The sequence below is a fragment of the Larimichthys crocea genome, chromosome XII (genome assembly GCF_000972845.2).
Source record: "Larimichthys crocea isolate SSNF chromosome XII, L_crocea_2.0, whole genome shotgun sequence".
In the NCBI taxonomy this organism is placed as follows: domain Eukaryota; kingdom Metazoa; phylum Chordata; class Actinopteri; family Sciaenidae; genus Larimichthys; species Larimichthys crocea.
Genome location: NC_040022.1, coordinates 31,420,874 through 31,489,305, shown reverse-complemented (window position 1 = coordinate 31,489,305; position 68,432 = coordinate 31,420,874). Strand labels below are relative to the sequence as shown.

Genomic DNA, 68,432 nt, shown 5'->3' with positions numbered 1-68,432 from the left:
CAAATATAAAATATAAAAAAATAAAATGAAACATAAAATATAAAAATAAAACATACAATATAAAACATAAAATATAAAAATAAAACATGAAACATAAAATATAAAAAAAATAAAACAGAAAAATAAAACTATAAAAATATAAAACATGAAAAGAAAACATAAAACATAAAAAACCGTGGAAATATAAAAAATAAAATATAAAACATAAAAAATAAAATATAAAACATAAAATATAAAACATGAAACATAAAAAATAAAATATAAACTATAAAACATAAACTATAAAATATAAAACATGAAATATAAAACATAAAATATAAAACAAACTATAAAATATAAAACATAAACTCACAGGAAAAACAACAAACTGTTGCTTTAGTTGAGAGTTATTGATGCTTTTTTATGTTTGCATGATTTAATGTTTACAAAACAGCTTAACATGACAATGTCTGTGCAATATAATTTATATATTTGTCCACTGTATATACTGTCATATTCATTAAATTAGATTAGATTATATATACTTTATTCATCCCACCACGGGGAAATGTACTTGTTACAGCAGCAGAGGAAAGTGTAGCATACACTACAGAATTATTAAAAAGTAGAAAAGGCAAAAACAAAAAACACAATAACAGAAATATCTATAACCTACAATAAACACGAAAAACAATCAACCTTCAAAAACAGACAAGTACTGAGGATAAAAGTGGCATGATGTATAAAACGAGTATTGTGATGTAAAGTGACCATAGTGTAAGAAATATAGCAAAGAAGTGGCCATAATATAAATAATAAATATTATTATTATTATTGCAAGAGTAGATTCACCTAGCTCATGTACAGAACTCGACCGTTTATAGAAACCCTATTTATTCCTCCACCTGCACCATCACCAGTGACTGATCTGTGAGTGATCTGTGTTCACCTCAGTCATTCCTGGACACATCTTGATGGTTATTGTCACAGTAAATTCAGTTATCTCATCTTAAGACACACACTGACAGGAGGAAAATATCTAATTATACATGAGGACAGCACAGTTTCATAAATAAAACTATAGATATAGAATATAGATGTTTAAAGTCAATGTGGTGCAGCACATAGACAGACTCTTAAAGCACTGAGGTAACCCACAGGTAACCTGCTCATGTTTAACTGCAGGTGCGACATCTAGTGTTAAATCTTCTCACTGCACTACTTCAAGAACTTAAACCTCATTATTAAAAGGTACCTCTTGTTTCATAATGTCTATGAGCAAGAAAACTTTAAATTACATACAGTAATTAAATATTGCAGTAGGTGACTTTTGACTGAAGTACTCTTGTGTTGTTTGTTTGTAGTATTCTAATAATTTGGTTTTGTTTCATGTGAAGTTCTGATGAATGCGTCACAAACTCATGCAAGATAAAACTATAAGACACATGAATGATTATTTACTTATCACCATCTTTATTGCAAAGTCCAGCAATGCAACAATATAAAAACATGAACAACTTCCCCAGAAAGGTTTTGATTATGAAGTGTACAAATCATCAATAGAAGGATAAATATTTATAGACATGACGTGCAAGATTAAACATTGAGAGTCCATATGAAGGGTCACATCTCTAAAAGATTCAAACATACAAACATGAGGCAGTTACAGTTGAATCATAACCAGCTTCAGTGTTTAGAGAGTCCACATGAAGGGGCACTTTAGTCCACCTCCTCAATGGTGGGCCCCTGGGAGCTGGCTCCTGCCTCCTGTCTACAACTACCGCTGGGCATTCCTCCCTGATACAACTTGCTGATGATGGGGTTACACACTTTCTCCAGCTCTTTCTGCTGGTGTTGGTACTCCTCTTTATCAGCCAGCTGGTTGTTCTCCAGCCAGAGGATGGTCTCATCACACTTTGCAATCAGCTTCTTCTGGTCCTCCTCACTAATTTTGCCCTTCAAGTTCTCATCCTGCAGACTGCTCTTCATGTTGAAGGCGTACGACTCCAGAGAGTTCTTGGCAGCGATCTTGTCCCTCTGAAGTTCGTCTTCAGCTTTGTATCTGTCCGCTTCCTGCACCATCTTCTCGATCTCTTCTTTGCTCAGTCGGCCCTTATCGTTGGTGATGGTGATCTTGTTCTGTTTGCCGGTGCTTTTGTCCACAGCTGACACGTTCAAGATGCCGTTGGCGTCCACGTCGAAGGTGACCTCAATCTGCGGCACCCCTCGTGGAGCAGGTGGGATTCCCGTCAGCTCAAACTTGCCCAGCAGGTTGTTGTCCTTGGTCATGGCTCTTTCCCCTTCGTAGACCTGAATGAGGACCCCGGGCTGGTTGTCAGAGTAGGTGCTGAACACCTGGGTGTGTTTAGCAGGGATGGTGGTGTTACGTTTGATCAGGGACGTCATGACTCCTCCGGCTGTCTCGATACCCAGGGACAGAGGCGCCACGTCCAGCAGCAGCAGGTCCTGAACGTTGGCAGAGGTGTCACCCGTGAGAATGGCGGCCTGGACGGCAGCACCGTAAGCCACGGCCTCATCTGGGTTGATGCTCTTGTTCAGCTCCCTGCCGTTGAAGAAATCCTGCAGGAGTTTCTGGATTTTGGGGATTCGGGTGGAGCCCCCGACCAGGACGATGTCGTGGATCTGTGCCTTGTCCATTTTGGCATCCCTCAGGGCTTTCTCCACCGGCTCCAATGTTCCCCTGAACAGGTCGGAGCACAGCTCCTCAAAGCGAGCCCTGGTGATGGAGGTGTAGAAGTCGATGCCCTCAAACAGAGAATCAATCTCAATGCTGGCCTGGGAGCTGGAGGACAGGGTCCTCTTGGCCCTCTCACAAGCTGTGCGCAGCCTCCTCAAGGCTCTCTTGTTCTGGCTAATGTCCTTCTTGTGTTTCCTCTTGAACTCCTCCACAAAGTGGTTGACCATGCGGTTGTCAAAGTCCTCTCCGCCCAGGTGAGTGTCTCCAGCCGTGGCTTTGACCTCAAAGATACCGTCTTCAATGGTCAGGATGGACACGTCGAAGGTGCCTCCACCCAGGTCAAAGATCAGGACGTTGCGCTCTCCCGTCTTGGCTTTGTCCAGACCGTACGCGATGGCGGCTGCCGTCGGCTCGTTGATGATCCTCATGACGTTCAGTCCTGCGATGACACCTGCGTCTTTAGTCGCCTGACGCTGGGAGTCGTTGAAGTACGCCGGGACCGTGATGACCGCCTGGGACACCTGGTGGCCGAGGTAGGCCTCAGCAATCTCCTTCATCTTCACCAGGACCATGGAGGAAATCTCCTCAGGGGAGAAGGTTTTGTCCTCTCCTTTGTATTGCACCTGAATTTTGGGCTTCCCTGCATCTCCGACCACGTTGAAGGGCCAGTGCTTCATGTCAGCCTGCACCACTGAATCATCCAGCTTCCTTCCGATCAGCCTCTTGGCATCGAACACAGTGTTGCTGGGATTCAAAGACACCTGGTTCTTGGCCGCGTCTCCGATGAGTCTCTCAGTGTCAGTGAACGCCACATAGCTGGGGGTTGTCCTGTTGCCCTGGTCGTTGGCGATGATTTCCACCTTTCCGTGCTGGAAAACCCCGACACAGGAGTAGGTGGTGCCCAGGTCGATGCCGATCGCTACACCTTTAGCTGCAGACATTTTGACTGGAGACGGTTGTCTGTGAAACATTCAAACAACGTTTTAGAAACAGGTTGAAGGTCAGATCAGCACATTCCTGCACCTGTACACCGACTCACAGCCTGCACTCACATTCATCATCGTCACTTTAGTTCAGTATTTTTTATTATATAATAGAATTTTTATTCTGAGCTTCTCATGTGAAAGAAAAACATTTAAAAACTGACGTCCCTTCAAAATAAAACACATCTATCATGGATTTACCAAAATATTAAACATCAAACTTTAGTGCAGTGATCAGAAGTGAGTGTTGGACTTACAGTTCAGTGCTGAGTGGTCTCTGCTGTGAACAGGGTGGATCTCCTCTTCCTCTCTGGATCTTCTCTGGATCTCCTCTTCCTCTCTGGATCTCTTGCTTCTTCTCTGGATCTCCTCTTCCTCTCTGGATCTCCTCTTCTTCTCTGGATCTCCTCTTCTTCTCTGGATCTCCTGCTTCTTCTCTGGATCTCCTCTTCCTCTCTGGATCTCCTCTTCCTCTCTGGATCTCCTGCTGTGTTCTGCCTCCTCTCTCAGACCAGCCGCTTCATTTATACCTGGTCACGCTTTCTGGTTGTTTCTGGACGGTTCTCACACACAACACCATCAAGTCAGCGTCCATGGCAACAGCTACTTCCCGTTTCAGATTTCAAAATAAAACACCGCATGTCCAACAGACTTTTAAGTAAGTCTGATTCAACACGCTCTTATCTTATTTTGAAATTTAAATGTTGTTATTTCCGGGTATGTTTCTGAGCTTTGACCAATGACGTGTCCGTTCCCAGTGACGCTGGCCAATGAGAGCCACGAGCGCAGCTTTAGTTTCCGGTGTGGTTACGTCATAAAACGAACTTTCTAGAAACGTGGAGCACGTTCAACACTGTGACGTCAAAATAAAAGTCTGACAGTGAATGAAGTGATCAAACATGTGACTGGACACTCAAATTCAAAATAAAAGTTCTTTATGTTCCCTTCATTATGTTTCAGAATAATTCTGTTTAGTTATATTTTAAAAGCACAGTTAGTCTGAGACGTCTGTTCACACCGTGGGATCTTCATCAGTTTGAACTCTGGACTGAGGATGGACAGCAAACATTTTGCTCTGTCTTCATCACCATTTCTGGCAAATGTCAGAACTTTCTAGAAAAGTGAAGCATTATTCGTAAACCTTAATAATCAATGTTTTAGGTAACAAACTAAAAAAAACACTTGGGTTCAAACCTTTATTTTGAAAATCTGCATCTCTGTGGCTCATGTTGATAATAATGATCTTCACTCCTCGAACAGCCTGATCATACTCAACAGTTGCCTGTGACTTTTGAATAATTCCTCACGTGTCTGTAGATACATGAGATAAAGGACGTCGTGTGTCCACAGTCTTCTTGCTCTACATTTATTTGACAGTTTCAGATGCTGCATAATTCAAAGTATCAACACTAAGTATAATTAACATATTAATTACTGGGATCTTGTGTTGTTGGGGGTCTCTGGTAGGAGGAGGTGCAGCAGACTCCCTTCCTGGAGTCAGACCTCGCTGGCAAACATGTGGTGGCGGGGCCTTGGGGCCCACATGAAGATGCTGCTATGTGGGGCCCACCTTCGAGGGTATTGGGGTTGCGTGCTTTGGAAGCAAAGACTTGTTCTGGGGACGTGGAATGTCTTCTCACAGGTGTGGGGAAGAACTGGAGTTGGTGTTGGAGGTGGAGCAACACCAGCTAGATACATTTAAGAACATAACACACGTCAGAAAAAAGGCAGAGATGTCAGCTAACCTGATTTCCAGGAAGCTGTATCAGACTATAAATCATTTGCCATGTTTTGAATATAACTTCTTTAAGACAACACACACACACACATTGAACAGGAAAATCCTGTTAAATGGAGTTTCATGCAGCATGTTTTCAAAACATTTCAGACATTTCCATGTGAGGTTTGGCCTCAGCGAATTCATGATCAAGACTTGTGTTAAAGACCAACATCCTCTCAGCACAGTTAGTCTATGGGACGTCTGTTCACACCGTGTGGATCTCCATCACCAGAGGAACCAGTTCACTGTAAGCTGTAGTGAACCCAGTCCACCAAACAAACAGAGCTCATGTTCGGGCCCCTCAGGCTCCTTCATATACAGTCTGTGTGGTTTACACAACAACAATCGCTCAGGGCCAAAAGAAGTCTGGACCTGAGGCTTCATTTGATTATGTTTGTAGAGAAGGGCGTATGTGGTATGTTGAGGTGTTGTCTAGCAAAGCATCTGAGGGGGCAGGCTGAGGACAGAAAGCAGCAGGCACACCTTCCTGTTTCAGACACTTCAGCTGCTTCATTCATCTCTAACAGTTCACGGAGTCACAGCATGGAGGTCACCCTGCTGTTTTCTGCTGTCGTGATCGTTGCCTTTGTGGTTTCAGGTGAGTGCTGTTAATTATTGTAGAGTATTGGTGTTCATGTGTTCATAGTGAGAAGAAATCTGAATCTGATCCTTTGACTGTAAATGGTAAATAAAGAGCCCGAGGGGACAAACTGATTTATATTTGAATATCAGATTAAATGTGAAACTTTAATGACCCAGAATAAAAGTTATTTGATTGGACTGGTTGAAGACAGAAAACAATATTTAGTATTGATCTCTATTTAACTCAGCATGAAAATCCAGTACAACCAGTTTGACTCATGTTTACTATGTGTCACAAAGGGACGTCTATTCTTAGTGACCAACATTCATATACAGATTAACTTTTAACAAAGAAAGTCAAACAACACGTAATCCTCAGTACTTCACTAAAACGTCACACCTACTGTAGAAATGTGAATTCATTTATTTGACATGTCAGTATTTAAAATAATCTCGACCAACTAGTGAACAACAGGAAAACATCACTAAAAATAAATCACTATACAAGCATCAAAAATAAGAATACTTTAACTTTCCAGTCTTTAAGTATACTTTGCTAATAATACCTTAACTTCAGTGATATGATGATACTCACAGTCAAATGAAGGATCTGAGTATTTGGTGTCTGTCACTGTGGTAACGTCCTCCCTGATTCAATTCATTCATTTAAAAAACATATTGTGCCATTAAACTATAAAATGATTGACGAGGTTGCTGAAGTGTAATTTAAAATTTGCATGTTCTGTAATATTTTCTTTAAGTATGAGTGATGTTGTCACGTTCATGCTCACAGTGCAAGTGGAGGTAAAATTGATCATTTAAAAAAACGACTTCAAACAACCAGTTCCACCCATAAATCATTAACAGTCATTATGGTGGTGCTCTGAGAGCCTAATATTTGATATGTATATGTGATATGTAATATATGTAATATATGTAATATTTGATATGTGCTGTGAAAAGTTTGAGGAATTGTGCATTTGTTCTGATCACATTACTTCTTACAGCCAAACATCAACAACACAAGACACAGCAGCAGCTAGTATTACTGACTAGTCCTTTTCTCTTCTTAGCGTCCTCTTCACTCTGCCATCTTGTCCATCGAGCCCGGTTACATTCCTCACTCGCTCAGCTCCTGTTCTGGCACGACACTAAAAACAACAAAAATAACGTGTTTCTTGTATTTGTTACCTTTGGACAGATCGTGCTAAGCTAAGTCAGCCATATAACAAACAAGCAGACGGTTACATAAAGAACTCAATGTATTTGTCTTTGTGTGTCCCGCAGGAAGCAACGCACAGTCCGATGGTGAGTTCACATACTTTTAATTGCTCTTACTTATTTCTCCACAGAAGTTGGTTAAATTGTCATAACATCTGCTGTAGATTCATGTTCCCTTCAGGATGAACCCTCTGACTCTTCATGTGTCCAAAACTTCAGTCAGGAGTCAGCGGGTGATTAGCTTAGCTTAGCATAAAGACTGGAAGCAGGGGGAAACAGCTAGCCTGGCTCTGTCCAAAATGCATCTTCCATGAATTCTGACTGTGTCCTTCAGTTTGTGGCACTGCGCCGCTCAACACCAAGATCGTGGGAGGTGAGGACGCTCCTGCAGGCGCGTGGCCCTGGCAGGTCAGTCTGCACCGCTCCAGTCATTTCTGTGGAGGCTCCCTGATCAGCGACCAGTGGGTCCTGACTGCTGCTCACTGCTTCCCAAGGTGAGCTCTGATCCTGTCATGTGACTCAGCGTGTCGTTGTGTGTCTCACATGTTAAATCATGTTGTCATCTTTTCAGCACGAGCACATCCGGTCTCATCGTTTATCTCGGGCGTGAAAACCAACAGTCCCTGAATTCGAACGAGGTGGCCCGGTCTGTGTCCCAGATCATCAACCATCCGAACTACAACAGCGGCACACAAGACAACGACATATCCTTGTTGAAGCTGTCCTCACCTGTCGCCTTCACCAACTACATCAGACCCGTGTGTTTGGCGGCAGATGGCAGCACCTTTGACGCCGGGACGACTACCTGGGTCACCGGATGGGGAACAATCCGATCTGATGGAAGTGAGAATCTGTTCAGTCATTTTTAGAAGTCATTGACTGTATGGATGGATGGAAGAGTTTCCTGATGCACAGTAAACTGCTGTTAGCTAATGGAGGAGGGTGTAGACCTAAACCTGGGGGGTGATGTATCTCATCTGGCTTTGTAAAACCTCCAGGATCCTCCACGAGGAGCTGGGAGACGCTGCTTGGCAGAGGGATCTGCTTTGCAAACTCTTTGAGTTTCATGCCCCAGTCACCTGTCACTGTCTGTGATCAGTGGCACTGCAGGAACCGGTTTGACTTCATTTCACAACTGTTGACGTTATGTCACCAGTGCCCAAAGTGCGAACGTCCTCTGACAGTCTCAACGAAACTTCAGATAACAAACACGCCTGTTCATGTTATTATGAGCTCAGAGGAGTGGCCCAGTGTCAGAGCCATCATGCCTTCCTGCGCACTCATCGTAACCGGTTAAACTGCTCACAGTCCATCATCAGAGAAAACCAGTTTCCTGATGGACAGTGAAGTAAACTGCTGACAGCTGTAGCTGCTGTTAGCTCAGTCTGTTCACATTTGAGGAGTGGTCACATGAATCCACATTTGTGGCAGCAGGACGGTGTGTGAAGCTCTGTGGACGGAGGAAGAACACTGTGATACAGAAACACCATCACCAGACTAATCATTAATATTTTATCTTTCAGCCCCCCTTCCCTTCCCTCAGACGCTGCAGGAGGTGAGCGTTCCCGTCGTGTCCAACAGTCAGTGCTCCAACGCCTACGAAGAAGTCGTGCCAATCACGAGCAACATGATCTGTGCCGGTCTGGACGAGGGAGGAAAGGACACCTGCCAGGTGAGTCAGTCCACAGAAGTCAAAGTGTCAACATACCCCATTATGTTTCATGTTCAGGTTCAGTGTTCAGGTTAAGTTAGTTGTGATTAACTATAGCTTGTTACTTGGGAACAATAAATGTAGTCTGAAAACAAAAATATGGTCAACAGAGGCGCTGGGTGCTCACGAGAAGACCTTGTAATCAGAATCCGCAAAGTATCTTGTAACTGAAGAAAATAAATGTAGTGGAGTAGAAGTATGGAGTAAAGTACTTAGTTACACTTGTATTGAATTACTGTTAGCTGGTGATATGACTACATGTCTGACCTGTGCAGGGGGATTCAGGCGGCCCGATGGTGAGTAAAAGCGACTCTAGGTGGGTTCAGGCCGGAGTGGTGAGTTTTGGAACAGGCTGCGCTCTGCCCAATATCCCAGGAGTCTACGCCCGAGTGTCCCAGTATCAGTCCTGGATCAGCAGCCAGGTCACCGGCAGCCAGCCGGGCTTCGTCAGCTTCTCCAGTTCGGGCAGCGGTTCAACGTCCGGAAGTGTTCGACTGGTTTCCTTCTCGGTTCCTCTGCTGCTGTCCGTCTTTCCTGTCCTCCTCTCTCTCTTTGTCCTTTCATAGACGTGTCATGATGCTGCAGGTCAGATGAATGTAACTGTGTCTGTATGACTGCCTCATATTTAGAGACATTCTCCTCATTTTGTCTTTAAAATGTCAGAAAATAGAAAAATTATATCCAACTTTTAACTGCACAAAAATGCACTGACACATAAAAAACTGTTCAGATGCCTTTTTAAAATATGAATTCATCATTTAATAACAAATTTAAGAATTAAAATGAATCTTTAAAAGACGTTTTTATTTCATGCCTCGTTTAAATTCAGTTTTTACTGATCATTTTCTAAAAGCAGTTTGATCCATGAATGAGGTTTGAAATGATCAAGTGTTCAAACATGATTTATTTTTTCTGTATGTTTGGATCTTTTTTTATGGGCAGATTTGCACTGATGGTGAATTTTAGAAGTTTATGAACTTTAATCTGTGACGGCTGTGTTAATGTTTATGCAGAATTAATTACCTCTTTAATCAGATTAAAGGAACAATATGTAACATTATATAGACAGCACTGACACCTAGTAGTGAAAATATGCACTGCAGTCCTTTACTCTGATAATTTTATGATTTAATACAGTAAATGTTACAAAATGTTCCTTTAATTAATTTCTATTAATGCTGTTGATTTTTGTACTGAGGACCTGAAACGCTGATCATGAAGTACAAATTATAATTATTACATACGCAATAATGTCAAATATTAGAAACATCTTTCAGTGAGTTGAACTATCACAGAAAAAAAAACATTTTAACACGATCTGTGTATTTCTGTTTGTGACTGTTTTATGCGCAATAAATGCTTTTTTCTCAATATTCAGAGTTTTGATGCTGAAATATAATTTTAATGTCCGTCTCAGAGACTACGTCCAGGTTTTAGACAGTCTGTGGGGACGTCACGGAGACTACGTCCAGGTTTTAGACAGTCTGCGGGGACGTCACGGAGACTACGTCCAGGTTTTAGACAGTCTGTGGGACGTCACAGAGACTACGTCCAGGTTTTATTAACACTGATTGTGTCGGATGTTCTCTGCTTTTTTACTTTAACACAAATGATACGCTGCCATAAATCAAGACGTCCCGTTGATCTCTGATGTCTTCATATTTTTATTATCATTCTAAAAATTTATTTGAGAGTTTGTTAAAAAGAGTGAGGTGGAATGTGTCTGTGGTCCTTCAGAAAAAAACACGGAGCTCAGCCGAGGAAGGTGGAGATGAAGACGCTGGTGTCCAGGTTGAGTGTGGCGTGCCACCATCGGTCGGGGAAATACAGCACCTGATGGAGAAACAGCCGACTGTTACACATCCCAGAGGTCCAGGCTCATGACTGGACAGAACAGAAGCCTCATGGTTCTGGTCTAAGGTCCGGTTACCTCTCCAGGTCTGATGGTGCACTCCAGCGGAGCCTCGCTCTCGGGCAGGTTGGGGTAGGTCTTCAACACCCAGGACAGGGTGGTGCGGTTCGGGTGGAAATGAGGCTCCTGATCGGGTGGGTACAGGAACCAGCGCTGTGTGATCAGAACCATCAGAACCACTCAATGAACTGAACACTGGGCTGATGCTGAAACAGGAAATGACACGTTGTCTGTTCACCTTTCTCCCGTAGATGACCTCAGAGTAACCCGGACCGTGCCAGTGAAACGGGACGCCTGTTCCAGGACCTGGACACCAACGGAACAGAGAGTACATTTACTCGATTACTTTGCATCTTTATACTTCATCTGATCATCATCACACGTGTTGATGTTGAATGTTTGTGATTAAACTTTTTGGATCAGTCGTGATTTAAACGATGAGTTCGGAGCCCGGAGTCTGTCCACAGTCTCAGATCGAGAACTGCAAACAGACTAAAAGATCTACTAATTACCTTCAGCTAACTGAGCTTTAGAAGGTGTCAGTAAACGAAGTCAGAACCTGTGTGATCTGATCTGAGGACTTCACCTGAGCCGACAGGTAAAACAAACCTCAGTGTCATCTTCAGGCCTCATGTCGGGTCAAATCAGATCTTTAGCCACTCGAGCTGCTTCATGGACGTGAACGTCGTCAAACTGCGTCTCAAAGCCCGACATGATGATGCTTTCTCACCTGTCGGCTCAGGTTTTTAAAACAAATCCAAACTCCGACCTGCGATGCCGAAGCTGTACGCTCCGCTGGTGCGTGGCAGGACGTACGGCGGAGACTCGTACTGCTCGAACAAACTCTGCCACTCTGTGAAGTTGTTGTCTCCAAAGAAATACAGCGTGTCTGCAGGAGAGGAGGAGAACAGTGCAGATCCAGCTGGGAAGTCACTTTATTCATTTGTGACATTTTAAAGACGTCTTCTGTCTGCGAACAAAGAAATAATCACGTTCCACTCACCGCTGCCGAGAGCGTCCGCAGACTGAGGCCTCAGTAAAACATCCACGTACTCCCGAAACGGGATGTCCACTGGAACAGAGCCGAGTGTTTGCAGGTTAGAACGGGTCACATTCAAACTCTGCATGTTCTCAGCACAGAGGGTCACACGTGCATTACCTTTCCTGTAAGAGTAAGTGTTCGCCGTGCTGAGCCGCACTCTCCGCTCCCCGTACTCCTCGAGTAAAGTCGACTTGGAGCACGACGACCTGAATCTCTGAACACAGTCAAGAAACAACGTGGAAACATCTACAGCATGTGCACGCTGCCAGGGACGCAAAGTAACTGAGTACATTTACTCCAAACAGTGCGATAATGTACTGCATAGTGTACTTTTAGTACTTCTTCTTCTTCCACACTGCTGGACGCATTCAGGAAAATCCACCCTGTGACTGTATCAGTTTTTATTTGTGGGTCAGTTACACTCACAGTTTATTAGCTCCTGTAACAACGAATAATGAAATGTTGAATTATCATTTTTTATTCTCACGTGTGAATCTGAATCTGTTTCCTGTCACTGGGTGGATTTTTCTACATTCACAAACAAACACTGACTTCACGTTAAAGTTCAACACAGAGCAGAGTCAACGTTAAAGCAACGTTTAAGAAACGTACCGTGTTATCAGTCAGCCCTCGGAGGATCACCGGCCTGCTGTACGCATACCTGAACAATGAAAGACGTCTGATCAGCGTACGAGAACTTCCAGATCCATGAAGGTCTGAACATTGAGTGAACGTCCCTGAAAACTCCAACATTCATCCACCTGCTTTATTTGACAGAGAGGACATCAGCAACACTTTCAATGCATCCTCGTCTTTTGTGCAAAATGTCAAAAACACTTGAGGACAAGCAGGACAGGACACACGTCCCCGCAGACTGACTAGAACCTGGACGTAGTCTCTGAGACCGCCTAAAACCTGGACGTGGTCTCTGTGACGTCCCCACAGACTGACTAAAACCTGGACGTAGTCTCTGTGACGTCCCCGCAGACTGTCTAAAACCTGGACGTAGTCTCTGAGACGTCCCCGCAGACTGTCTAAAACCTGGATGTAGTCTCTGAGACTATCACAGACTGTCTAAAACCTGGACGTAGTCTCTGAGACTGTCTAAAACCTGGACGTAGTCTCTGAGACTGTCTGTTGTTCGTACCTGTCCATGAACTGTTGATGAGACAGTGAAGAGCTGTCCAGCACGTCAATGTTGCAGAGACCTTCATCCTGTAAGCTGAAGTCTGGATCTGAGGACCTGGACAGACACAGAGGACACACAGAGGACACGGAGGACACAGACCGTCAGGAGCAGTCCTCGTGAAAACACTTCGGCCAGGTTCGGTTTGGACTCGTTCATGTTCGGGACATAATGAATGATATGTGTGTGTGTGTGTGTGTGTGTGTGTGTGTGTGTGTGTGTGTGTGTCTCACCAGCCTCCGTCAGCTGACAGCTGCTCCACCTTCAGCACCGACACACACAGCAGCAGGAAGCGGGAACATGTCGCTGACACCGACCTGTTGAGCTCCATCCACACCTGAGTCTGTCCACGTCACTTCAGACACGTCCAGGTGGACACACCTGTCAGCACACCGACACACGAGCCGCCTTCTCGCTTCCTGTCAGACAGCCAATCAGAAAACACCACATTATGACCGGGACGGGTGCTGCGTTCACGGTCCACGGGTGCTGCGTTCACGGTCCACGTGTCGCTCCAGTTCACATTTACAAGGAGAATCTTTTTTGTGAGCGTCATAATTTGATATAATTCACCATAAATCCAGACACTGCTGTTACCCTGAGAGTTTATTCAACTACTGAATGATTTAAGAACAGCGAGGAAGACAGAGAGCTCCTCTAAAGACAGATAGATACAAAATAAAAGAATGGGACGAGGACGCTTAAAAACAGATAGACAGGTCGGTAAGGTGCAGTGGCAAGATGATGATAATAATACTGATGATGTGATGGTAATGTTATTGTTAATAACAGTATACAATAATAATAACAGCATATAATAATTATAATAATGACAGTACATAATAATAATACTAGTAATAATAATAATAATATATCTATAGACATAGACACATAGAAATGTGTCATATATTCAGCTTGTGCAACGTGCGCATTCATACATAACTGCAATATGTACACATGTATAAATATATGGTGACACTAAAGACAGAGGAGTTATAAAGTCTGATTGCAGTTATGCAATTAGTTTTTAATTAGTCTGTGTGTGTGTGTGTGTGTGTGTGTGTGTGTGTGTGTGTGTGTGTGTGTGTGTGTGTGTGTGTGTGTGTGTGTGTGTGTGTGTGTCTGTGTGTGTGTGTGAACACGATAAAAACAAACCTTTTTTGCCCCAAATTTGCAAGGAGGCCATCGCCAGCTTCATCGTGAGCTGAGGACAAACTGAACTGCAGGAAGGCATCACTGATTTCCGATTCCAGCAGCAGACAAAGTGCTGCAGGACATGATCCCAGAAAACCCTGACGAGTGTACCTACGAAACCATGGCCACCTGCATCAACAACGGCCAACATGAAGTGCATTCTCAGCAGCTGGGACACATCATATCTGAGAACCTTCAACGTGACCCCGGAGCCACGAAGGTAAATCATGTCACGATACAAAATGAGGTAGACAAGTTCATGAAGATGATGCGGAACTGGCTCAACCAGCAGAGACAGAAACTGACCAAGAAGAACAACCGCGTGGACGATAGTCTGAAGAGGATTCGGGGAGCGCTGGAACTTCCAGAGCTCCCAGAGGACATCGTGACACCTGTGGAATCAGCAGCACCTTCCTCCCCTGCTGAGTCAGGTGTCAGTGGTGATGAAGACGTCTCAACCACACCTGTACCTGACCTAAGACCACCGTCCATAACAGATGAACCAGGTGATGAAGACGTCTGTACCACACCTGTACCTGAACTAAGACCACCGTCCATAACAGATGAACCAGGTGATGAAGACGTCTGTACCACACCTGTACCTGAGTTAAGACCACCATCCATAACCCATGGACCAACTGTCAGCGATGAAGGTAACTCTGTCACACCTGTGTGTGATAGACCGCCATCCATCGCTGATGAAGACGATGATGACTACTCACCCAAGTTTGAGTCGGCAGCACCCAGAGTCACTGATGAGCCAGCTGTCAGTGACAGCACCCGACCACCTGAACCAACTGCAGAGCTGTACCATGTGAAGATAGCGGCCGCGGTGGTACACCAGTGTCTGAAGAACACACAGATTTCAGTGTCTAACGATGAAAGGAAGAAGATCATTTCAACTCTGACAGACATGCTGTGCACAGGCGGTATAGACTTTAAATCTATCCAGCCAACAGGACACCAGATAAAGAAGACAGCCAGGGCCGTGCACAAGGATCTGTGTGCAAACATGGGCAGCAAAGACATGGTGGTGCTTAACCTGCAGTTAGAGAACTCAGACATTTACGAATGTGTAATTGAGACTCTGAAAAGACAGCTGCTAAAGCCCAAAAAGAACGACATCAAGAGGTTCTTCATCTCACTTTTCCACACAGTGAGCAAGCCATTCCAACGCTGCCCATGCAGCATATGTGACTAAAAACAGCTGCAAGTCCGCCTTCGTGTTCAACACGTTGGCTCTTGCAACTGTAAGGTCACTGTGTTTGCCGTGGTTTCCTCCGAGTGCTCGGTTTCTCCACTTAAAAAAAAACATCAGAGTAACATCAGAGTAACATCAGAGTAACATCTTCCCAGCGATGAGTTCAGGGTTCAGTTCTGGACCTTGACCTTGTTGCTGTGAGGAGTTTACAGTGTTCACTGTGTTGTTGTGGTTTCCTCCGAGTGCTTCGGTTTCTCCACTTTTGAATTATTCATTCAAAAAAAAAAAACATCAAAATAACCAACCTGGACTTGACTCCGGACTCCGGGCCCCATAGATCTGCAGGCTCTTAGTGTTCACTTGCCTTTCCAGCTTGCTGTGAGGAGTTTACAGTGTTCACTGTGTTGCCGTGGTTCCTCGAGTGCTTCGGTTTCTCCCACTTTGAATTATTCATTCAAAAAAAAAAACATTAGTTGAGCACACTGTCCTACCTGCCTGAGCCTTCAACCAGCAGATGATGCAGCAGTTCTACGGCTCCTATAGGTCTGCACGGGTCAGGGTTAGGTTATAAATCATAAAACAAATAAACAAAAAAAATATATTTCTGTTTTCAAATCTTTCTTTTCTCAGTATTTGTAGCACAGATGTAGCTGTGTAACTCAGACTAAAGTTCTGCTGATTAGAAGAACAATCTGTATTTGAAAGTAACGTCCTGATTTCTGTTTTTTTAACATAAATTGAATATATTTGGGTTTTGCCTGTCGCTCACACCAACAAACATATGTTGTCCTGGGACTCTGGGAACACATTGTTATTATGATTATAATAATTCAAAAAAAGGTTTTGTTGCAACGCTGCAAAACAAAATGAAAAAATAGTTTCAGAAACTAAACAGTGAACTCTTCAGTTATCACTGAAATATGTTTGATCGTTAAAATCAATATTAAATTGAATATGGACAGCAAGAAATGACAGCATAATAAATAACTGGGTCGTTCATTCCACTGCAACACACAGAAAACACTGCTGTGACTTTCTGTCTTCATCAAAGTGCCAATAAAGGAGAGCATTCATATTTTTTCCACAGCAGATGATTGGAAAGGAGACAGATCAAATGGCACACAGTAAAAAACATGTAGGCTGCAGTCTAACATGCAGTCGTATATACTCCTCCTGCTGGTCTGGTGAATGAATGTCAAGTGAAATAAGTCCAGCAGAGACAAACAGACATATATTCACCAACAGATAACTTGTTGTTTTAGGAGCCACATTGGAGACTTTCTTCTGGGCTTCACACATTGTGAGGAGGACCTTCAGACATTTATGACGTATAGAATATCACTCATCCTACTTTGTATGACTGAGCTGTGTTCAGCCTGGACATGACGCAGGTCTCCGGTCTACAGGTCCAAACAGGGGCCTGAGTGCTCAGCATGTGGCCCCTGTGGCAGCTCTAAGCTCAGGGTTCAGTTCCGGGCGTGGACCCCGTGTTGCTGTGTGGCCGGTGTTTACTCCCACTGTGTTGGTTTTCTCCTCTCGGTTTGAAACAACAGAAAATAGAAATGAATTGATTCAGTGTGTTGTCAATAATCAGGAGCAGTGACACAATCCACAGCAAACACAACAGTGGTTACACAGGACGACCAGCAGGTGTCGCACTGTGTCAACAAACAAACAAACAGATAATTAATGCAATTAACGTCATTTTAACTGCATCATTATAATAATCCTCTTATTACAGACATCAAGTTTAAATACTCGATCAGCTTTAAACAGCTGTTCTGTTCACACCTTTCTTTGTTGTCTTTTTAATCTATGAGAACTTTTCACTACATTACTTTACTGCTTCTTCTTCTTCTCATCATCATCATTAATTATTATTATTATGATTTAAAGTGAGCCTCTGATCATTTAACAGAAAATACATCAGACAAACAGCAGCAGGACTAAATAACAGTCAGTGTCAGTGTGGTGGTCAGCTCACACACACACACACACACACACACACACACACACACACACACACACACACACACACACACACACACACACACACACACCACACACTAAACACAGATAACAGATCAGAGTAACATCAGAGTAAACAAAGGGTAACATCGAGTAACATCTCAGCGATGAGTTCAGGGTTCAGTTCTGACCTGACCTTGTTGCTGTGAGGAGTTTACAGTGTTCACTGGTTTGTTGTGTTTCCTCCGAGTCTTCGGTTTTCTCCACTTTTGATTATCATCAAAAAAAAAAAAACCATCAAAATTACAAACCTGGACTTGACTCCGACTCCGGGCCCCAGATCTCAGGCTCTTAGTGTTCACTGTGCTTTTTCCAGCTTGCTGAGGAGTTTACAGTGTTCACTGTGTGCGTGGTTTCCTCCGAGTGCTTCGGTTTCTCCACTTTTGAATTATTCATTCAAAAAAAAAAAACATTAGTTGAGCACACTGTCCTACCTGCCTGAGCCTTCAACCAGCAGATGATGCAGCAGTTCTACGGCTCCTATAGGTCTGCACGGGTCAGGGTTAGGTTATAAATCATAAAACAAATAAACAAAAAAAATATATTTCTGTTTTCAAATCTTTCTTTTCTCAGTATTTGTAGCACAGATGTAGCTGTGTAACTCAGACTAAAGTTCTGCTGATTAGAAGAACAATCTGTATTTGAAAGTAACGTCCTGATTTCTGTTTTTTAACATAAATTGAATATATTTGGGTTTTGCCTGTCGCTCACACAACAAACATATGTTGTCCTGGACTCTGGGAATGTGATGAACATTTTACACAATTTAGTTATTATTTAATATAATAATTCAAAAAAAGGTTTTGTTGCAACGCTGCAAAACAAAATGAAAAAATAGTTTCAGAAACTAAACAGTGAACTCTTCAGTTATCACTGAAATATGTTTGATCGTTAAAATCAATATTAAATTGAATATGGACAGCAAGAAATGACAGCATAATAAATAACTGGGTCGTCATTCCACTGCAACACACAGAAAACACTGCTGTGACTTTCTGTCTCATCAAAGTGCCAATAAAGGAGAGCATTCATATTTTATTTCCACAGCAGATGATTTGAAAGGAGACGATCAATAATGGCACACAGTGAAAACATGTAGGCTGCAGTCTAACATGCAGTCGTATATACCCTCCTGCCGGGTCTTGGGAATGAATGTCAAAGTGAAATAAGTCCAGCAGAGACAAACAGACATATATTCACCAACAGATAACTTGTTGTTTTAGGAGCCACATTGGAGACTTTCTTCTGGGCTTCACACATTGTGAGGAGGACCTTCAGACATTTAATGACTGTATGAATATCACTCATCCTACTTTGTATTTGACTGGAGCTGTGTTCAGCCTGGACATGACGCAGGTCTCCTGGTCCTACAGGTCCACACAGGGGCCTGAGTGCTCAGCACTGTGGCCCCTGTGGCAGCTCTAAGTCAGGGTTCAGTTCCAGGCGTGGACCCCGTGTTGCTGTGTCGGCCTGTGTTTTACCCACTGTGTTGGTTTTCTCCTCTCAGGTTTGAAACAACAGAAAATAGAAATGAATTGATTCAGTGTGTTGTCAAAATCAGGAGCAGTGACACAATCCACAGCACACAAACAGTGGTTACACAGGAGACCAGCAGGTGTGCCCACTGTGTCCACAAACAAACAAACAGATAATTAATGCAATTAACGTCATTTTAACTGCATCATTATAATAATCCTCTTATTACAGACATCAAGTTAAAATCTCGATCAGCTTTAAACAGCTGTCTGTTCACACCTTTCTTTGTTGTCTTTAATCTAGGAGAACTTTTCACTACATACTTTACTGCTTCTTCTTCTCTCATCATCATCATTAATATTATTATTATGATTTAAGTGAGCCTCTGATCATAACAGAAAATACATCAGACAAACAGCAGCAGGACTAAATACAGTCAGTGTCAGTGTGGTGGTCAGCTCCCACACACACACACCACACACACACACACACACACACACACACACACACACACCACACACACACACACCTTCGTTACTTACACACCTCTGATAATTTGTTGTCAAAATTATGTAGTTATCTTCTCTTCATTTATATTGAGTGTAATTTACCTGACTGTGAGTTATAATATAGAGAAATAATACTGTTGTATTTGTGTCAGCCTAATAAAAACATTGTGAATTCATATTAATGTTGGAGAATTTTCAATAAGATCAAAAATGCAAAGTTTTATTTCCTGCATCAAAATGCGAAGTCTATAAATCGACAGGTGGAGCTGGAATGAACCTGACACCTGTGACCACGCCCACCTGTCATCAAAGCGTCCAGGCTCTTAATCCTGCATAACTTTAAGCCTTAATATAATGTGAACAGGTGAGTTGTATATAAATTCACCCTCAGTACAGTGTGTGTGTGTATATATATATATATATAATATATATATATATTATATATATATATATTTTATTATAGTGTGTGTGTGTGTGTGTGTGTGTGTGTGTGTGTGTGTGTGTGTGTTGTGTTCTTATTCAGAAACCCTCATGTCACATCTACATTTCAGGATCTGGTTATTATAGACACAGATAAATGTTAAATAAAATATTTCAATATTTATCATCACAGTAACAGTGTACACACATTAGTGCTGTAAACACTCAGCATTAGAAAATAACATACGTTGTTTTTTGGTGCCTGTTTGTTTCCCAGATATATTAGTGTGTGTGGAATGGTGTATAAGAGACATAACTTAAAGAATTTGTAGAAAGGCGCTTTATGAAGTCAGTCCATTTCCTGTTATTAGTTTAGGGCAGATCTGCCCAATCCAAATGGCGTCGACGTCGACATGCGGCGTCTACGTATGCATATGTGTCTGTGTAATATATGTCCATGTATATATGTCCGTGTACATATATGTTTATGTGTAGATTGTATGTGTATTATATGTTCCGTGTATATATTGTAATGTTAATATATGTCCGTGTATATAGTGTATGTGTATATATGTTCCGTGTATATGTGTCCGTATATATATGTTATATATATGTATATTGTCTGGTGTATATGTCCGTGTATATATGTCCGTTTATATGTATAGGTGTATATGATGTCATGTGTAATATATGTATATGTATATATGGTCCGTGTATATATGTTCCGTGTATATGTATGTATATATATGTATATGATGGTCCGTGTATATATGTATATGTATATATTGTCCGTGTATATATGTCTGTGTATATATGTGTATATATGTATATAGGTGGGTATATATGTCGTGTATAATATGTCTGTGTTATATGTCTGTGTATATATGTATATGTATATATGTCCGTGTATATATGTATATATGTATATATGTCTGTGTATATATGTAATATGTATATATGGTCCGTGTAATATATGTATAATGTATATATGTCCGTGTATTATGTCTGTGTAATATTATGTGTATATATGTATATGTATATATGATATGATGTGTATATAGGCTGTGTATATATGTATATGTATATGATATGTCCGGTTATATATGTATATGTATAGATGTATGTGTATATATGTATGTTGTATATATGTATGTGTATATATGTATGTGTATATATGTCTGTGTTATATGTTCTGTTAGTATATCTGTATGTATATATGTCGGTTGTATATTGTATGTGTATATATGTATATCTATATATTCTATGGACAACACCTGTCAGCACACCGACACACGAGCCGCCTTCTCGCTTCCTTGTCAGACAGCCAATCAGAAACACCAATTATGACCGGGACGGGTGCTGCGTCACGCCCGGTGCTGCGTTCACGGTCCACGGTCGCCCAGTTCACATTTACAAGGAGAATCTTTTGTGAGCGTCATAATTGATATAATTCACCATAAATCCAGACACTGCTGTTACCCTGAGAGTTATTCAACATCTGAATGATTTAAGAACACGAGGAAGACAGAGAGCTCCTCTAAAGACAGATATATACAAAATAAAAGAATGGGACGAGGACGCTTAAAAAACAGATAGACAGGTCGGTAAGGTGCAGTGGCAAGATGATGAATATAATACTGAATGTGATGGTAATGTTATGTTAAAAAGTACAATAATAATAACAGCAATAAATAAAATAATAATGACAGTCATAATAAAATACTAGTAATAATAAAAAATATATCTATAGACATAGACACATAGAAATGTGTCATATATTTAGCTTGTGCAACGTGCGCATTCATACATAACTGCAATATGTACACATGTATAAATATATGGTGACACTAAAGACAGAGGAGTTATAAAGTCTGATTGCAGTTATGCAATTAGTTTTTAATTAGTCTGTGTGTGTGTGTGTGTGTGTGTGTGTGTGTGTGTGTGTGTGTGTGTGTTTCAATAGTTTCAACACCGAAAGCTTGGCTCGTTCTGGCGCTACTTGACAACCGTTGCCAAGGGGCGGAGTTTAGCGACGAGTGCCTTTGATTTGACTCGTGACGTCATCCAAAGAAGGTATAAATAGGACGAGAATCCACAGGATTTCATCTTCGTTGGGATTTTTCAGAAAACTTCCAGGATACACCGAGGAGCGAGCACGAGCACACACACACCATGAGTTCAGGAAAGAACAACACGATGGATCTGGAGCCTCCACAGGTCTCAGCACAGAGGATCCAGCCACTGGTCGACTTGATCCTGGCCCAGCTGACGGCGGCACAGTGGGCCAAAGTGACATCTGGGTCAATAGACGAGCAAACTAAAGGTGTCATCACAGACATGTGCGTGCACATGGTCAACGCTTTGTGTGAAATTGTTCACGAGGCGTTTGAACATCGCCTCGCGCAGTCAAAGAGCAAGACTGCAGAAAGCCCAGAAATGATCTGTGAGGAAGACGTCCAGACTTACCTGGGGACCTCCATCACTGACGCTTTTGTGACCGTGACTGGCAGCCCAGTGTCCAGAACCAGAGCACAAAGACTGACGGACCTGGTGAGCAAAGAAGTTACAGAGAGGGTCAACTCACCGGAAAATGTAAGCAGCAGAGGCAGCGAGTTCAAAATCAGCCGCAGACTGCAGATCATCGTCAAAAACGTGATCAGCCTTCTTAAAAACTGCAAAGCCAACATGTCATGTGCGCCAGTTCACAGAGTCGCACAAGTCCGGCAGAGCAGGAGAGTCTTCGGGAGCAGACTCCAGTCTTTGCGATAGGACCAGAAGACCGCTGCTCAGTAGGAAGCTTCATTGATACGACCACTGAAGCTGTAAAGCAGATCCTACTGGAACACGTGAGTGACCCAGAAGTGAAACTTAATGCTGACATTTCAGTAGAGGAACATCTGCAGATTGTCAACAGCATTAATGAAGACACAGATGAAGCAGCGAGTGAAATTGCTCACTACATTTGGAGCAACAGAGAAGAGTTGGGACTGAATAACGATGGCTCACCAAGACCAGAGGCCCAGTCCAGCAGGTCAAACTGCTGGAACGTCGTGGCAAACAAGATCAAAACCCTTTTTGCCCGCAAATTTGCCAAGGAGGCCATCGCCAGCTTCATCGTGAAGCTGAGGACAAACCTGAACTGCAGGAAGGCATCACTGGATGTCCTGATTCCAGCAGCAGACAAAGTGCTGCAGGACATGATCCCAGAAAACCCTGACGAGTGTACCTACGAAACCATGGCCACCTGCATCAACAACCCAACATGAAGTGCATTCTCAGCAGCGGGGACACACAATCTGAGAACCTTCAACGTGACCCCGGAGCCACGAAGGTAAATCATGTCACGATACAAAGAGGTAGACAAGTTCATGAAGATGATGCGGAACTGGCTCAACAGCAGAGACAGAAACTGACAAGAAAGAACAACCGCGTGGACGATAGTCTGAAGAGGATTCGGGGAGCGCTGGAACTTCCAGAGCTCCCAGAGGACATCGTGACACCTGTGGAATCAGCAGCACCTTCCTCCCCTGCTGAGTCAGGTGTCAGTGGTGATGAAGACGTCTCAACCACACCTGTACCTGAGCTAAGACCACCGTCCATACAGATAACCAGGTGATGAAGACGTCTGTAACCACCTGTACCGAACTAAGACCACTCCATAACAATGAACCAGGTGATGAAGACGTCTGTACACACCTGTACCTGAGTTAAGACCACCATCCATAACCCATGAACAACTGTCAGCGATGAAGGTAACTCTGTCACACCTGTGTGTGAGACCGCCATCCATCGCTGATGAAGACGATGGACTACTCACCCAGTTTGAGTCGGCAGCACCCAGAGTCACTGATGAGCCAGCTGTCAGTGACCAGCCACAGTTGGTGTGTGTGTGTGTGTGTGTGTGTGTTGTGTGTGTGTGTGTGGTGTGTGTTTGCTCGTTCTGCCTAGTTACGGTTGCTGAGGCGCTACTTGACAACCGTTGCCAAGGGGCGGAGTTTAGCGACGAGTGCCTTTGATTTGACTCGTGACGTCATCCAAAGAAGGTATAAATAGGACGAGAATCCACAGGATTTCATCTTCGTTGGGATTTTTCAGAAAACTTCCAGGATACACCGAGGAGCGAGCACGAGCACACACACACCATGAGTTCAGGAAAGAACAACACGATGGATCTGGAGCCTCCAGGTCTCAGCACAGAGGATCCAGCCACTGGTCGACTTGATCCTGGCCCAGCTGACGGCGGCACAGTGGGCCAAAGTGACATCTGGGTCAATAGACGAGCAAACTAAAGGTGTCATCACAGACATGTGCGTGCACATGGTCAACGCTTTGTGTGAAATTGTTCACGAGGCGTTTGAACATCGCCTCGCGCAGTCAAAGAGCAAGACAGCGAAAGCCCAGAAATGCTGTGAGGAAGACGTCCAGACTTACCTGGGACCTCCATTACTGACGCTTTTGTGACCGTGCTGGCAGCCCAGTGTCCAGAACCCGTGCACAAAGACTGACGGACCTGGTGAGCAAAGAAGTTACAGAGAGGGTCAACTCACCGGAAAATGTAAGCAGCAGAGGCAGCGAGTTCAAAATCAGCCGCAGACTGCAGATCATCGTCAAAAACGTGATCAGCCTTCTTAAAAACTGCAAAGCCAACATGTCATGTGCGTCCAGGTCACAGAGTCGCACAAGTCCGGCAGAGCAGGAGAGTCTTCGGGAGCAGACTCCAGTCTTTGCGATAGGACCAGAAGACCGCTGCTCAGTAGGAAGCTTCATTGATACGACCACTGAAGCTGTAAAGCAGATCCTACTGGAACACGTGAGTGACCCAGAAGTGAAACTTAATGCTGACATTTCAGTAGAGGAACATCTGCAGATTGTCAACAGCATTAATGAAGACACAGATGAAGCAGCGAGTGAAATTGCTCACTACATTTGGAGCAACAGAGAAGAGTTGGGACTGAATAACGATGGCTCACCAAGACCAGAGGCCCAGTCCAGCAGGTCAAACTGCTGGAACGTCGTGGCAAACAAGATCAAAACCCTTTTTGCCCGCAAATTTGCCAAGGAGGCCATCGCCAGCTTCATCGTGAAGCTGAGGACAAACCTGAACTGCAGGAAGGCATCACTGGATGTCCTGATTCCAGCAGCAGACAAAGTGCTGCAGGACATGTCCCAGAAAACCCTGCGAGTGTACCTACGAAACCATGGCCACCTGCATCAACAACGGCCAACATGAAGTGCATTCTCAGCAGCTGGGACACATCATATCTGAGAACCTTCAACGTGACCCCGGAGCCACGAGGTAAATCATGTCACATCAAAATGAGGTAGACAAGTTCATGAAGATGATGCGGAACTGGCTCAACCAGCAGAGACAGAAACTGACCAAGAAGAACAACCGCGTGGACGATAGTCTGAAGAGGATTCGGGGAGCGCTGGAACTTCCAGAGCTCCCAGAGGACATCGTGACACCTGTGGAATCAGCAGCACCTTCCTCCCCTGCTGAGTCAGGTGTCAGTGGTGATGAAGACGTCTCAACCACACCTGTACCTGAACTAAGACCACCGTCCATAACAGATGAACCAGGTGATGAAGACGTCTGTACCACACCTGTACCTGAACTAAGACCACCGTCCATAACAGATGAACCAGGTGATGAAGACGTCTGTACCACACCTGTACCTGGTTAAGACCACCATCCCTAACCCAGGACCAACTGTCAGCGATGAAGGTAACTCTGTCACACCTGTGTGTGATAGACCGCCATCCATCGCTGATGAAGACGATGATGACTACTCACCCAAGTTTGAGTCGGCAGCACCCAGAGTCACTGATGAGCCAGCTGTCAGTGACAGCACCCGACCACCTGAACCAACTGCAGAGCTGTACCATGTGAAGATAGCGGCCGCGGTGGTACACCAGTGTCTGAAGAACACACAGATTTCAGTGTCTAACGATGAAAGGAAGAAGATCATTTCAACTCTGACAGACATGCTGTGCACAGGCGGTATAGACTTTAAATCTATCCAGCCAACAGGACACCAGATAAAGAAGACAGCCAGGGCCGTGCACAAGGATCTGTGTGCAAACATGGGCAGCAAAGACATGGTGGTGCTTAACCTGCAGTTAGAGAACTCAGACATTTACGAATGTGTAATTGAGACTCTGAAAAGACAGCTGCTAAAGCCCAAAAAGAACGACATCAAGAGGTTCTTCATCTCACTTTTCCACACAGTGAGCAAGCCATTCCAACGCTGCCCATGCAGCATATGTGACTAAAAACAGCTGCAAGTCCGCCTTCGTGTTCAACACGTTGGCTCTTGCAACTGTAAGGTCACTGTGTTGCCGTGGTTTCCTCCGAGTGCTTCGGTTTCTCCACTTAAAAAAAACATCAACATCGAGAACATCACATCAGAGTAACATCTTCCCCAGCGATGAGTTCAGGGTTCAGTCTGGACCTTGACCCTGTTGCTGTGAGGAGTTTACATGTTCACTGTGTTGTTGTGGTTTCCTCCGAGTGCTTCGGTTCTCCACTTTTGAATATTCATCAAAAAAAAAAAACATCAAAATCCAAACCTGGACTTGACTCCGGACTCCGGGCCCCATAGATCTGCAGGCTCTTTAGTGTTCACTGTGCCTTTCCAGCTTGCTGTGAGGAGTTTACAGTGTTCACTGTGTTGCCGTGGTTTCCTCCGAGTGCTTCGGTTTCTCCACTTTTGAATTATTCATTCAAAAAAAAAAACATTAGTTGAGCACACTGTCCTACCTGCCTGAGCCTTCAACCAGCAGATGATGCAGCAGTTCTACGGCTCCTATAGGTCTGCACGGGTCAGGGTTAGGTTATAAATCATAAAACAAATAAACAAAAAAAATATATTTCTGTTTTCAAATCTTTCTTTTCTCAGTATTTGTAGCACAGATGTAGCTGTGTAACTCAGACTAAGTTCTGCTGATTAGAAGAACAATCTGTATTTGAAAGTAACGTCCTGATTTCTGTTTTTTTAACATAAAATGTTATTTGGGTTTTGCCTGTCGCTCACACCAACAAACATATGTTGTCCTGGACTCTGGGAACTTGTGATGGACATTTTACACAATTTAGTTATTATTTAATATAATAATTCAAAAAAAGGTTTTGTTGCAACGCTGCAAAACAAAAAAAAAAATAGTTTCAGAAACTAAACGGAACTCTTCAGTTATCACTGAAATATGTTTGATCGTTAAAATCAAATATAAATTGAATATGGACAGCAGAAATGACAGCATAATAAATAACTGGGTCGTTCATTCACTGCAACACACAGAAAACACTGCTGTGACTTTCTGTCTTCATCAAGTGCCAATAAAGAGAGCATTCATTTTATTTCACAGCAGATGATTTGAAAGGAGACGATCAATAATGGCACACAGTGAAAACATGTAGGCTGCAGTCTAACATGCAGTCGTATATACTCCTCCTGCCTGGTCTTGGTGAATGAATGTCAAAGTGAAATAAGTCCAGCAGAGACAAACAGACATATATTCACCAACAGATAACTTGTGTTTTAGGAGCCACATTGGAGACTTTCTTCTGGGCTTCACACATTGTGAGGAGGACCTTCAGACATTTAATGACTGTATAAATCACTCATCCTACTTTGTATTTGACTGAGCTGTGTTCAGCCTGGACATGACGCAGGTCTCCTGGTCCTACAGGTCCACACAGGGGCCTGAGTGCTTCAGCACTTGGCCCCTGTGCAGCTCTAAGCTCAGGGTTCAGTTCCAGGCGTGGCCCCGTGTTGCTGTGTCGGCCTGTGTTCTCCCACTGTGTTGGTTTTCTCCTCTCAGGTTTGAAACAACAGAAAATAGAAATGATTATTCAGTGTGTTGTCAATAATCAGGAGCAGTGACACAATCCACAGCAAACAAAACAGTGGTTACACAGGACGACCAGCAGGGGTCGCACTGTGTCAACAAACAAACAAACAGATAATAATGCAATCAGTCATTTTAACTCGCTATTATAATAATCCTCTTATACGACATCAAGTTTAAATACTCGTCAGCTTTAAACCAGTGTCTGTTCACACCTTTCTTTGTTGTCTTTTTAATCTATGAGAACTTTTCACTCATTACTTTACTGTTCTCTTCTTCTCCTCCTCATCATTAATTATTTTATTATTGATTTAAAGTGAGCCTCTGATCATTTAACAGAAAATACATCAGACAAACAGCAGCAGGACTAAATAACAGTCAGTGTCAGTGTGGTGGTCAGCTCACACACACACACACACACACACACACACACACACACACACACACACACACACACTTCGTTACTTGACACCTCTGATAATTTGTTGTCATAATTATGTGTTATCTTCTCTTCATTTATATTGAGTGTAATTTACTGACTGTGAGTTATAATATAAGAATAATACTGTTGTATTTGTGTCAGCCTAATAAAAAACTTGTGAACTTCAATTAATGTTGGAGAATTTTTCAATAAGATCAAAAATGCAAAGTTTTATTTCCTGCATCCAAATTGCAGAAGTCTATAAATCGACAGGTGGAGCTGAATGAACCTGACACCTGTGACCACGCCCACCTGTCAATCAAAGCGTCCAGGCTCTTAATCCTGCATAACTTTAAGCCTTAATATAGTGACTTCGTTACTTGACACCTCTGATAATTTGTTGTCAATAATTATGTAGTTATCTTCTCTTCATTTATATTAAGTGTAATTTACTGTGACTGTGAGTTATAATATAAGAAAATAATACTGTTGTATTTGTGTCAGCCTAATAAAAACATTGTGAACTTCATAATTAATGTTGGAGAATTTTTCAATAAGATCAAAAATGCAAAGTTTTATTTCCTGCATCAAAATTGCAGAAGTCTATAAATCGACAGGTGGAGCTGAATGACACCTGACACCTGTGACCACACCCACCTGTCAATCAAAGCGTCCACGCTCTTAACCCTGCATAACTTTAAGCCTTAATATAATGTGAACAGGTGAGTTGTATATAAATTCACCCTCAGTACAGTTGTCATGAACGGGGAAATTAGCTACAGAGACCAAAACTGTTTTTTGTCCCAGGCTGTAAACATGTTTATTTCTGCTTCACTTCAACAACATCACTCAGTATTTTGATGTCAGGACGATGACGGTGATTTGATCATGTAATGACTTTATTGTTGTTTCAAATGATATTTCACAGTATCACACATGGAGAAGGAGCATGTGGCCAGTGTGAGCCAATCACAGCTCAGAACACTGATAAACCATTTGACAAGCAGAACCTGAGGATGTGAGACCTTCATCATGAGCTGTGACACATTTCTCTATGATCCAATCAAATCAAAGTTCTGCTACAACATCAGCTTCCTATGAAAGGATGGAGAGAGAGAAGAGGAGCGGTGTGATGGACAGCAGAGGAGCTGAGAAGGAAACCAGGTGAGCGGCTCCAGAGTAGATGAAGCCCGGCTTGTCGTAGGCGCTGACCCAGCTGCTGATCCAGGACTCGTACTGGGACACTCGGGCGTAGACTCCTGCGTATTTGGGCAGAGCACAGCCTGCTCCAAAACTCACCACTCCAGCCTGAACCCACCTAGAGCCGATTTTTATCACCATCGGGCCGCCTGAATCCCCCTGCACAGGTCAGACAGGTCGGTGATGTCACCATTGTTGCTAACCACTCAGTCACCAGCTCAGAGGAACAAATACCTTTGCCCCAATGCATCATGGGAATGGGAATAACATGTGTTAACACTTGTGGAACGTTGAAACTCACCTGGCAGGTGTCCTTTCCTCCCTCGTCCAGACCGGCACACATCATGTTGCTCGTGATTGGCACGATTCCTTCGTAGGCGTTGGAGCACTGAGTGTTGGACACGATGGGAACGCTCACCTGCTGCAGCCTCTCTGGGTACGGAAGTGGGACTGAAAGAGAAGAGCATGAACACATGAACACTTTCTACCCGAAGACTCACTCCAGCACCAAATGTGGATCAATCCACCGCTGAAAATAGTCCCCAATGTATGCAACATTTTTAAAAGGTTCTGGTTTATACATGTGGAGCCGCGTGGTGCCGAACACGGCAACAAACATTGAATTCATTCATCATCATAAATTCTCACCATCAGATCCGATTGTTCCCCAGCCGGCGAGCCAGCAGGGGGTCTTGGCCTTGAACTCGCTGCTTTGAGCTGCCAGACACACGGGTCTGATGTAGTTGGTGTAGCGAACAGGTGAGGACAGCTTCAACAAGGCCATGTCGTTGTTGAATGAACTTGGATTATAGTTCGGATGTTTGATGATCAGGGACACAGTCCGGGAAACCTCGTTAAGGTTTGGGAGTCTTTGGGTGTCACGTCCGAGGTAAACCTCGAGTCCCACTGTGCTCGTGCTGAGAAACAGAAACATGATTAAACATGAGAGAGATCATTCTAAATAAGTCACCATGAGAAATATGATGATTGATCTTCTCGTTGCTTTTTCAGGCACCTGTAACAACACCTACCTGTCACATGACAGGATCAGAGCTCACCTTTCGAAGCAGTGAGCAGCAGTCAGGACCCACTGGTCGTTGATCAGGGAGCCTCCACAGAAATGACCATAGGGCCTGCTGTGCAGACTGACCTGCCAGGGCCACGCGCCTGCAGCAGCGTCCTCACCTCCCACGATCTTGGTGTTGAGCGGCGCAGTGCCACAAACTGAAGGAAACAGTCAGAATTCATCTGCCGCTCGTGTGTGGAACATGTTTCTGTCCGGCTGAGGCTGACTCCAGAAGTGAGGCAGTCCTAACACTGTTTCTGTACCAGTCTGTGAAGTTTAACATGGGGGCCTATGGAGACCGACTCACTTCTGGAGCCAGCCTCAGGTGGACGTTTGATGAACTGCAGTTTTTGTGCGGCACATAAGTAATACTTTGTTGACCATAAATCAAAGACATTCATGAGAAATGGCAAAGAGAAGTCCAGCTGACCATCAGTCGTGTTGAGCTGTGTTAGTGTGACAGACAGGAAGTCCTCATCGGACTGTGCGTTGGTTCCTGTGGGACAAACAAAGAAGAAACATTTGATCACTGACAAACTGCACATGGAGAGTCTGAGTCTTCATCAGTAAAGTGTCCATGAAGTCAAACTTTAGATTTCATGTGTTTGTCCAGAGTCTGTACAGCACTGACACACAGGTGTTCAGGTGTTCTTCAGGTGTGTTCAGGTGTTCTTCAGGTGTGTTCAGGTGTGTTCAGGTGTGTTCAGTGTGTTCAGGTGTTCTTCATGTGTTCTTCAGGTGTGTTCAGGTGTTTTTCAGGTGTGTTCAGTGTGTTCAGTGTGTTCAGGTGTTCTTCAGGTGTTTTAGAGTTTGTCATATCTTGATAAACCTACCCACCTAATACTAATTTATCATCCAATCAAACACTTATAATTCAAATCAGATCAGATTGTATTTGTACAGCCCAAAGTCACAAAGTCCATTTTCCTCTGAGGCTTTACAATCTGTACAGGGAGTGACACCCTCTGTCCTTAGACCCTCGGTTCCAGTGAGGAAAAACTTGCCCACAAAAACCTTTAACAGGGAAAAAAGGTGGAAGAAACCTCAGGAAGAGCCACAGAGGAGGGATCCGTCCTCTCTCTTCTGACCTCGCCGGAGTTTGATCCGGTCTGTAAGTCATCTGTGTCCGGGCCTCACTGATTACTGAACAGAACCAGAACCACAGAACTTTATTCAAACTGGATCAGATTTTATTCACAGTATATCTGCTGCTTTCCCCTCCGATGTCCTCTGGCTGCTTCAGCTCTCTGTGATTCACTTTATGATGGACACAGGCAGGCAGCAGAACCGGGAGTGTTGGAAATGAGCCAGTAAATTTTTACTACAAATAAATAGAATTATTACATTGTAACATGTTTGTTAGTAATTATTAAATGGCTGCTCTGGATGTTGAAATATTTCTGTTTCTGCAGTAGAAACCAGTTAGGTCTTCCAGTCTGAGTTAATGTGTAAACCAGTTCCTTTACTGTGGTCGACCAGAACACTCCTCAGTAAATACAGGACTGAGCTCCTGCTGGGAAATTCACCTGTCCCAGCTGCTCGTACACACCAAGACATGTTGAACTGTTTTCTTAAATACTCCAAATCGTAAAATAAAGTAGCAGCTAAATTAAAAGTTATATAGACTTTATACAAATGTGCATGTTGGATATATGAATATAAATGTATTTTAATGAGATGATCCCACAGGAACAGAGTCAGTCTGTTCAGAGGTCTGACATCTAACAGCACTCACCTGAAAGCATGAAGGCCACGACCACGACTCCAAACACCACCCTGAACTCCATCCTGTCTCTGAAGTGTCTGTGTGAATGAAGGACGGGTCTGCAGCAGGGAGACTTTTTAAAGCTTTAAATGACCTCATCACTCATTTCCATATGTTTGTGTAAGTTCCTGCAAACCTGTAATAAAATCATAAACCAGGACTTTTATTATTCATGAACCACCATGGTCACACCCTTTACTGTAACCGTGAACTTTGTTCTTTTCTGTAACACAAAAGCCAGATAAGATTGTGTCTTTACATAAGCATAATTAATGAACCTCTGTAATAAAACTGTTTTTACTATTTAACCACCATTTCACAAAATGACTGAGAACGAGCTGAACGTGAAGATCGAAGTCTTGTTCTGTTTCCTGTGACTTCTTTTATCATGAATATATCCAATAGAAGCAAAAAGAGTTTCCATCGTTCACGTCAGGAGGAGGAACTTCAGTCAAACTCTGCTTGTTGGAGTTTATTTCAAATTTGTCTTTTTGAATCCTCAAAGAATAATTCAACTTTTCCATTTGAAATATTTCTAACGTCGTTCCACACCGATCATTGGTTCAGTGTTTGTGCTCGTGGAGTTCAGGAACATCAAACTCATATTCCTGTTTTTTGTTTCTTTCAGTCCGTGAAGTTTGTCGAGGATGACTGAAAGAAAGGTATAAAGATATTCTGCTTCTGTTTCCGTCTTTAACGTACATGGTTTATCTATGAGTGAAGGAGACGAGAAGAAAACACGACACTTTTATTATTTGATCACATTTTCAAACAACAAACTTTAACGAGCTTCAGACGCTGAGTCAAAGATTGTAATCGTCACATTTTAACAGAAACTGGCTGATGAAGGAGACGCCTGACGTTAACACAGCAACACGAGGAGAATGATGAAGCACAAAGCTGCACTCATAAAAACACTAATCATCTTTAATTCACGTCTGATTAACATCACAAACGCTGCGGTTTACGCTCTTTTTGTTTGCCAGCAAACGCAACACTTTCCCACATTTGCACCTGAAGTGACTAATGAGTAATCTGATTACTTTCAGAGAGTAATCTGATTGTATGTGCTGATTTAAACCTGGTCCCTGTTCAGGGTCAGTCTGTAACAGATCTGGATGGATCAGGATCTCGTGGTCCGTTTGTGGGCTGCTGAAGGAGGAAACACCTGGACGACACACCTGCTGGATTTATGACACCAACATCACAGGTGGAGAGTTAGCGCCACCTGCTGTTTGTCTCCATGAATCAACGTCACGGACGGGAACGTTTTCTTTTGATTTGAAACGAGGAGACGTTTTGTGTGCTGCAGTTTCACTTTTTAAATAAACGTTTAAATATTCTGGATCTCAAGGCGCTCGTTCACGACGTGTGACTCGACACCTGATGCCACATTTAGATTAAAATAACTTTACTCTATTTCCAACAATAAAACATTTGAAACGTGCAGCTGGGTTTGGTCACATTTCGTCTGAAAGTTACTTTTTACTTTAGGATTTTAAACAAAGATCATGTGGATGGCTCTGATCCGGATCCTCCTGAGCTCCTGAGACCCGGGGCAGACCCAGAACTCACTGGAGGGACTACATGGTCCATCTGGCCTGGGGACGCCTCAGGATCCTCCAGGAGGAGCTGGAATGTGTTTCTTCTAAGAGGAAGAGGACGGATGGACGGATATTAAAGTAATTTTACTTCCTTTAACTTGTAACAGAGTATTTTTATAGAGGACTTCCTCTGCCTGCTGAAATGCTGCAGCGCCCTCTAGTGACACGGACAGCACATCTTTAAAGCATCTGTTTGTTTTGTCTCTGTCAGAATAAAGTTTGACTTTAAGAAGCTTGTGATTGGTTCTTAAACTCTGAATTTAAGCCAATGGCGGAGCAGCATGAAGCACATGTGATCGATCGCACTCATCCACCGTCTTCATCCTCAAAGTGTCAGAATCATTTCCCTTCCTTCCTCTCGTGGGTCAGTAGTCCTCCACCCATCCGTTCTCCAGAATAAAAGCGTCGATGACTTCCTTCATGGCCAGGTTTGGGATCAGCTGATCCTGGGTCAGAGGAGAGCGGGTCACCGGGTCGAAGTGGCCGACTCGCTGTGAGAGAACAACACATGGACCTTTGTCAGCTCTGACTACATGAAGCTCACTTCACGGTGCGTTCAGGGACCTGTGGGTGGAGTTCTTACCTGCAGGTGCTCTTCGATGTCTTTCCTGTCGTAGGTGACGCCGCTCGGAGTGATGCACGGCTCCCTCATCAGCTCGAAGCTGATCTTTCCACACAGGAAGTCCGGGATCTCCCGCTTCTGTCAGACACACAGACACTGATCAGAAGGACGATTACTACATCAGCACGTTGTGTTTGTGTCTGACACCAACCTTCCTCTTCTCGTCCACCTGACAGAACAGCTCCTCCATGTCCGACAGATACTTGTCCTGCAGAAAACATGATGACAAAGGTCAAAGGTCACAGTGTTTGTTTACATTATTCATGAGGATCTCTCTGATCTCGTGCCTGATGCAGATCTGAAGTCGACCTGGTCTTACATGAAGTCTGTGGACCTACGTGTTTGCTGTGGATCTCGTTCAGGCTGTGTTGGACTCTGCCGTCGTCGGACTTGTCTTCTTCTCTGTGTCTGCAGCCGTCCAGTTCTCTGAAACATGAAGCACGTGACCTTTACGTTAAAACAAACGGTGAGCGTCCTGTGACGTCTCGCTCTGTCGGCTGCACCTGCCTCTTTTTCTCCGCCTGGATGAGTTTGGTGAGGTAGGCGTGCAGCTCGCCCTCCTGGTTGATCCTCCTCTCCTCCAGGCTGTTCCAGCGTTTCTTCTTGGCGATCCGCAGAGCGCTCGGGATGTCGTCGCCGAAGTTCAGCCGCTGCTCCTTCGCCAGGTTGTAAGCTGGAAAATGACAAAACAAAGATGAGCCGAGGCGCCGACAGCAGGGCGGAGGTGTGTGAACATCCCTCGTACCTTTCTGCAGGTTGCCGATGGCTTCGTCATAACTCTCCATCTCCAGGTGACACTGACCCATGAAGAAGTGAGCCTTCACCGATTGGCTGTCCAGCTCCAGCGCGTGGCGGCAGTCTGCCAGAGCTTTGTCGTACTGCTGCAGCTTCACGTAGCACAGCGCTCTGTTGGTGTAGTACGCCGGGACTGAAGGACTGTGAGCCTGCCGGGCGACAGGAGAACAATGTGAAGGCTCTGTGAAGAACCTGAAGCGGACCCGTCCCATCGCTCGGGCCTTACTATGGCCTTGCTGTAGCAGGCGGCGGCCTCCAGGTACTTGCGGTTCAGGAACAGCCGGTTCCCCTGCTCCTTCAGCTCCTGAGCCGACACCGAGGCGCTCTTCTCCGGACTCTCTGACATTTTGTCCACCAGGCTCGCTGCGCCGGCAGCAGCCGCCTCTTCACTTTGCTTCCCTATCCTGATGATCGGGTCAGAACCTGAGAGGAGAAGGACCGTTAGATAAATCTCATTCATGTTCCCGTTTGATTCAAACTGCTGCTCAGACTTTAGGAGGTGATGGACCACGCCGCACAGGTACCTGTGTTCACCTCAACAACACCTGGACCGGTCAGACACACAGACCTGAACCAGAGTCTGCAGAACCCTCTGTGACTGTGTGACGCCATCATGACGTCATTATTCTATAGATTTATTATTTAAGACTCATTTCTTATTCACCGTGTGAACACGAGCTGCTGTGGATCAGGCTGATCAGTCTTGGTCGGTGAAGAGTAAACAGCTGGAGCTCCGAGGAGGGGCCGAACAGGGCCGGACCGGGCCGAACAGGGCCGGACCGGGCCGACCTCCCCCCGGTGAAGACGAGCTGTCCTCCCGCAGACTCCCGCGTCACCGACAGACTGACATGTCTCACATTTAGCTCGTGCAGCTCGTGTCTCCGATGTTTCACGAACATTTACGAAGTCTCTTCGTTTGCTATGTCGCAGTTTGTTTGTTTGTTTTTTTTGCTGCCGACAACAAAACAGTGCTGATATAACAGTAACACATTTACAACGTTAAACCAACGTTAGACCAACGTTAAACCAACGTTAGACGAACGTACCTGTGTCGCTCGGAGCTCAGCTAGGCGGCTAACTGCGGCTAAGACGTGTTTTGGTTTGGAGCCGTGACGTAAAACGCGTCACCAGGACACGCCCAGCGTCAGTGGCGACAGGAAGTCTTTTATTTTGAAAAATATAAAAAATGTATAAAATGTTATACACACATATAAATATACTAATTATATGTAAATGTAATATTTATGTTACATTTACATATAATTAATTATATGTACATGTAACATAAATATTTGATTTATTAAATAACATATATATATCTACACATATTTAATATAATTAGTTTTATTTGAAAAATATAAAAAAATTATAAAATGTTATACACACATATAATTAAGACTAATTATATGTAAATGTAACATAAATATTTGATTTATTAAATAACATAAACATATTCAATACAATTAGTTTTATTTTGAAAAATATAAAAAATGTATTAAATTGTATACACACATAAATACATTAATTATTTGTAAATGTGGCGTAAATATTTGATTTATTAAATAATAACATATAGATATAAATATATTCAATATAATTAAATAATAAATAAATTATATTTATGAATGACTTCATTAATCAGTCACGATAAAGTGGATGGATCAGATGAACACAGGAGCCACAGCTAAAGAGATTTACATGTTTAATGATGAAGCATCGTAACAGCTTTCAAACATTTGCATAGTTTATATGTCGTCTCTAACATGTGGAAGAGTTTTCTGATTTACAAGCACAAAATATCTTTCACCTAAAGTCAAACACGAGAGTCCAGCATAGTTTAAAGTTCATAAAGTGCTAATGCGTCCACACAGCGAGTCTCCATCTAAAACTAAGACGTTATTTCAACAGTGAGGAGGACAGACACAGCTCAGACACTTCAGACACGACTAACTAACGAAGAGAGTAACTTGTTTTCATCTATCACCAGTGCAATTAAGACAGTTTGGACCTGACCTGAAGACCAGCGTGTGATCTGAGATGTGTGTGAAATATAAAGTGCATCACGTGTTCACTCTAAGGTCTGATCTACGTGTGTGTGGAGGAATGTGGATCAGAGGCAGAGCTGCTCTGAACACAGAAAGAAAATCATCTGAAACATTTGTCTGCTTTTTGTGCCCGCACAAACAAAACAGGACGTTTCCCTTCAGACCACAAGCATCAACCAATCAATCAACCAACCAATCAACCAATCAATCAACCAATCAACCAACCAATCAATCAACCAATCAATCAATCAATCAATCAATCAATCAATCAATCAATCAATCAATCAATCAACCAACCAATCAATCTCGATTGATCTCTCTGGATCTGTGATGATTCATTTTTCTGATCCGCTGAGTTGTAAAACTCAGGTGAAGAGAAATAAAATATAAACTGTCACCTGGAAAATAAAAAGCTTGCTGATAGAAATCAATCAATAAATCAATATGAGCTCCTGTATATCGTTGTAATGAACACCAATGAGTGGGCCGCCCCTGAATACAGCCTCGGCCTTGAGCCAAAGAAATAGTCCCTCTGGTGTTGACAGCGGATCATAACTTATCTTCAGTCAGATTCAATTTACCCTGTGAGGTGATTTCTGCCTCGCAGCAGCTCTGACTCTGCCCGTCACTAAATATGATCGTCTGTGCAAAAACCATCCAACACTTATGGGAAATATTCCCGTTTTCCATGGAAGCAGCAGTCAAATGAGACAAACGAACACGTGTTGGACTGAAGCTGCCTCCGTGTTGCTCAGCGGTCAGAGAGGTCGGGGCTGATGCAGACCCGCGGTCTCCGGGCTCAGAGCCGGACTGTGCGTCGCCCTCGAGGGACTCCAGTTTCCCAGAGAAGCCTGAGCGGCCTTACGATGAGCGAGCCTGTGTGTGATGGAGAATCCAGCGTTTCCCTCCAGCTGAGACAAAACCACGAGCACCTGTCTGAGAGAGAAATGAAGACCCGGTCGAACACTCCATACTCGAGTACAGCTGTGCATGTTTGCCACACTCATCCAACAAATCTGACATCACTTCAAATAGAACATGACGTCAGCAGTGAAGTGGTGAACCTGTGCAGAGGCGGGATGCTGTCGATGGCTTTGAGGCTGCTGCGCGTCGACACCACGTTGAAGCTGTCGCTGCAGTCACATGACACGTGGAGGTGATGACGTGGGTGTCTGTTCTCCACCATGACGATGAGCCCCGCCCAGCCGTGGGTCAGGTAGTAACACGTCATCCCCTCTCGACCCTGAAAGCAGAGAGCGTGATGCGTTCAGGAGCTCTTCAGCAGCAGAGAACGTGTTAATGACAGTTCAGTGACACCAGCGTCACCTCGTGTCTCTCTCCTTTAGTCTCCGTCAGCTGGATGATGGCGTCGGCGATGGTGGTGTTGGAGGCCGTTACCTGCTCCACCATCACCAGTCTGGAGCTGTAGACTGCCAGCATGTAACCAGGCACCTCTGACCTGCAGCAGCTCGCTGAAAACACACACACACACACACACACACACACACACACACACACACTCTAAATTCATGAACCGGCTAAAAGTGACGTTTCGGTTTAAAAAGTAAAAATCCGTCTTACTTGTCCCGTCTGTGGCTGCCGTGTGCCAGTGGTTAAAGGCACAGCAGAGCACGGCGTACTCGCCCGGCTCCAGCATGACGTCGCAGCCCACAAACCTCCTCACCGAGCGCCGGCTGTGAGCCAGCAGGCGACCCAACGCCGGAGTACCCAGGCTGTCGTAGGAGACCCGAAACAGCAACACACACAGATCCAACAGGTGGCTCTCTGCTGTGTCCCACCGCCTGAAGACGCAGGAGGAGGAGAAACTTGTATGTTTGCAGGGTGGACATTGTTTAGCTTCACGCTGTCCTCCTGTCTGCTGTGGGTCAGAACCAAACACAAACTATCCCTTGAACACTGATATCACTCATATTGATGGGCTCCGACCTGCTGCCCTGCTGGAATAAAGCCAGCTCCATGGCTGTTCTCTCCAGCACCGTGATGGACACCACCGTCACCGGGACGTCGGCTCCTCGCGGGAAAACACCCGGGACTCGAACCTCCTGCCAGTCTGAATGAATCTTACAGATATCCACTGAGTCAAAGTACCTGGCAGGGTCAAACACACACTCACAGACACGTGTGATGAACATAAACACACACACACATGCAGCAGCATGACGTGACTGACTAAAATGTTTTTTTACCCCATAAATTAATATTTCTCCGATCTACCTGATGAAATCTAAGAAGTCCATCCAGAACAGGCCGTCCTCGGCTCGCTGGGCACAGAGCTCCCTCTTCAGGTGTGGAGGCCAGTTTGGGCAGTTGTCCGCCCACGGCCCAGTCCAGGAGAACCGACCCCACGGGTTCCTCAGCTGCAGCAACCTGAAGAAGGAAGCAGATGTTAGACACTGCAGTCTGATCCACTCCTACACTTCCTGGAAATGAAGACTCGACCTCACCTGTGACCGTCGACATCTCTCACATCGAGGACGGAGTAAGCGTGTCGTGGACGTAGACCCAGGGACTCGTACTCTGAGTCATCCACCTTCATGTTCCCACCTCCACAGGACGCCCCCATCAGGAAACTAGCAGCACAAAGAGGATTCATTACTGAGCTTATTAAAATGACTCCCGCTCCCTCCCCTCCTGACTCACCCTGCTTCTTTGGAGCTCAGCATCTTGGCCCAGATGAGGTCCGTGTCGATGGGTTCCTCTTTGGGGTTGGTGGCGCTGACCTGGAGGGCGAGCGACTCGCAGGGGGCCCCGGTCAGCGTGGACAGGCCTTCGATAGCTCGACCTGCCTGCAGAGCAAAGTAGGAGCCATGGAGCTTGGCCAGTGCTTTTTCTATCAGAGCCACCCAGAGCTGCTTCCTCTGGGCCTGGAGAGGGAACATGAGATAATAAAGGAGTCAGAGTTCAGTCATTATCTCCTCGAGCACAGTTTAAACAGCATGTGTGGTGACGGGCAGAAAGGAGAAGATGGAAAGTTCATCCTCAGCTGCAGCCTGCGGCAAGAATCTAACCAGACTGTGGAGTCATACAGCTGATGTTTCACCCGATGCATCCTGTAGTGACTACGGTGCAATCAGTGTCGAGTTTAAATGAACAAAAGCCACAAACTGTAGGGCATGTTTCAGCCTGGCTTCTCCATCGTCTGTGTTATTAAATCTCAGCACAGAGCGTCTCTCCTGCAGAGCTGCTGACAGCACAGCGGGCGGCAGTAACGAGGCAGCATCAGTCCACTGTGGGTGAACAGACGTCCTCGTTACACGAACACACAGTTCAGTTCAGCTCACCTGTGAGAAGAGGAGGTGTCCGTTCTCGTCACACGGCAGCATGTCGTCCACCAGGACCGTGGTCCAGGAGCCGTCTTTACACAGACGCACCTGATAGGCTCCTTCTGCACACAGCGAGCGAGTCACCATCACCTTCTCCACCAGCTCAGGACGCTCAGCCAGAACAGCCAAGGCACTCAGAAACCTGTCAGCAGGCAGACATGATGTCAAACTGCAGCAGAGAGGCTCAGAAGTGTGTGTGAGGAATCAACGTCCAACATTCAGATTAACAATGTAAAAATACAGCCTGCATTTCAGTCCAACATAGGGGTCGAGGCCCTCCAAAGGGTCACCAGATAAATCTGGTTTAATATTTTCTTATTTCTTAAATATCTGTAAAATAGAAATTCTCGAGATATTTCTGGTTTCCTGTGTTTGTACGTTAACGTGCACGTAACGACGGTGTGGACTGATCTTTAAGCTCACCAGCAGTTACCCAGAAGTCCCTGCAGGATGTCAGATGGGCGAGGCGTGCGGAAAACAGACCACTTCACCGCGCGGTCTCTCAGGTTGCAGCAGTTGATTTCTTGAGGACGGAGCCACTTTTTGACCCGATGTTGGACGCTGTCGTCCACCGGGAAGCCCACAGACTTTGGACCAGGAGGGAAGCTGTCGTCCACAAACGTCACGGCGTTCTGGGAAAGAATGAGAAACAACTCAACGACTGACAGGAGAGAGACAGGCCAAGCTTCATGTGGCTGCTGATGTGAGCTCAGAGAAATGAAGCAGTGTCTGAGTGCAGTCTGACACAAACCTCTCTGCAGAAGCTGACGATGTTCTCCCACAGCTCCTTGGCCTCTCCTTCATCACTCTGTCGCAGCGCCTCCACCAGCATGCTCTCCTTCCTCTTTGGGGACGAGGCTGGTTTTAGCTGTGTGCTGTGTTGCTGAGGAGTGTGGCAGGCCAGGCAGTGTTTCGCTTTGACCTTGTTAATGAGCGTGCAGGCCAGACACGACCACTCCTCTGTCCTGTTAACGTGGATCAGGCCTGCTGGAAATGAGGACGAGGCGTCTGGTGCAGGTGACAGCGGTGACATCTCCTCCTTCAGGACGCTGAGCCGTCTGCTGAGCTGGAGCTCGGGTTGGGTGGACAGATGTGCTGACGGAGAGGGACTTAAGTTATGTGTCTGACTGAGGCAAACATCTGGAGGGGGCACCTCTCTGCGGCTGCAGGGGACAGGATTGTTATGACCTAAAGACGTGAGGCTGAGCACAGAGGAGCTTGTGTGAGGATACGAAGCCTCCACCGGTGAACATTCTCCTCGGGTGGATATGGAGAGGGAGAGCGCCCCGGCTGCAGGTTCTGGTTGTGCTCCTGTTTGATCGCAGACTTCAGGCAGAAGCAAGGCGTCGTCTGGGATTTGGGGGAGAGACAGTTTGCGTGGTCCGCCACAGGCAGAGCAGGACATGGAGGTAGGAGTGTTCTGCAGAGTGCACCGCAAACAGTCCCAGCTCAGGCTGCCTTTGTCTTCTTTGTTATGCTGCTGACTCGATGACGGCCTCAGGGGACCGGAGCAGCTGCTGGAGCGCTGGGGCCGAGGCTGGTCTTCAGATGAGCCCAGGGCTCGGCCCGGCAGCCCGGTGTAGCCACACAGGGAGCAGGTCAGACTGTCAGGAGAGTTGGACAGCGTACAGCGAGGGCAGGACCACCGGCTGTCCTCCCTGCTGGTCCCGTGCCACATCCACCGGGTGTCGGGTCTCCGCCGCGGGGCCTCACAGATGGAGCAGCGGGGGGCGCCGGCTGCGTTAAGGAAAGTGCAACAGCCACAAGCCCACTGGCTCCTCTGCATGGGCATCGAACCTGAAGAGAAACTGCAGAGAAAACACACCACAGTTATTATTCTACCATACCCTGTCCATGGTTTCTATAAATATCTATATCGTATTATTACTGCACAGTGTCTTCAATTTCAATTCTCTTTGTCCCAGGTGGTATTTTTATCTTATTATTGTCTCCATGTTAATTTGAGCAGTGATTTATTTATAACTGATACTGTACATACATCATATACTGACACATCTCTGTCTAATTTCTTATTCTTTTTAATTCAAACATCATATCTCCAAATATTTGCTTGTTTTTAGGTCTTGATCAGTTTCTGCTTCTTCATCTGTTTTATCCCACGTGTTTATTCATTTTAACATTTTATAATTTCATGGCTAAGTTTGATTTATTTTTGTGTGTTTTGTATGTTTTTCCTTTGTGCTCTGTGACTCGTTAGGAGCTTCATGTTTGTATGAAACGTTCTTTAGAAATTTTGTTTAAATTTTCAGCCTGTCTTTCATAATATAAACATAATAATGAATATAGTGGATTTTCTTTATTAATTCCAAAACTGAGCAAAATGATTTTTTATTATTCTTTAAAATACTAAAACTTTGATGTGTCATCCAGAGGTGATTTGTGTCAGTTTGGTATATTTCAGTGATTTAATAACTTCCATAAAGATCTGCTGATATCAAACGTGAAAATCATGAGACGTGTCTTCAGCTGAAGAGGAGAGAAGGCGAAGTGAGAGGATGAAGGGAAATGGGTGCATTAGCGCTCCTTCATCTTCCTGTACCCTGCGGTGGCCTCGAGGAGAACATTAAAATGCATGAATATGGAAATGATACAAGAAGCTGCTCTAACAACATAAACTGCCCTCAACCCGCTCCCACTCACATTATTCAGCAGTTAGCTCCGTTTACTGAGTCTGCTGTCAAACACTCATGTTCTCGTTGTGCTCAGAGGTCTCGACTGTAAAGCAGACCCAGATTATCTGAGCGCTGACATCCAGGGGGAAATTTAGACCGCAGGAGCCGGTGGGACATCTGTGCGGAGGCTGGCCCACATTCTCTGAGCTGAGCTCTAAGTAGCTTTGGCATGGAGCCTGAAACTTCCAGCACAGCCCAAGATGCAGCTGTGTGTGTGTGTGTGTGTGTGTGTGTGTGTGTGTGTGTGTGTGTGTGCGTGTGTGCGTGTGTGTGTGATGCAGAGCTCAGCTGGAGCTCCTGAACAAAGGCGGTAATTAATGAAGCAGTGACACTTTGCTACTGTACGCACGGCTTTTACAAAGACATTTATTAGTTCCTAAAACACCACTCGATAGTTTGATCCTCTGAACGCTGACTGACCCTCTGTGCACGTATCAGATGGTTCAGGACAGGAAGGTCTAAGACGCCCCTCACCCCGTCTCAGTTTACCTGCCTAGTTTCTCTTAATGCCTGGATGCCTGTGGGATCATGATTGTATTATTTGATCCCAGACAAACTGCAGTTCCTCTAACGTCCACCTGAGGCTGCCTCCAGAAGTGAGTCAGTCTCCATAAGTCCCCATGTCCAAATGTCCAACTTCACAGCAGAAATAAACATGTTTACAGCCTGGTACAAAAAACAGTTTTGGTCTCTGTAGCTAATTTCCCCGTTCATGACAACTGTACTGAGGGTGAATTTATATACAACTCACCTGTTCACATTATATTAAGGCTTAAAGTTATGCAGGGTTAAGAGCGGGGATGCTTTGACTGACAGGTGGGTGTGGTCACAGGTGGTTTGTTTGAGTAACCAGGCTTCATTCATCCTGCCTCAGGTCCTCTGATGATCCACGCCAGACGCAGGACATCCAACATGGCGTCCATTCATTCATGTTCATGAGTGTGGAGCCCGGCTGTGTCAGGTGAAGGTGTCCACATGCGTGATGAGGGCAGGACGGACAGCAGGGACATCATGTGGAGACTAAAAACTAAACCTGGTTCGGTTCTTACTCTCAGATGTGATGACTCACATCACTGAATCACTAACTTTACACTTGTACACAGTGTGTGTCCAGTTTGATCTTTACACGTGGAACACGCTGCAGACTGATCCATGGACGTGAATCCCCTCTGGAGAGCTCGTGTGTGCTTTCCCAGACTCCCGTCTGCAGTCCAATCATCAGGGATTTCCCCGGTAGCGTTACATTTCCTGTCAGAGAGTAACTCGACTCCGGCTCGGACCGAGTCTGAGGGAGGTTTGGGACAATGTGGCAGCAGAGAAGACTCGCAGCAGACAGATCAGACGGCATATTAGGCAAGACGGGCAGTAATTATTAATAAGTGGAGATCTGAACAAAAGTCTGGCAGGGTTTACTTCATATTGACCAATTCATCAAACATTCATGAGCACACGCTCGAGCCCGGGACGCCCACACGACTGTGGAATATGAATGAAGCGTCTGCTCAGGTCAGCCACGATGCAACGTGTGGTCTAATAACGTGAATAAATTATCACTCATTTCATGCACAGAATAACAAACAAACAAGACAAGACGGGCTGACTGGAGATCAGTCTGCGTCCAGCTCAGAAACACGTTGACTGAGTTATTCTGGATCAAATTTCTCTGGATTTTATTTATTAGTCTCTAAGACTGAGACTCATTTCTCTCCACAGTTCCTCGTTTGTTGATCCAATCCATCCGAGCATCGTATAACCTAAGCCAGAGTCGTGTTGGTGATTTCTGTGGATGGAGTCTCAGCCGTGCAGTGGAGACTTCACGGTTTAGTGACCTCAGGATTGCATCTCTATTTGTTGCTGATACGGAGGCTTAAATGGACCGTGACCTCCAGGCTGTTCTGTGCCGGTCTGCCAAGGATGTAGCAGTTCAGACGAGTGTTTGCATTTTAAGTGTTTCCCCATATTCGAGTACGAGCAGTGAATTATTATGAAGATGAAGACCTCGGTGTAAATGCAGGTGGAGTTTTCTGACTGTAGAGATCAGACGACATGAAGAAGAATCACACCCACAAACACTAAGATGCTGTAATAATTTCAATAAATCAATAATTTGTCTGACTGATTGATTTTTTCACCTGCAGATCAACAGTTTGTTTTGTTTGTCACTTTTCAGATCAGTTCTTTCCTCGTTCTTCTTCTTCTTCTTCTTGTCATCGTCGAGCTGCTTCTTCTGTGAAACACAAAGCTCGTCGACCTTTCCGAAGCCTGCTCAGCGTTCTGCTTGTAATGTTAGACGAGTGATGTGTGACTGAAAGCTTCAATGTTATCTGCAGCTACACAGGTCCAAATGTGAGTACTCCATATTTTGAACGAGTACTCGAGTACTGATTAGGAAAAAGGAGAGACTGGAGGCAGAGTCTGAGGTTCAGTCGGAGGCTGAGCTGAGCTGTTAGTTTTCAGTCTCCACCTTAAGACGTCAGAAAGATTTTACAGAAACAAGCCTTCACTGACGTTATGAAATGATGATGATGATAATGAGATCAAATGAAGCTCAGCAGGAGAGTAACTGATCGATCACTCTGCAGTGATTAATCACAGCAGCACATAACGATGTGTGGAATAGCGAGCTTCCTCTGGGACTCCCTGAAACATGCGATGGCACTCCGTCAGGTTTACCTCCGGCTCTTACCTGCGCTCTCTGTGCCTGCCAGGTCTGGGAAGCTGCCGGGGGAGCGAGGTGCTTTGGCTGCTCCTCAGACATCCCATGATGGGGGACGGAGGCAGAGCTGCACCCCGGGGCGCATCGCCCTCAGCCTCCTCAACAAGGGAGGAGGTGGAACCTCCCATGATGCTGCTGGCTCAGGTGGAAGAGACCTGAAGGAGGAAGCAGAGGGAGAGTCAGGATCTACTGATGACCAACGCTGAAACAAACCCAGTCTCAGAGTTCATGCTGCTGTTCATCATCAGATATCAAGAAGGCCAACGTGGTACAAAAATAACCTGCTGAGGAAGATCATGTGATACAATGGAAAGCTCCAGAACAAAATGAAAATGGACCTTGGTGTAAGATTGTTCTGCTGCTTCCAAGGTCGAGGATGAAGCTTCAATCGGAAATTTCAAAAATGTTGATCAATGTTTCCTGATGTTTTGTTTTGTCCACAACCCAGAGATATTCAGTGATGTAATGTAATGTAATGTAATGTAATGTAATGTAATGTCAAGACCCAGACAAGACTGTATAAAATCTACTTATGTTGATCATATGGTTCTAATATTTTCTAAATCTCTTTGGGTGAAGCCTCAGCACATCCTGCTGTGTTTTCTTTTGTTTTACAGACTCTGTGTGATTCCGGATTTTAAGATTTGTTATCTGATCAGTTTAAGACTTTCAGCTTCTCCTCCTGTCTCCATCATTCACCTTCCTGGTGTGGACGTGGACACGTGGAGAACTGACAGCCACTAACAGTAACATCCATCCATAAAAACGATGAATCAATTAAACCAAATAAATGATGATTAATTTAAGAATAATAACACACTTCCTCAGTGCTGTCTTCATCATGACATTGCTCAGACTGTGTTTGGACTCACAGAGGGCACACACACACACACACACACACACACACACACACACACAGATGTCATGTATTATTCCAGTATCTGCTTGCTTCAGCTGCCTGCTCACTCACAGTTTTGTCCTTGAACAAGGACTTCAGACCTGTCCGATAACCTCGAGAGCTCTGGCTTCAGACGTGTGTGATACGAACACGCTGATCAGGAGAGAGTCCTGCACTAAAATCCTACTTCTATCCTCACGAGATGAAAATCACACCTCACAGCACGTGTCTCCTTCTGTGTCTGCTCTGCCTTTCATCTCTGAAGGATAAAGTCCATAAAAATATCTAAATTTAAAGACTTAACGCTGACTAAGAAGGACGCATGCATGCAGGTGAATTCCTCTGTACCTCACTGCAGATGCATCCCTGCTGATAGTGAAGTTCACGCAGACTTCAGGTAAGCTGGTGCACCTGCAGTACAGCTGGTGGCTGCATGAGAAGCTGCAGAGCAGCGTGAGGACGTCAGAAGAAGCAGCAGGAGCTCTGAGGAGACGAGCCGGACTCACCTGCAGACCGCAGACCGGACACGATGTGCAACACGAGGGTGATGAATCCTGCCAGCTGTGTGAGGCTCCATGCATCCTCTTTGATTTAAGATGCACAGTCACAGCATCACTGTCAACACACAGAGGGTGAGCAGCACTTCCTGTCACACATTTCAAAATAAAACTGATGATAACTTCCACATGTAAAACAAAGATTTAATACAACTCATAATTTCAATAAATACATTAACCAGAGTCTCTGTTGCTGGTAAACACAATGTCCTTTTCCAGTAGATCAAACTGGTATGATACCAACACGTTCCTCTGTGGACGCCTGATTTAAACTCATACTGACATCGTCCTCCTGACAGTTTGAGTCTCATAAAAACATTTTTTAATGTCACGACCTTTATTAATTTCTCCTCTTTTCTCCTGTGCTTTGTTTTAATCTCATTATATTTTCATTGCATTTTATTTTGGTTCCACTGGAAAGCCCTTTGTGCTCCATGCTCAGCAGGTGAATATTAATTAAGTTAATTAAGAAGTACATTAAACATCGCTGTCTGAACACCAATAACAAATAGTAGCCTTTAATTTTAGAGTTTGTTTGGACTGACACTGACTCTTGTCCTAAGCCGTTGTGCAATTTACTCGAGATCTTGAGAAAAGAAATAAAATTATTATCACAAGAAAACAGAGGAAATAAAATGTATGACTGCTTAAGGCTTCCGTAGTTTTATACTTATATTATGGTCATTTTAAATGTCTTCAAATAGACTGGTCCGATCATAGTCAATCATTCTCAGCTAAATCAGAGAATGTTGGAATTATTTTCCAGGACATTTGAACTTTGTGTTTTCCAACTTTTTCCAGGATGTGAGTTATCAAAACTAAATTCACTGAAATATAAACAACCAGTTAAAGTGAATAAATGTTGACTTTGACTTTATCTCATTTTATTTTGAAGGTGACTTCCCTCTAACGGCAGCCAGCTTGCCGCGGGTCTCCTCCGGCTCGCCGCCGGGATGTTGCCGTTCCTCCGGGGACATTTTCAGGACAGGACACCGAGCAGGACACCGAGCAGGACACCGGACAGGACACCGAGCAGCGGCCGGGACGAGCCGACCTCTCCTCCGGATCATCATGCATCAGTGCTACTAAAATATGAAGTTTTTATTATGAATCATTGCTGCTTTAAAACACCGTAAATACACATGAATAAAAAATAAAGGTTTAACCACAGTTTAATGTTTAATACAGTTAAAATAAAGAGCTTTGTTTGCTTAATTAATATTAATTAATTAATATTGCTCGCTGACAAAAGTTCATTATTAATTATTATCATTATTTAAAGCCTGTACAAAAAAGTAAGTTTGTAATTTAGTATATTTTTTAAATTAAACGTCAGTTTACCTTCATCTGTTTCCCGCCTTTCCGGAAGTGGTTTTAACGGTCCGATTTAAATTTAATGATTTTAAAATGCTGATTACAAAATAAAAGTCAGAAATGTGAAAATATAAAGTAACTAAGTACTTTTACTCAAGTACCTGGAAATAACTGAACATAACAAGATAAAGTATATACAAAACAAAGTCAGTAATAATGTATCGTATTATTGGGGTTTGATTATTGATGATAATTTTATGTATTGCTGGTAGCTTGTGAATTTCACTCTAAAGATAAATAAAGTCTTTTTGACATAATAATTAATTTGTTGATTATATTATAATATCAGAGACAAATATTGGACTTTTCACTCAGATAAAGATGTTTCATAAAAAAATGTTTTAACCGTCCTGATCCTTTAAAAAACATCTCAGATGTCTCTGAGTTGTCAGCTGTGTTTTGCTGAATTATCAAATATATCATAAACTGGATGAATCGTGCAGGTTAAAAACAACAGATAATATGTATATATAGAATCGTGACACTCACTGAAAGTTAATTTATCGACTTTATTATCAAACTGTTTTTGAATCGCATCTCTATAAATGTGATTAAAATAAACTGTAAAGCTTCATAATCATTCATAAAAAATATGTCAGCAACATAAAGACGATCAGAACAACAGTCAGAAGGAGTCACACTCGATACTTGATTTAAAGATCATTCAAATAAAAAATACTGGCAGCGAACTACAAATGTGTAGTCATCTCTGTACGGTGGCCTCTTTAGGACATCTGAAGCTCCATTTGGACAGGATTTATTTCCTAACACCTGCTGAGTCTGTGATTTTATTCGAACACTTACAGCACCAAATACAGACTGAAGACCGTCCACACTCCACGTCTGAACATGTATGTGCGTTTCAAACAAACAGAAAAGGACCTGATGACAGATGAACTCAAGTTAAACTTTGAAGGAGAACTTCATGAGACGTGCTGAGTGTTGTCGTGTTTTAGTGGATTCTGAGTTTGTGCAGCTGAACATGTATTTAAACTGTGTTCATAAGGAGCTCAGACTGTTGTTAAAGACCTTTTTCACGGCAGCACCCTGACTCTGAAGAAGAGACAGAGCTTTCTGTTGGACAGCGCCGTGTCATTTCACCCCGGAGCATCATAAAAGACTTCATTCAAACTCAAGCTGAGAAACAAAATGAAACTCTAAACTTTTAAAGTTTTATTTTGTTTCTCTTCAGTGTAAATGAAGTGTTACGGTGGTCTCTGAAGGCAGCAGTGCATCAGCTGGATCTTACTCTTTAATAAAAAGGTTTCCAGACACTTACTCCAACAATCTGAGCCTCGGTGCCAAAAACATGCACTTTAAATGGACGTGCTGCATGCTGACAGAGTGCAATCACCCACCAAGGATTACTTCACAGCCAGCTTAGTTTCTGCTGGCTGCAGCGCTCTCACTCAGTACTGAAAATACAGTCCAGATTATTTTAGAATAATGTCTCTTTATAAATGCAAAAGGAGCCTGATCGACATCCAGGAACAGACAGTTAAGTAGTTTGTTCATATTATATTTTATATAATATATTAGCCATGATACTGATGGCTAATATATTACTATACTAGTGTGATGACGGTTTGGCCTGGCTTGAGTACAGATGAGGCTGATGGGAGTTGTAGTCATTCACTGTATTTTATAATGTGTGATATATCAGATATCTTCTGCGCTGATTTTCAAATCATAATCCACCCAAACTGTTATTAGTTCACTCTGGACCGACATGTTGATAGTTCACTGTGTGTTCTGTTTGTGTTTCTGTTTGTGGTTCTGTGGTAAACAGCGTCCCCTGAAGGCACCGAAGGTCCCGGCTGCCGGGCCCAGTTTCCGTCTGCAGGCTCCTTCTTCTTCTACGCTCCTTTCCCCCAAACCTCCTCTCCTGAAATGTAGGTGGCTTTGATGTTGAGCTCATCATCGAGCAAAACGAGATCTGCAGCACAGCAGTGTGTGTTAGTGTGTGTGAGAGAGTCACAGTAAATATAATGAGTGTGTGTGTGAGAGTCACAGTAAATATAATGAGTGTGTGTTAGTGTGTGAGAGAGTCACAGTAAATATAATGAGTGTGTGTTAGTGTGTGTGACAGTCACAGTAAATATAATGAGTGTGTGTCAGTGATCTGTGTGTACACACTGCACCTGCATCTGAACCGAAGTCCAGGTTTCCCTTTTTGTTGCAGATCCCCAGAAGTTGAGCAGGATGGAGCGAGGCAGCTTCCAGAGCTTCCTCTACACTGCAGCCTGTTAACACACACACACACACACACACACACACACATACACATATGTATATACAAACATATAAATATGTGTTGACGAAGAAACCAAACCACACAAACTCACCTGAAGCCTGTTTAAAGTGCCGCACACACATGTCCATCGTGGCTATGCTGCCACAGAGAGTTGTAGTGCCTGAAAGACGGACACAAAAGACCAGAATCAGACTCTCCTACTATATTTCTGAATCCACCACAATCATATTGATTATATTATACATTTTATAAAATGTGTGAATATGTTTCTAAAGAATCAGACCTGCCACGTACGCGTGCAGACCCTGGATCTCAATTTCCTGCTGGCCCAGAGTGTGACGACCTGGAGGAAGACCCATGGCTGTGATGGCATCCGTCACCAACACCAAACCTGACACACAGACATGACCACCAGGTGACAGTGATACTTTTACTTCAGTAAAAGTAATAATACCACTCCATCAAAGTACTCCTGAGATGCTGTACAGGTAGAAAGACTCAGCTAATCATTTTCCAGATCTACAGACGGATGTTTATGAGAAAATGTATGTACACAGACATGCAAGAAGTAAATAGACACCTTGAATTTGAATTTGAATGAAGGTGTCTATTTACTTCTTGCATGTCTGTGCACAGATACATCTGTATAACACAGTGGGCAGAGAAAGTGGAGGAGGGACTGGGGCAGAGACAGACGGTGATAGACGTCCTGTTCCATTTTTATGGCCTCCCTGAGAAAAACCTAAACGCCTGAACAAAGACAACAGCAGCTGCTCCACTGATAGCAGCTCTCTGGGTGTCCTGGTCTGTAAAGACAGCTCGTCTTCAGCTGGGAACACAGACGCAACAAACAATGTAATCATTTCAGCTAATGAGGAGTCCGCAGTGGATAATTAATCCACCACAGCCTCGTTACAGAGAGATGAATATTTTTGGAGCGTCCCAGAGGAAAGCCTGAAATATGTAACATGTAAGATGAGCTCAGGATAAAAACCCGGCCCTGACCTGCAGGATGAGCTCTGTGAGCGATGCGTAGGGCTGCAGGGTTGGTGTGGATCCCATCAGCTATCATGCCATAGTACACCGTCCTTCCTGCAGGAACCCGATCGCTGGTCAGCAGACCCACTATGCCGGGGTCCCGATGGTGGAACTGGGTCACAGCACAGGAGAGGACGAAAGAAGATCATGTATGTAATGAATGAGAGCTACAAGAAGAGGAAATGTTGGACTAGCATCATGAGAGGGCATCTGTCTGCCAACACGTGAGCCAGAAGAACCTCATCAGTCAAAACATCGTGCTGTGGACAGGCAGCAACAAAACATCAATATCATCCTGATTTACGAGGTTTTTGTATTGATCTGTGCTCTCTTCAAGGCCTCCAGACTTCATGATGAAAACACGGGAGTTGCTGGTTCACCGCCGCCTCCATCGGTAACTGTGTTTGTGTTAGATTAGAAACAGTGTGACAGAGGGTGAGGACGGACTCACAGGCAGCATGGCGTTGAAGAGGTGAGTGATGAAGGAGGCTCCGTGCTGAACAGCGTCCTCGGCCTGGGACAGGTTGGCCACAGAGTGACCTGCATGAGGAGGATCCCGTTAACTCAGTCACCTCACAGACACGTCGCTGTGTTCTAGCAGACGGGACGTGAATGACGCTCACCTAAAGACACAGTGATGCCTCTCTGGGAGAGCTCCCTCACCACCGATTGGCTGCTGGCCAGCTCAGGAGCCAGTGTCACCATGGCAACGTTGTCCAGGCTGCCGTAGGCCTCAATCAGGTCCTCGAGGCCTCCGGACCGGAAGGTTCGGAGAAACTTCTCCGGGTGAGCTCCTTTCTTCTCCACGCTGATGAACGGACCCTCCAGATGGAAACCTTTAAACAGGAGACTGCACGTCTTCACCAGGAACCAATGAGCTCGGAGCTGACACAGGAACACATCAACAACGCGTCTTACCAAGAACTCCGGCTCCATGCGGGCCTCCGTTGTGAACTTTGACCTGAGGCAGAACCTGGAACACAAACCATGTCGTCACAGAGGCACAGCGGCTTCATCACACAAATATTAAAGTTCAGTCATCATCAGACCAGCTGTTCCTCGTCTGATCCAGACTCTCAGACCAGATCATGGAGTGCTGGTGGTACCTTGTGGTAGACAGGAGGAGGAGATGTGACCAGGGTGGGACAGAAGGACGTCACGCCGTGCTCCAGGATCTTTTTGGCCACAAAAGAAAGTCCAGAACCGACGTCCTCCGACGGCTGAGAGAAGTCGACGCCGTATCCTCCTGCAGGGACAGACGGGCGGGTGAGATGGTCTGTGACCCACTGAGACGTCTGGTGAACACAGTTAATGACAGCTGACTGTGTGTGTGTGTGTGTGTGTGTGTGTGTGTGTGTGTGTTACCATTGATCTGAACGTCTATAAAGCCCGGGGCGATGATGCTGCCTTCACAGTCCACACGTTTGTCGGCGTAACCCTGCTCGTCAAAAAACAACTTCTCTGGATCCAAAATCCTCCCGTCACGCACCCACAGATCCTCTCTGCACACACACACACACACACACACACACACACACACACACACACACACACACACACACACACACATACACACATACACACACACATACACACATACACATGGTGAGGCATTTGTGAGCAGGTGAGACGTGTGTGTGTGTGTGAACAGGTGAGGTGCGTTTGTTTGCCGTACCTCTGCAGTCGGTGGTCTCTCAGGATTCTGCAGTTGATGAACTGAGTGATGGGGGCGTCAGACACCGACCTGTTGGACGGCATGTTTGTCTCTCTGCAGACGGGTGGAGACAAACTCTGGGACACACAGCAGAACAAATCAAACTCCCTTTGTTTTCATTCATTGTTCATCACATCATGTGTTGAGAAAATTTCATTTCTTAAACGTGTGAAGGATTTGGAGGTATCCAGTGTATCTGGTGTCACTCTCTCCTTCAGCATGAGTGTGAACAGGCTCTGTGTTTAGTTTGTCTGTTCTGAGCTGCTGTACAAACACGGCGGGCGGCGTCTGTACATGAAGTCTCTTTTTAAGTTTCAGGTGATTAAACTGATTATATTCTGTAAACACATCTGACACTGAAGCTTCAAAAGAAACTTTTCAGAATATAAATGATAATTATTGTTGCATGCTTGATGTTTAATGTTGCAGCTTATCTTAATGACTTTATATACTGAAAGGCAGCTAATGAATCTTATCTTATTTTTTATTATAATTTATTCATTGATTGTGACCAATAATAAATAAAACTTTTAATCCCATTTTGCAGAGTAACTAAAGTTATTAAATGAATGTAGTGGAGTAAAAAGATAAATAAATACTTAATGAAGTCAAAATAATAAATTATATTTAAGCAGCGAGTGACATCTTCAGATGTCTGAACAACAGTTAAGTAGATTTACTCGAGTAATGCTGTACTTTACTGTTCAGATTACAGCTCGGTTCTTCTGATAAACTTTTGCAACATCACAAACCTGTGACGGTCTCATATATCATGATGCATCGCTGTACATTAAACTAACCAACAGTTTGTGAAGGAGTTCAAACCTGAAACATCTTAAATACATGAGTCCAGTTTGAATGCAGGACTTTAACTTTATCAGTACTTTAACTGAGCTCAAGTATCCGAATACTTCCTTCACATCTGTGCATTTAATCTCTTTTTTAATCTAGTTCATATCAGGACACCACTTTCCTTTTATTGACTGCAGCATGAGATCATGGTGTTATCAGTGAGGGTGCAGCAGCTGACTTTGACCTCTGATCTTCTTCATGCTCTCATGTTCAGTCATGTTGCAATGAGTAAAATGAGTCTGAATGTACTGTGCTGTCGTCTGCAGCCTCTGTACAGGTGTGCTGTTACCTGTCTGTCTTTGGTAAACTCTCACTTCTGGCTTTGAGCCGTTCTCTGCCTGAACATGCACAACACCAAACTCCATCCGGAAAATAACCAATTTAACTTTCCTTTGTCTCTGACGTGATTCACAAACCTTTAAAACACAGATGTTACTCCTCTGATAATTAGTAGACTCCAGCTGTTAATTCGGCGTCCAGTGAATCCAGATTTCAGCCGTTTTTCCGGTCACATCTAAACTTGTCACAAGTCTGGTCTCCCACAGGAACGCAGCAGCGCGGCGAGCAGGTCACGTTAAACTTCCGTTATTTTAAACCGAGTCCGGTGAACTCCGCTTTTCTCACAAACACACACAAACAAACCAAACCAGAGTTGTGTGAGTGTCGGTGCACTTAGTGCTGTTAGTCTGAGCTGGTAGGACCGATCCCAGGTCAGCTGAGTGTGTCCAACGCAAACAGGGGAAACGGATGTCATGTGACGAAGCGGAGCTGCAGGTCAGCTGATCAAAACAAAACAAGAAATGAGTCTGCAGATCAGCACACGTTAGCATGCTGTCTGTCTGTCTGTCTGTCTGTCTGCCTGTGTGTCTGTCTGACTGTCTGTACCTGTCTCTGTGTGTGTATCTGTCTGTCTGTCTGTGTGTCTGTCTGTCTGTCTGTGTGTCTGTCTGTGTACCTGTCTGTGTGTGTGTGTCTGTCTGTCTGTCTGTCTGTCTGTATCTGTCTGTCTGTGTGTACCTGTCTGTGTGTGTATCTGTCTGTCTGTCTGTCTGTACCTGTCTGTGTGTGTGTGTGTGTCTGTCTGTCTGTCTCTCTCCCTGTCTGTCTGCCTGTCTGTCTGTACCTGTCTGTGTGTGTGTGTATCTGTCTGTCTGTATCTGTCTGTCTGTCTGTCTGTCTGTGTATCTGTCTGTCTGTCTGTCTGTCTGTCTGTCTGTCTCTCTTCTTTAAGACACTGCTGATGAGGCGTTGACACAGTGCGACACCTGCTGGTCGTCCTGTGTAACCACTGTTGTGTTTGCTGTGGATTGTGTCACTGCTCCTGATTATTGACAACACACTGAATCAATTCATTTCTATTTTCTGTTGTTTCAAACCTGAGAGGAGAAAACCAACACAGTGGGAGTAAACACAGGCCGACACAGCAACACGGGGTCCACGCCTGGAACTGAACCCTGAGCTTAGAGCTGCCACAGGGGCCACAGTGCTGAGCACTCAGGCCCCTGTGTGGACCTGTAGGACCAGGAGACCTGCCTCATGTCCAGGCTGAACACAGCTCAGTCAAATACAAAGTAGGATGAGTGATATTCATACAGTCATTAAATGTCTGAAGGTCCTCCTCACAATGTGTGAAGCCCAGAAGAAAGTCTCCAATGTGGCTCCTAAAACAACAAGTTATCTGTTGGTGAATATATGTCTGTTTGTCTCTGCTGGACTTATTTCACTTTGACATTCATTCACCAAGACCAGGCAGGAGGAGTATATACGACTGCATGTTAGACTGCAGCCTACATGTTTTCACTGTGTGCCATTATTGATCGTCTCCTTTCAAATCATCTGCTGTGGAAATAAAATATGAATGCTCTCCTTTATTGGCACTTTGATGAAGACAGAAAGTCACAGCAGTGTTTTCTGTGTGTTGCAGTGGAATGAACGACCCAGTTATTTATTATGCTGTCATTTCTTGCTGTCCATATTCAATTTAATATTGATTTTAACGATCAAACATATTTCAGTGATAACTGAAGAGTTCACTGTTTAGTTTCTGAAACTATTTTTCGATCGCATATTAAACCAATAAGAACAGATACTACACTTGATCTTAGGGTGCAGCGATACCAGTGGGATTACACTCTGAAACTGGAGCCAACAAATCACAACAAACACTGATTTATAATATCAGCAGCAGTTTATGGACGATACTGATGAGATCAGACTGAGAGAAACTTCATGAACCAATCATTCTAAATATCTGTCAACATTTCTTCTCTGAACCAGCTCAGAGACACAAAGTGTCTTTTGTAGTAGTTCAGTCCAGCAGTAATCAACCTCTGGGTCAGGCCCCTCCAGAGGGTCACCAGATGAATCTGAGGGGTCGTGGGATGATTCATACCCTGATGCCGTTTTTCTGAATGTGTCTGTAATTGAAGGTAAACTTCCAGTAGAGGGCGCTAAAGCACAGCATGTGACATAAACAGAAAAGCCACTTCTTCTCTGTTGGGTCCATCGCTCGGACAGTCTGAACGTTTGTGTTCGTGTTTTTGTAAAGTTGCTGCAGTAAACTGTCTGAATACTTCGTCCTCCCTGCATGTTCGCACTCAGTGCAGGTGCAGGGCCTCATGTCGTCCCACCTGACCTGTGACCTGTGACCTGTGACGTGAAATAAAACCCTGCTGACCGACGTTCACACTTCCAGGAAGTGCTGCACCAAACTCTGTGTTCACCCCCATACCTGCCCCCTCCTTCAGGCAGAGCAGCGGCCCCCCTCCCCATTCCTGAAAGTCAACAATAAAGCACGTTTCCAGTAAGCCGGATACCTCCTCAAGTCCTGCTCATCCCCATGGAGACCACTACGAGGGTCCACAGGCCTGTGTCCTGTGGCCAAACCAGGCCACCCATGAGGAGGGGGAGTGTATATTTCACCCAATATGGATCAAAATGTAGATCTCCACTGGGACAGAGTGCAAATGCTTCTCTCTGTTTCCTCTGTTTGACTCAAAGAAAAGACTTGGCAGCAGCTCTGCTGAATATTTGAGAGGAGAAGCAGAACAAGAGAACAGAGGCGTTGATGGCGTCCGATATTTTACAGCCTCAGTGTCCCCTCTTTTGTGAGGCGTGACGTCAGCGTTCCCCTCGGTGCTGCGTGACTGACACAGTAGCTTTGTTTTGGAGTCGCCACATCTCATTCACGGCCGCTTAACTCCTGAGTCCGGGGGCTGCGTGGTGGCCTTTCAGGATCCCTGATTCCTTAATCCGCTGGTTTTTAAGGCACTGAATAAGCAGCCATTTGTATGCTCAGTCCAGGGGCGGCAGGGTGCTTCTGCTTTATGTGAATTGTTGACTTGCAAAACACGCCCTGAGGACACCGAGTGAGTGATGCACCGAGGGGACGACTGCCAGCAAGGTCATGGTGGAAGGTCGCCGTACTGCTCACATGTGGACGGTGCAGAGGAAGAAGTTCAGCCTCAAAATCAGAATCCCTCTGAAAGTCCTTAAAGCTTCACCATGTAACTGTTTCACTGATGTTGGTGAAACTGAATCATTCACAGAGTTTCCTGAAGTAAACAGCTGCCAACTGTAGCTGCTGTTAGCTCATGTTTTCATGCTGATTCATTCTCTCAAAGCAAATCATCTCACTGACCCTGTGTCTGCAGTATTTTTACATGAAGTGCATCTGATCTCAATCCTTCTTCCACTTCGAGAAGAGACAGACGGCGTCGCTGAGCCCACCAAGCGACACTTTACGTGACGTCCTCGACTTCTGAGAGCTGTGGGTAGTTTGCAAACAGACCTCAAGTCAAATCCATTAGCAAACAAAGCCTCCAGCACCTGACGCCGCTCATTCCTCCACTCACTGCTGAAGCTTCACACTCACTAATCTGCTCGGCCTGTTGACAAAAGGCCTCCCTCCTCTGCAGCCACCCCGCTCTGTGGACGGATCACGTCTTCTGCTTCTTTACATGCAGACGGATTAGATAAGGAGACATAAACAGGAAGTTGATGTAAACACAGAGAATTGGACGTCGTGCTGATTAATGCAGGCGTCTCTTCATCGAGGCGATCGAAGCTCGAGCAAGCAACAAGTGTCGTGTACAACATGTTCAGGGGACCTGCAGCCGGCTGCAGCCCATAAGGTCACCTCGTCCTTGGACCTCCTCTGCTGCAGGAGCTGCATTGTTCTGGAAAACTCTGGATGAGTCTGCTGGGTGGAGGAGTTTACAAGAAGGAGGAGGAGGAGGAGGAAGAGGAGGAGGAGGAGGGGGTGGTGGTGTCTTCTGCTTTTTCTCCTTTCCCTTGTTTCACACCCCACTCTCCACACTTGTTGTTTTTACAGTTAAAAACTGTCAAAAAAAGCATATTAGTTCTGTTGATTTCACGTTAAACGTCAACGTTTTATTCCAGAATTTAGTGTATAAATAAAAGAGTGTTTCCTGTCATTCAGGAGACTTTATTCTGTAGAAATTCACTTTAGATGTTGTATAAAACTGTGGCATATTTCACGGGATTTTACTGTCATCATGGTTTGGTAGTTTTCCACCGTAAAATCTACAGGCGTTTTTTTACAGTGCACCCTGTGCCGCCCTGCGTCCCCGGCAGCCTCGGCCTGTTTGCATTCCTCTCAGTTAATAAGTGTTTGTCTGATCCCTGGCGGGGGGTGTAAAGACCACCTCCACCCCCGGCTCACCCAGCTGTGAAGACGACAGGAGTGATGCTGCGAGGAACAGAGGAGGAGGAGGAGGAGGAGGAGGAGGAGGTGTCATGAATTTCATAGACACGCTGCTCAGCCATTATTTTTTTATAATAAAATTGTACCGACTAAAGATGTAATTCAGTGTGAATAAATAAAGTTCAGATGTTTGATGGATGCTGATTTCAAACCGTCAGTTTCTCTTCCATCGTGTGAAGTCAATCATTCCCCCGGCTGAAGACGTTATTGGATCACATATTAAACCCAAACCGGGAACTCCGGCGTCTTTATTTTGGGAAGATCACCAGGAAAAAAGAATGTCCTCTGACTGCTCCGCCTCAACTCTCTGTGATTTACAGAGTTTCCTGATGGACAGTGAAGTAAACTGCTGACAGCTGTAGCTGCTGTTAGCTCAGTCCGTCAGCTTGGCGGTGAGCTCAGAGCGACGGGTACCCGTCGCTCTGAGCTCACCGCCAAGCTGACGGACTGAGTGTTTGTACCACAGGGTATGGACGACCAGGAAGAAGAAGAGGAGGTAACCAGGCTCAGCAGCCTCTATGGACATGATGGCAGAGGAGAAGAGAGTGAAGAGGACGCTGACGGAGGAGGCCTCTCTGTAACTTGAACCAAACCTCTGTTCTGTGTAAATGACATGCTATGGTAGAAGGAAACACCTTCATCAGACGATACGTCTCAGCAGCTTCCATCAGTCGGACGTTTTCGCTCTTTGTTGTCGTCGAGGGTTCTGCAGTGTTATGCTGTCCAGGTAACATAAAGGTTAGTGACTCACTGCAGTGACAGAACAATGGTCTCTACATACCAGAGTCAGTTACCAAACATATTCTCAGCTTACACTCCGTCTACGACATTTCACACCGGCTATGTGCACTGTGCGTCCTTCTTCTCATGCGATGACGTGACAAAAAAAACCTGCAGAAATGGACGGCTGATTCATGGACTCACAACATGAACCGATGTCCTGCATGAAGCGTGCCACTGCAGCAGCAACACGTCACCTCAGACACGTCACCTGATACCTGTGTGCACGGCGAAGCCTCCGGAGAGGCCGAGCTGCTGAGCGGAGGGAAAACAAACATAAACAGAGCGGTGGCAGCTGGGCCGGGCTGAGCCGGGCTGGGCCGGGCTGAGCCGTGCGCTCGCTCTTGGCGGCCACAGTTTGACCTTGGCCGGGCATGCCCGGGCCTGCCTCTCAATGCTGGGTGGGAGACTCACCAAGCCGCCTGCAGGACTTGGACCGACTCAATGAGAAAAGAAAATACCACTCTGGGCAAACAGGGGCATAGTAGTCTCCCTCCACCTCGCTCCGTCTTTTTAATGATTCCTTTCTTTTTCCATTTCTCAACAGTCATCAGATTCCAGCGCACGGCTTGGCCCGCTGCATAAGCATTTACCACAGAGGATACTTATTCCCACTCTTTACTCACTGCCTTCCAAACTTTAATTTGATTTCTTTATTTCTTTGTTTGTTCCACAGCGGAGGGAAAGCTTTGAAAACACTGCTGCTTTACATATCTTAGACTCTACCCTCAATAGGTGAGCTGCCGTGGCGACAACAGCGACAAAGGCCTCCTCTACACACACCCGGTCAGTCGTGGTCCAAGCTTCAGACCCCCTCGCTGCTCAGCGTAGCCAGGGATTTCTCCTTCACCAGTCTGAAGCCGGCCCATTCACTGGTCCACCCCCAGCAAAGAGCTTTGCAGCGTCTCTGTTGTGTTTGCATCCACAGAATGACTTGATGAGAGTGGACGTGGGACAGAGCGGGAGGGCGAGACTCCAGGGATGTTTCTCCCTCCGCTATCAGGCGGCTGCAGTCGGACCTTTTAATGGCAGCCAGTTGATTTGTGTTTGGTTTTATCACCAGACTCGGGGTCAGCTCCGTCTGCAGAGCTGTCAGTGTTAGGCCTCACATCATGCCAACTCCACGATTGGACCACGAAGAAGACAAACATCGCGTCTGTTTCAAACTCCATGGAGGAAAATGAAACTTTTCCACCATAAAATAGAAAATCTGAATAAAATAAATGAATAAATGAATAAATATGGGCGGCTGTACACTGCTAGGTCACCACCTCAGAACTGGCCAAGTTCAACTCATTGACTCATAGAAATCTGTAGTAAAAGGAGACAGACTTGTGAAGTCAGTCCCAGATTTGCTCTGTCCTTTTGTCTCTCCTGTCAGACCATCTGAAGATGTTTCATACTCAGAATAAACAGACTTTAAATGGAGTCTCTCACAGTTCAGTGTTTTTCCTGCAACAGTTTCCCAGCTCACTGTGGAGGTTTACTGGTCACTCCAGAATTGGCTTTGTCATGCTGGTCTTCTGCTGCCTCATTCAGTCGTCCCAAACACCTACAAAGGAGCGTCCCCCATCCCTGCGTGATGAATAAAGAGGCCCTCCCACTGTTTCCCTGGGTATTGTTTCCTTGTTGTTACACAGAGTGTGTATTGCTCTCTAAGCCGGTGATGGATGTCGGATTACCGCTCTGCCTGTGTCTTCCTGACAAAGAAGGCATCGGCCTGCACTGCAACACACACACACAGGCAAACATGCAAACACACACTCATGCACTCCCCAAACATGCACCCACCATCATCCTGAAGATACTGCATACAATGATCTGCAAATCCTTGTCCTGACCCCGACACCCCCAACACATCAGCATCCACACGGCACTGACAGGATATTTACATTCATATGAGGTGGTGCTAAATTAAAACATCGATCCCCATCAGCATGCAACCCCAACCAACCCCAACCAACCCCAACCAATCAAAAGGTAATGTTTGCATCACCAGCTCTGATTTCAGAATCTTCTTGTAGACACAGACTGTCTAAAACCTGGACGTAGTCTCCGTGACGTCCCCGCAGACTGTCTAAAACCTGGACGTAGTCTGTGATGTCCCCGCAGACTGTCTAAAACCTGGACGTAGTCTCCATGATGTCCCCGCAGACTGTCTAAAACCTGGACGTAGTCTGTGATGTGGATCATCGGTGGACCTGAGGTGGATGAATGACACCTGGTTGCTTAAACAAGCCACCTGTAACCACACCCACCTGTCAGTCAAAGCGTCCCCGCTCTTAACCCTGCATAACTTTAAGCCTTAATATAATGTGAACAGGTGAGTTGTATATAAATTCACCCTCAGTACAGTTGTCATGAACGGGGAAATTAGCTACAGAGACCAAAACTGTTTTTTGAACCCCTTTACAGAACTGTCTAATCTTCTCCCTGATGGTCTCGTTTGTTTCATTACCTTCTATAGTTTGTCTTTCCAGCAGTTCGGTTTGAAGTGAAGCTCCTGGATGTGTTTGTCTGACAGGAGGAGCCTCACTTCGGTAAGGTAAGTGAACTTTCACAAACAGCAGCACTGTAATAAATCTGAGGCTCCATCCAGCCTCTCTGCCACACCATCCGTCCACAGTCCTAATCAACCCAGAGCCTCCGTTAGACCAGCAAGAGACCCTCGCTCTCTCCCGCCCCCCAGCCCTACATGACAATGGTACCAGCAGTTGCCCGGGAAACGGGCCTTTCATTAGCTGTGTGATAAAAAAGATGTATTCCCCGGCTCTTCTCTGCCCACTTTTTCACATCTTTGTTTTTTTGGGGGTGAATCTGTAGATAAGCTTCAGCAGATCGCTCACCAACCTTCACTTAGTGAGACTTTCTGCAGAGAAATACCAGCCGAGTCGTCGGGCAACGAATGCTGCTCCTGAGAACTGATATTTTCATCAGCCTCCACCTTTGAATCATCAGTCTGAACTTTAACACAGCTTCACTCTGTTCCATGCAAACACTTTGTGATCTCCAGAATAAGCTGGTAAAACTTACATTTTATCAGAGGAATAGTGTTATATGATTCAACTGTAGCAGAAGTTTCCAGCACAGCGTGTCACATGATGAGATTTAAAGTTCACTCAGTCGATCCTCTGGAGCTCGATCCTCTTCAGCAGGATGTCACTGAATGTTTCTGATCACTTTAAGGATTCTCACCTACTGACGGGCTCCAGGTGATTTGATTAAAGCTCCAGAACAGCTGCTAAAGGGACCTTGTGGTAAGAAAAGTGAACTTTCAGTCTCATCTTTTAAAATGACACCGGCCTTCGTACGACCAAGAGCAGCTTGTACTTGTGACTGTTAGCAAGCTACAGTGTATTACTCTATTTTAGTATTTATCATTGTTCCATATTGCATCTTTATTGGAGGTTCGGTGCATAAGTTAGATAGTCAACATGAACAAGAAGTCTTTGGAGGGATATTCTGTGTTATATGAAGTGTGACTGTATGAAGTACTGATCCACAGTCAGTGATGGACTCCATCTGCTGAGGAAGATCAAGTGATGTTAATTAGATCTGGTGGTGACATTGTTTTGTCAGTTGTCACATGATGGTTTAAAAGTTAATGTTATTCATGTCATGTTACAGTCTGTACATACTTCAGATCTTTAGTTTAACAGATATAAAAATCTCATATTTGGGCACAAACAGTTTGTTCTGTATCGTCCTTCAGCTCACATCAGTTCAGACACATTGTATACGGCTGCTTCATCGCCATGGCCACACTGGGTGTTGGCGTTTAGCACTTTCAGTTTGCAGCGTTTCTGGGTTGGAACAGGCAGCGAGGGTTAGCGTTTCACCAGGAGGCTCCTCTTACCTGCAGCCGTCAGCGGGACCAGTGAATAATACCTGCATCGGGTTACCACGGGCCTCTCATCTAACCAGCCTGCCACATTATAATTATGAGCCCTGCAATCCAGCTGGAGAGCTAAGTCCAGCAGGTAATAGCCGTCCAGGGGGCCTGCATGGAGCTCAGGCTGGGGGGAAGGGGAAACGTCAGCTCTCCTTTCCAGGAAAAAAGCACTCGGGCTGGGCATGAAGATGCAGGATCCTGTCCCTGCAGCTGAGTGTTGGGTGTCCATCATATAGAGGTGTAGCATTACAGCACTCTATCTTTGCCCTTCATCTTTCAGCCATCATTACCTCATCAGTGACCACAGACAGACACGCTTCTCGACAGAGAGCCGTCTGTTCGCAGCCCCGGGGGGACGCAGGCTTCTTAAATTCAACATATTTGCATTTGATTACGGCGGCTATTCATCTGACTCTGAACGCGAGCCACCTTGCTAATCTGCAGCAGAGAGACGGTGTGGTCTACAGCGGGGAAGACAGGCGGTGATATATGGGGCCGTGGGACACTTGTCCCTGTTAGACCCCACACCGACCTAATGAAGGACCACAGATCCAAGCACCATGGGGAACAAGAGTCTGACTGAGCACAGACAAAGCCCTGAAAGAGAAACCCAGCCACCCCCTGCTACTATTATCCATCCACTGCCTGATCACAGCAAGAGTCCCAAAAGAGATGAGCAGGAAAAGACCAACGTAAATCTCACGTACAGGCACACTAAAGCAAAGAGGGGAGGTGGAGGGAGAGAGAGATGCAGAGGAAAACAAGATGAAGAAGAAGTCTGCAGCCAGCCGGGCGAGCAACTCACTGAGGCTGTGAATATTTTAATAATATAATATAATATAATAAATATATAATATGAATATATTAAAATCTGCACCCAGCATCACAGCGATCCATCCAATAATCCTCAAACGTCAAACTAGTAGTGATGGTACAGGTGCTACAAGTCAGGGCATCAACAAAGTCAGTAGGATTCATCCTCTGAGGACCATGAAGGCCTGTACAAATTTAATGCTAATCCACCTGATACTTGATATTTAAGTCTGGACCAACAGGCAGACACTGCCAACCTTACAGCTGTGCTGCAAGCATGTTTAGAAATACACAACCGAGATGCAGCACGTATTATTTTTCTTTATTTGTCAAAGAAAAGTGGAAAATAAAATAAAAACAGGAGAGTAACAGGAAGCATACAGCGTCTCTGACTTTACAGAATCACGAGGTAAGATGCCATTATTACATTTTAAAGAGTTATCTGATCAAGAAGAGCTAATACACAAATGTTTGATGGTTTCTCTGTCGTCCTTTGTCCTATCAGAGTGTATTCGCACCTCGTAATACACAAACCTGTGAAACTGGTCTCTCTAAAGTAAACTGCATGAATAGACGCCTACGACTGAGTGTAAAATCTAACAAGTATCACTGTACATTGATTGCACGTTCACACATTTTCAGAGGAAAACAGGAGCAATAATCTTTGAAGTAACTCTCATGTTCATGTGGAGTGATTTGGTTCAGTTAGTCCATCGACACATCGAGCTGCATCAGATCTACACGTAAAATAAAAAAACAACACTGCCATCCTGTCGAGTCCCATGTGTTGTTCTTGGCACATAGAAGGTCAGGTATTCATTTACGAGACACCGTGGCCTTTCGAAAGTGACCATTTTAAGGTCTTAATAGTTCTCTGTTGGGAAAGTTTCGCCTCGAGCTGTTTCGTGTCCATTTCAACTTTAACACCACGAAGTTCAGACTGCTTTGCACAGGATAAAAATAAAAAAAAAACGGTTCCTAAGTACTTCTACAAGAAACAAAACTGACGTCTCATCTGACATTTATTAATCTAGTTAAACTGCTCCTAATTATTTTTGAAAAATGCATACAGAGAATAGTTAGTACCAAAAACCCCACGCAAAAAAAATACAACAAGAAATACAGTAAATCACTCCTACACCAAACATCATTTGGCAAATATCTCATAATTCATCATCGTAGTGCTGCTGTCACCGTATTTACACACAAAAAGAAATCACAGCCTGCTGATCCGGCTCTGTTATTGTCTTCAGAAAATATTCATGTAGTACAAAAACAACATGAAAACACACTTTGTATGATGTAAACCGAGTCCATGATGTGTCATCCTAAAGGCCTGTTCACACCAACAATTAAAGACTTTACAAAAAGAATTCATTCAAATGGAAATGCCACGATTAGTCAATGAGCTCGCTGTGACAAAGTTCATTTAACAACTTGACTGAGCTTTAATGAAGAGTTCGAAGCAACCGTAGCCTGTTAGCTGTGGGTATAAACAGGAAGCTTCCTGCTAATGACTGATGTGTTACACAAACTGGATAACAGAATTCAAGATGGCGCCCATTTAATTAACCGGATGAAAACTGGTCACTGAACACGTTTGCCAAAAAGTTTGAACTCCAGGTTCCCACTGCACATGCTCATCGTTTATGCTGCTAGCTAGGAAGTGCGCCGTCCTTTGTGTCAGTTTGACAAACGTTGGAATTACATCATTTAAAGCACAAAAAAACTTTAATATCCTAATTTGACCCATTCAGTCCAAAAACATCTGGAAAGTGGCTTTTTATCAAAGCTGTGAGTCTTCAGTGAAACTCAATGATGTGTCTGGAAGTAAACAGCTTGGGAAGCCAAAGTGACAGATTGCTAACCTCTAAAGCTTTAACTAAATATTTCATGGATGTTTGGATTAACATCATGCTGCCACTGGATGGAGTGACCAGGCCGTGTTTCTGAAAATGTGTTTTTGTCTCGAGTCATTTCATTTTCCCTCCGTGATGATGTGAACTGCTGCTGTACGTTGTGGCATCTTTGTTCAGTAGACATTGGGAATGCACTTCCTGCATGGATCAACATCAAAATGTAATTCTAAAAATACTTTAAACATCTTGAAAAGGACAATAAAGTTGCTCGAGTGTAAAAAAAAAAGAGTCTGTTGTTCCTCTGAAGTGTAGCCAGGAGTCTTGTCATTTTGAAAGAGGACCAGGAAAGCAACTATTCCTCAAAGGAGGGCGTCAATCCGAGCGTCTCCACCTAACGAGTCTCCGAGGTCAAACAGCTGGTCCAGGTTGACGGTGGAGCTACAGAGGAAATCATTGCGGGCTTGTTCCTCCTCCTCTGGCCAGGGGCTCTCCAGGAAGGCTGTGGCGAGGAAGGTCTCCTCGTCAAAGTCTGACACGTCATTATTCCTTTGGGTCTCCACCAGCACGTGGATGTCCGCTGTCCCTGCAGGAGCTTCAACAGGGGAGATGTGGGTCCCTCGCACCGTCAGGTCCTCCTCTTTCATGATGGGGCTCAGAGGTTCTCCTCCCTCCAAACTGAGCTCCCCGCTGAGAGCTGAGTCCAGTAGGGCGTCCCAGTCGAAGTCCCCTTTCAAAGGTCCAATCTCCTTCTGTTCGTCCATGGAGAGCAGTGGGGAGCTGGAGCGCCTGGGGGCTTTGATGGAACCAATTCTGGAGCCCAGTTTCCTCTTGTGCCCACTTCTTCCTCTGACCACTGGCCAAGACCCCAGCATGGTCCCCTCCGCCAGGTGAGGGTCCCAGTTCTGGTCAGCACCGGTCGCCTCTTCAAACTCCCGGAGGAGTTGCTGGGACTCTGGGTTGATGCACAGACCACTCTGACCTGCTGTGGGGCTGCAGAGGGCTCTGGACTGGGGCTGAAGGTTGATCCTGAGCCTGTTCTGCAGAGCCGGGTTGATCTGGACCGGTGGCATTCGCCTCTTCTTATAGGCGCCACTCAGGAGGCGCTCAGCGTACTGTGGGTCAATCTTCCAAAAACCTCCTTTCCCGGGCTCGTCCTTCTGCCGCGGCACCTTGATGAAGCACTTGTTGAGGGACAGGTTGTGTCGGATGGAGTTCTAAAAACAGAGACGCATATTTTCACATCATCACATCAAACTTACTCTGGACCCCTGGACCTTTCAGGAACTATGCTTATTGTCTTTCTTGCAGGGAGTTAAGCCGGGCCCAGACTACAAGAATCTTAACCACAGATCATGTTCCAGATTTAACTTAAAATTACTGCAGTAGATCCGATGACTCTGTGAGCAGATGGCCCACATTGAGAGACACAATCAGGCCAAACATCAGTACCAACCAAGGTCCTGGACCGGATTTCTCCTCTGATTGTTGCAAGGGGTAATTCTTCAATCAATCTTCTCATTCAAAGTCCAGCTTTGAATGAGAAGATTGACACTACGCTCTTGTCTGTGTAGTAAATATGAAGCCAGTGAGCTTAGCTTAGCTTAGCATAAAGACTGGAAACAGGGGGAAACAGC

General features: G+C 44.8%; 8 protein-coding genes across 15 annotated transcripts in view; 1 reads left to right on the top strand and 7 right to left on the bottom strand.

The window, feature by feature from the left end:
• Positions 1 to 1,429: 1,429 nt before the first annotated feature.
• On the bottom strand, positions 1,430 to 4,189 carry LOC104938643 (heat shock 70 kDa protein 1). Of its 4 annotated transcripts, none has more exons than XM_027285733.1 (3): positions 4,104 to 4,189; positions 3,918 to 3,976; positions 1,430 to 3,637 (listed from the first exon to the last, which is right to left on the bottom strand). In XM_027285733.1, the coding sequence occupies exon 3, from the start codon at positions 3,616 to 3,618 to the stop codon at positions 1,699 to 1,701; it is 1,920 nt and encodes a 639-aa protein (XP_027141534.1). In that variant the 5' UTR covers positions 3,619 to 3,637; positions 3,918 to 3,976; positions 4,104 to 4,189; the 3' UTR covers positions 1,430 to 1,698. The 4 variants fall into 4 exon arrangements, with proteins under 4 accessions (XP_027141534.1, XP_027141532.1, XP_027141533.1 ...); XM_027285731.1 differs by lacking the exon at positions 4,104 to 4,189 and adding an exon at positions 4,027 to 4,064; XM_027285732.1 differs by lacking the exon at positions 4,104 to 4,189 and adding an exon at positions 4,046 to 4,064.
• A 1,725-nt stretch (positions 4,190 to 5,914) lies between these two features.
• Positions 5,915 to 10,508, top strand: LOC104938645 (trypsin). The gene is made up of 6 exons (XM_010755064.3): positions 5,915 to 6,038; positions 7,310 to 7,330; positions 7,578 to 7,737; positions 7,815 to 8,086; positions 8,767 to 8,915; positions 9,230 to 10,508. Exons 1-6 carry the CDS (start codon positions 5,984 to 5,986, stop codon positions 9,518 to 9,520), a joined length of 948 nt encoding a protein of 315 aa, XP_010753366.3. The 5' UTR covers positions 5,915 to 5,983; the 3' UTR covers positions 9,521 to 10,508.
• Positions 10,509 to 10,594: 86 nt separating this feature from the next.
• Positions 10,595 to 13,513, bottom strand: jmjd8 (jumonji domain containing 8). 2 transcript variants are annotated; one of them, XM_027285539.1, is made up of 9 exons: positions 13,328 to 13,513; positions 13,056 to 13,151; positions 12,521 to 12,569; positions 12,026 to 12,170; positions 11,870 to 11,938; positions 11,636 to 11,755; positions 11,105 to 11,172; positions 10,885 to 11,019; positions 10,595 to 10,787 (listed from the first exon to the last, which is right to left on the bottom strand). In XM_027285539.1, exons 1-9 carry the CDS (start codon positions 13,423 to 13,425, stop codon positions 10,707 to 10,709), a joined length of 861 nt encoding a protein of 286 aa, XP_027141340.1. In that variant the 5' UTR covers positions 13,426 to 13,513; the 3' UTR covers positions 10,595 to 10,706. The 2 variants fall into 2 exon arrangements, with proteins under 2 accessions (XP_027141340.1, XP_027141341.1); XM_027285540.1 differs by having other exon boundaries at positions 12,026 to 12,122.
• Positions 13,514 to 28,985: 15,472 nt separating this feature from the next.
• Positions 28,986 to 32,820, bottom strand: LOC104923350 (trypsin II-P29). The gene is made up of 6 exons (XM_010736416.3): positions 32,193 to 32,820; positions 30,888 to 30,953; positions 30,450 to 30,615; positions 30,040 to 30,308; positions 29,693 to 29,841; positions 28,986 to 29,550 (listed from the first exon to the last, which is right to left on the bottom strand). Exons 1-6 carry the CDS (start codon positions 32,242 to 32,244, stop codon positions 29,287 to 29,289), a joined length of 966 nt encoding a protein of 321 aa, XP_010734718.3. The 5' UTR covers positions 32,245 to 32,820; the 3' UTR covers positions 28,986 to 29,286.
• A 136-nt stretch (positions 32,821 to 32,956) lies between these two features.
• LOC104923351 (STIP1 homology and U box-containing protein 1-like) lies at positions 32,957 to 36,385 on the bottom strand. 3 transcript variants are annotated; one of them, XM_019276453.2, is made up of 8 exons: positions 36,290 to 36,385; positions 35,470 to 35,666; positions 35,194 to 35,392; positions 34,956 to 35,121; positions 34,787 to 34,895; positions 34,600 to 34,656; positions 34,410 to 34,526; positions 32,957 to 34,317 (listed from the first exon to the last, which is right to left on the bottom strand). In XM_019276453.2, exons 2-8 carry the CDS (start codon positions 35,587 to 35,589, stop codon positions 34,192 to 34,194), a joined length of 894 nt encoding a protein of 297 aa, XP_019131998.1. In that variant the 5' UTR covers positions 35,590 to 35,666; positions 36,290 to 36,385; the 3' UTR covers positions 32,957 to 34,191. The 3 variants fall into 3 exon arrangements, with proteins under 3 accessions (XP_019131998.1, XP_019131997.1, XP_010734720.2); XM_019276452.2 differs by lacking the exon at positions 36,290 to 36,385 and adding an exon at positions 35,908 to 36,242; XM_010736418.3 differs by lacking the exon at positions 36,290 to 36,385 and adding an exon at positions 35,908 to 36,238 and having other exon boundaries at positions 34,787 to 34,874.
• Positions 36,386 to 36,932: 547 nt separating this feature from the next.
• Positions 36,933 to 47,585, bottom strand: LOC104923391 (calpain-15-like). Of its 2 annotated transcripts, none has more exons than XM_027285915.1 (13): positions 47,446 to 47,585; positions 46,012 to 46,196; positions 41,384 to 42,440; positions 41,056 to 41,264; positions 40,591 to 40,774; positions 39,950 to 40,173; positions 39,754 to 39,879; positions 39,524 to 39,676; positions 39,236 to 39,397; positions 38,870 to 39,090; positions 38,615 to 38,760; positions 38,353 to 38,531; positions 36,933 to 38,224 (listed from the first exon to the last, which is right to left on the bottom strand). In XM_027285915.1, exons 2-13 carry the CDS (start codon positions 46,167 to 46,169, stop codon positions 38,047 to 38,049), a joined length of 2,997 nt encoding a protein of 998 aa, XP_027141716.1. In that variant the 5' UTR covers positions 46,170 to 46,196; positions 47,446 to 47,585; the 3' UTR covers positions 36,933 to 38,046. The 2 variants fall into 2 exon arrangements, with proteins under 2 accessions (XP_027141716.1, XP_019131983.1); XM_019276438.2 differs by lacking the exon at positions 47,446 to 47,585 and adding an exon at positions 47,288 to 47,409.
• A 1,774-nt stretch (positions 47,586 to 49,359) lies between these two features.
• On the bottom strand, positions 49,360 to 55,532 carry amdhd2 (amidohydrolase domain containing 2). Its single transcript, XM_019276436.2, has 12 exons — positions 55,145 to 55,532; positions 53,838 to 53,953; positions 53,528 to 53,664; positions 53,269 to 53,408; positions 53,081 to 53,135; positions 52,786 to 52,998; positions 52,614 to 52,702; positions 52,130 to 52,274; positions 51,408 to 51,515; positions 51,216 to 51,284; positions 51,012 to 51,113; positions 49,360 to 50,806 (listed from the first exon to the last, which is right to left on the bottom strand). Exons 2-12 carry the CDS (start codon positions 53,918 to 53,920, stop codon positions 50,727 to 50,729), a joined length of 1,221 nt encoding a protein of 406 aa, XP_019131981.2. The 5' UTR covers positions 53,921 to 53,953; positions 55,145 to 55,532; the 3' UTR covers positions 49,360 to 50,726.
• A 9,718-nt stretch (positions 55,533 to 65,250) lies between these two features.
• foxj1a (forkhead box J1a) overlaps positions 65,251 to 68,432 on the bottom strand; it is a 10,599-nt gene continuing 7,417 nt past the window's right edge. The window contains exon 4 of the mRNA XM_010736420.3: positions 65,251 to 68,012. Within this exon, the coding sequence (XP_010734722.2) occupies positions 67,158 to 68,012 (855 nt within the window). The 3' untranslated portion in view covers positions 65,251 to 67,157. The remainder of the gene's footprint in view (positions 68,013 to 68,432) is intronic.

Bases quoted from the DNA above. Each gene is read 5' to 3' on its own strand.
- LOC104938643 (XM_027285733.1), bottom strand. From the start codon at position 3,618: ATGTCTGCAGCTAAAGGTGTAGCGATCGGCATCGACCTGGGCACCACC.
- LOC104938645 (XM_010755064.3), top strand. From the start codon at position 5,984: ATGGAGGTCACCCTGCTGTTTTCTGCTGTCGTGATCGTTGCCTTTGTG. The intron at 7,738-7,814 runs GTGAGCTCTGAT...TCATCTTTTCAG, and splicing joins GCTGCTCACTGCTTCCCAAG to CACGAGCACATCCGGTCTCA. The intron at 8,916-9,229 runs GTGAGTCAGTCC...TGACCTGTGCAG, and splicing joins GAGGAAAGGACACCTGCCAG to GGGGATTCAGGCGGCCCGAT.
- jmjd8 (XM_027285539.1), bottom strand. From the start codon at position 13,425: ATGGAGCTCAACAGGTCGGTGTCAGCGACATGTTCCCGCTTCCTGCTG. The intron at 12,171-12,520 runs GTACGTTTCTTA...CGTCCCTGGCAG, and splicing joins GAGGGCTGACTGATAACACG to CGTGCACATGCTGTAGATGT. The intron at 11,173-11,635 runs GTCGGAGTTTGG...GTTGGTGTCCAG, and splicing joins GTACAGCTTCGGCATCGCAG to GTCCTGGAACAGGCGTCCCG.
- LOC104923350 (XM_010736416.3), bottom strand. From the start codon at position 32,244: ATGGAGTTCAGGGTGGTGTTTGGAGTCGTGGTCGTGGCCTTCATGCTT. The intron at 29,842-30,039 runs GTGAGAATTTAT...CTTCTCTTTCAG, and splicing joins GGGAACAATCGGATCTGATG to TCCCACTTCCGTACCCAGAG. The intron at 29,551-29,692 runs GTGAGTTTCAAC...TGACCTGTGCAG, and splicing joins GAGGAAAGGACACCTGCCAG to GGGGATTCAGGCGGCCCGAT.
- LOC104923351 (XM_019276452.2), bottom strand. From the start codon at position 36,142: ATGTTCGTGAAACATCGGAGACACGAGCTGCACGAGCTAAATGTGAGA. The intron at 35,667-35,907 runs GTGAATAAGAAA...TTCTCCTCTCAG, and splicing joins CAGCAGCTCGTGTTCACACG to GTTCTGACCCGATCATCAGG. The intron at 35,122-35,193 runs GTACGAGGGATG...GTCATTTTCCAG, and splicing joins CATCGGCAACCTGCAGAAAG to CTTACAACCTGGCGAAGGAG.
- LOC104923391 (XM_027285915.1), bottom strand. From the start codon at position 46,169: ATGGGAGGTTCCACCTCCTCCCTTGTTGAGGAGGCTGAGGGCGATGCG. The intron at 41,265-41,383 runs GTTTGTGTCAGA...ATTCTTTCCCAG, and splicing joins TCGTCAGCTTCTGCAGAGAG to AACGCCGTGACGTTTGTGGA. The intron at 40,775-41,055 runs GTGAGCTTAAAG...GCCTGCTGACAG, and splicing joins GGACTTCTGGGTAACTGCTG to GTTTCTGAGTGCCTTGGCTG.
- amdhd2 (XM_019276436.2), bottom strand. From the start codon at position 53,920: ATGCCGTCCAACAGGTCGGTGTCTGACGCCCCCATCACTCAGTTCATC. The intron at 51,516-52,129 runs GTCAGGGCCGGG...TCTGTGTGTCAG, and splicing joins TCACAGAGCTCATCCTGCAG to GTTTGGTGTTGGTGACGGAT. The intron at 51,114-51,215 runs GTGAGTTTGTGT...GTGTGTTAACAG, and splicing joins GCACTTTAAACAGGCTTCAG to GCTGCAGTGTAGAGGAAGCT.